The sequence below is a fragment of the Mesoplodon mirus genome, assembly GCF_964341445.2.
Source record: "Mesoplodon mirus genome assembly, chromosome: 19".
In the NCBI taxonomy this organism is placed as follows: domain Eukaryota; kingdom Metazoa; phylum Chordata; class Mammalia; order Artiodactyla; family Ziphiidae; genus Mesoplodon; species Mesoplodon mirus.
Window position 1 is genome coordinate 4,745,500 of NC_138995.1, and position 60,948 is coordinate 4,806,447.

Sequence of the window (60,948 nt, forward strand, 5' to 3'; positions counted from 1 at the left end):
TTATAAGCACATGGCTATATTTGTTGCAAATTTTAGGCTTCTACTTAGTTAAGTCACATTTTGATACAAATAATTTAAGACAACACTGGGGGCTTCCAACACATTTCTTCAAGATGACATATAATGGGCTTCCCTGGTGGCGCAGTGGTTAAGAATCCACCTGCCAAGGCAGGGGACACGGTTCGAGCCCTGGTCCAGGGAGATCCCACATGCCGCGGAGCAACTAAGCCTGTGCGCCACAACTACTGAGCCTGCGCTCTAGAGCCCGCGAGCCACAATTACTGAAGCCCACGTGACACAGCTACGGAAGCCCGCACGCCTAGAGCCCATGCTCTGCAACAAGAGAACATTGAGAAGCCTGTGCACAGCAACAAAGAGTAGCCCCCGCTCGCCACAACTAGAGAAAGCTCATGTGAAGCAATGAAGACCCAATACAGCCAAAAAATAAAAATAAATAAAAACAAAATAAAAATTTTAAAAAAGATGACATACACTGCTAAATTTTGAGAGACACCAATGATATGTATGTGTATGTGTGTATGTGTGTATGTGTGTATGTGTGTGTGTGTGTGTGTGTGTGTGTGTGTGTGTGTGTAAACCTCAGAACACCTCTTCCTGCAACCCAAGTGTGATCTCTATTTTTTTTTTTTTTTTGCGGTACGCGGGCCTTCCACTGCTGTGGCCTCTCCCACTGCGGAGCACAGGCTCCGGACGCGCAGGCCCAGCGGCCATGGCTCACAGGCCCAGCTGCTCCGCGGCATGTGGGATCCTCCCGCACCGGGGCACGAACCCGTGTCCCCTGCATCGGCAGGCGGACTCTCAACCACTGCGCCACCAGGGAAGCCCCCCAAGTGTGATCTCTTAAAAACGCAAATCTGGGGCTTCCCTGGTGGCGCAGTGGTTGAGAATCTGCCTGCCAATGCAGGGGACACGGGTTCGAGCCCTGGTCTGGGAAGATCCCACATGCCGCGGAGCAACTAGGCCCGTGAGCCACAACTACTGAGCCTGCGCGTCTGGAGCCTGTGCTCCACAACAAGAGAGGCCGCGATAGTGAGAGGCCCGCGTACCGCGATGAGGAGTGGCCCCCACTTGCCACAGCTAGAGAAAGCCCTCGCACAGAAATGAAGAGCCAACACAGCCATAAATAAATTAATTAATTAAAAAAAAAAAAAACGCAAATCTGACTGTGTCTGCTCTGTTTACTGCGTTCCTCATGTTCGGCACATCTCTGAATAAATGAATGACTATCACGCCCCAACGTAAAACCTGTTGGTGATTCCTTGTTGCTCTATGGATGGAGCCCAAACTCTTTACAGGGCCCAAAGGCTCTGTGAGGTCCACCTCGGCCTCTCCCACTAACCCTCGCACCTCACTCCCTTCTGCCTAGAACTCTCCATCAACTCTGCCTTCCCACTCACCCTAGCCTTTGCCATTTCTATGAGTCTTAAACATCTCTTCTCATTAAACAGTCAACTATGATCTGTAGTTTGGGACCCATCTCTGCCCACCAGACAGGGTGCCACAAGGGCAGGGAGTGTGTGCATCTTTTTCTCCACCCTATCCCTGGCGTGCAGCACCAGCCTGACATGGGGTAGATGCTCCATGAATCTGGGCTGAATGAATAACCAAGACACAGGCCTGCTGGAAGCCAGGCTTCACCCTGCAGAGCCCCAGGAAGATGGATCCGTTCACAACAGGGAAGGCAGAAGAGGATATGGAGCCGTGCCGGTCTCAGTTAAGAGAAGGGAGCCCTGAGGGTCAACGATAACTTCCTGAGTTGGTACTGAGTCATCTGGGAAGCAGGAATTTCTGGTCCAACATTTTCCTTGTCCAAAGCTCAGATCAGCAGAGAGAGCTTTTTTCCAGTAATGAAAGGGGATCTCCTATACATTGTTCTTTTCATGACACTGGAAATGCAGCAAGAATGAACCATCTGCAGAGCCGTAAGAACTGTGCTGATTCAGCCTCGGAAGCTCCTAACTCTGGGTCCTCCCCCATCCCTGTCTCAACCACCGATCCCCTGACCAGTCACTCTGCCATTTAAGATGGTTGGATCTTTTTTTATTTTATTTTATTTATTTATTTTTACATCTTTATTGGAGTATACTTGCTTTACAATGGTGTGTTTCTGCTGTATAACAAAGTGAATCAGTTATACATATACTTATGTTCCCATATCTCTTCCCTCTTGCGTCTCCCTCCCTCCCACCCTCCCTATCCCACCCCTCTAGGTGGTCACAAAACACCGAGCTGATCTCCCTGTGCTATGCGGCTGCTTCCCACTTGGATCTTAAATTAAACTTCTCTTGGGGTCTCTGCCGTCAGCCTCCCCCATGAACTCTGTTTTGGATACAACTGTACCCTTACCACCTGGCCGACCTGAGAGCCTCAGCAGCCTCATCTAACACACCGGTACAGTAACACAACTCAACTAGGGGTGAAGAGACACAGCAAGTTCTCAATAATAATTAGTATTATAGCTGAGCTGACTCGGCAAAGTGGCGGGGAGCTTCAGAGCCTGCCCAGGACACCACCTACAACAAGTGCCCATGAAAGAGAGTTACGACTATTATGGAAATGACCACGGTAAGCAAACTTTGCTTCTTTCTCAAATGTTTCTGAGGAAAAAAAAAAGAGTTCAAATTGGAGGATGTAAGTGTGAGAACAAAGACTGTCACCTGGCCCGGCCAGTCTCCTCCCTCATCATGCTCCCCATTTACCTTTATTTCAATCTCCTGGGTTTGATGAACTGCCTTTAAAGACAGGATACTTTGTTTCTCTGCCAGCCTTTGCGGCTGGCTGCCTGGGTCTCCTGTCTCGCTCCACGTCCACACTGCTAAGTCGTCACACACCCTTCGGGGTGCAGCTGAGAACATCCCGACCACACCAGGTGGGCGAGCCCCCACCACCGCATACCTACAGACAGGTTGAAGACCTGTCCCACTCTCCAGGGCCCCTCTGGGGGCATGAAGCCCACTTTGGTGCAGAGATCAAATTCGCCCCAGCATCTCTATTCATGATACATCATCCCCATACCTGGCACACCTGGCACACCTGGATACCTGGCACACCTGCACATCCCATAAAATCTGACTGTAAGCAATTACATCAGGAGTGTTTGAAAAATACCTAGCTCGATGCAAAAATCAAAAGATGTAAAGAAAAGAAAATAGACAAAGTAACATAGAACAGGCAACCATGTTGGCAAACTAACTTCAAACTCCTTCAACAGAATGAGTTATGTGGCATATAGGGAGAGAAGTGGATTTCGGCAAAACAATGGAACTCTGCATCCAATCCATGGTTAACATACATGTCGCTTCAGAATAATAGAGATTATCTGAGAACTGCTAGTTATGCGGCCCCGTGGTGTACCACCCTAGCACCAGAATTCTCACTTTAGCATCCATTTATAAAATACTAGTTTTTTAAATGCACAAATACTAAGACCCGTACAACCAAAATGTTTTGACTGTTGTCAAGTTTTTCCAGCTGACCTCTTTCATTAAAAAGTAAATTTAACTTGAGGTTTCCCTCCAGCCATGGAAAGGCCACGAGCACCTCCAGAGTTCCACGTCAGGAATTTTATTTTTGAATGACTGATTATATTTTAAAAAGTGCAGTGACCCAGAGATGCTTTTGCAGAAATTCCGTGCTCTCTGCTCGTGTATCACGCAGTGAGTTCTGCTTACAAGCTACGGAGAAAGTTGGGGGTCACCCCTTGACCCTGCTTCATCTCTGGGTCCCCCACATGGAAGGAAGGGCTTTTGGGGACAGCTTTGTCAGTTTCTCTGCTGGTAAAAACTCCCCTGGCCCTAGAATCCTGTTGGTTTATCCTAGAGGATCCCCTGGAGGCTGCAAAGTCAACACACAAATCTGGGTGGTTTTTTTTAAAGTGTCTCTGGAGATGTGGGAAACACAGGTGGGAGGCATGGCCACTCTTACCTTGATTTCCACCATTATTGCTACTATTCATGCTAAAACATTTGCACAACAGTTTTTGTTTTTTACGCCGCTCTAATCCCCCCGCCCCATTCAAGTCACTTTTAAAAATCCGGATAGCAGCCTGGTGTGGAGACCCGGTAATTAAAATTTTCTGGAGTCAGAGAAACCAAAGTTAGGTTCCTAGCTGGGTCATTTGCTAGCCGCGTGTCCCTTAAGGGACATATTTCCCCTGTCTCGGCCTCAGTTTCGAGTCCGCAAAATGGGCTGGCAGGCGAGGGTTAAAAGGTGAGCGCCGGGCCCAGAACAGAAACGCGAGCTGTCGTTGCTATAAAGACACCTTCTTTCTAGAACCAGGGGGAGGCGGGCGAGCTGGAGGAACGCAGCCCGCAGCGCGCGGACGGGCTCTTGGGGTGGGACGGGGTGGGGGGGGGCTGTGTCGGGTCTCACGCCCCGCGCCCGGACTCACCAAGGTTTCCAACTCGCCCCTCTCCAGCGGCTGGTACTGGTGGCCCCCGCCCGAGAAGGCGAGTTTCTTCAGAAACTTGGAGAAGCGTCCCTCGACCATGGTGAGCGGGCGGAGGCCCCTCGCCCAGCCTCCCGTCCCGCCGGCGGCTGCCCCTGCCTGAGTCCCTCGGTCCCTGGCGTGGCCGGGGCTGGCTGTGCGCGCCCAAGCCTCCCGGGCCAGGCCCACGTTACCAGGTAGCCGTCTACCTGCCCGCCGCAGCTGAGGCCCCGCCCCCGAGGCGGAGCTGCGCCCCCGGCGGCCCTCGCGCACCTGGCCCCGCCCCGTCCGGCGAGCTCGCCCGAGACTTTCTCGCCCTTAGGGGCCGCGGCGGCCCGGGAAGGCCCGGGGGCTGCAGAGGCGCCTAGCTGTTTCCCAAACTTGCCAGATTATGCGATGCATCTGGAGCGGGGCGGGAGGGGGCGGAATGGGTTGGAGATGAGCGATAAACGCTTGTTTAAAATGTACATTTCCACACCCCTCCCTACCCTGGGCCGGGAAGCTGGACTTTACCAAGCACCCAGGTGATTCTCATGGAGAGCCACGTGTGGTCAACTAAGGTGTTGGGAGCGCTGAGTCAGACTCCTACAGCTGCTGCGAGGCTCGGGACCAGCCTCGTGGCCTCTCTGAGCCGCGGTTCCCAGTTTATGTTATTGAAGGAAGAGAAAGCTCAGACCTCACCTCGGCCCTGGGCGTGAATCCCAGGAGCTGGAGGGTTTGAGGACCCCTTTGGGCGCCACCGGGTGCTGCATGGTCTCTGAGCTCTCTTTCCTCACCTGCGGAATGGGTTCCTGGCGCTCACTAATCGTGGGGCTTGGGGTAGGTTTCTAAAATGTTCAGAGCCTTAGTTTACTGATCTGTAAAACGGCCACCATGATTGCACTTCCTTCCCAATGAAGTTGAGGGCATTTGATGGACCATGTTATGTAGGAAGAACTCAGGGCAGGGCTTGGCATAGTGTGTGGGGGGGGCATATTCATCATCATCCTCGTCATCATCATCACAGGAAATGCACTGGGCTCAAACGGCTCCCAAAGTATGTGGGTGAATGTGCAGTGTACGCAGCTCCCAGCCTCCAAGTGGATAGAGTGGAATGTATAAGGGCTTTGGCTTCACGTGGGACTGGAATCCAGAACAAGACCCACCGCTTAGTAGGGAGGTGGCTAGAAGGCTGTGCCACTCTTCTGTGCCTCAATTTTCTCATCTGTCGAGTGGGGTTACTTAAGGACTATAGGACAGGGCATGTGTATATGTCCATTAAACTGTGCTGCCCCTTTGGAGCAAAGGTTTACCACTTACCCCACCTGCCCCCCCCAGGGGGTGGCCACCTCAGCCCCACTCAAGCTGATAGGTTCTAGAGACCCTTCCTGTTTCTCCTGCCTCATCCCCCCTTTGCAGAAACCATGCTGCTTGGTTCCAGCAAAGGCCCAGAAATGACAGAAAGAGCAAAACTGTGGTGCGACTCAAATTTGAATCCCAGGCCTGTTCCTTTCAGATGTGTGACCTTGAGCGACTTTCACCACCTGTTTCCACCTCGGTTTACTCACCCACAAAATGGGGATGATGCTACCTATCCGTCTGAGTCAGGGTCCCAGCAAAAAACATATGGTGCCTCACACTGAGTGCTTTGGGGAAAGTTTGGTAAACAGACTATTTGTGAGCAGGGGTGATGTGTTGGGCAAATGCCTTTCCCTTGAAAGCCCCACCTCTGCTCCAGCTCAGAGCTGTCAAGAATTTGTGGATCATGTATGAGAATGCCCAGGGCATTCAGGAAGTAAATTCTGGGTAGTGGATATTGTGCAACACCCAGACCTGTTGGGATGAAAGAAAAAAAAAAAAAAGGAGTGGATCACAGCAAAAGCAGTTTAAGAGGCCAGCTTTGTGACTGGGATGGTTGAATGGGCATTGTTAGGCTTAAGTTTGCTTAATTTTTGTCTTTGCTGCATAGTGATCAGAAAATGCAGCCTGCACACAGGTCTACTAACTTTCCTTAATTTATTGAGACTTTGTGCCTGGTTTGTATGCAGTTTTTGTAAATATTTCAATCCCACTAAGGCAAGTTGGTATATTCTTTGAACGAGTATTGGTAAGCTGTACTTTCTTTGTAAATTAGTTCTGTACTTATTCACTCTATGACTCCATTTTTCATGTCTTTATTTTTGACTACCTGATCTGACACAGGAAGAAAAGGAAGAGTTTGAAATTTCCCAGTTTAATTGCTTTCCTGTCCATTTTCCCCTTTTGCCTTCAGCCTGTTGAATTCTCGAGTCCACTCTCAAGGAATTAACTCAGACAAGACAGTTGCTGGGAAACTTTCTGAGGTTGGCTGCTCTGGGAGCCATTGATCCTGATGTTCTGGCCTGACCTTGAGAGTCAAGGGCACGACTCAGCCCAAAACATCCAGCCTTTCCTGAAGTATCAGCTCTGGGCATCTTGAACATTGAGGTCACACTCTTCAAGGCCCATTCACTCTCTGTATGAAAGTGGTGTCATTTCATGAACCATAAATTATCTCCCCAAAACACACCCTGTTTGGAAGCCTCAATGCAGCCCCAGGCACCTGAAATGTATTTGGTAATAAACCTCACTGGCAAATTACAAGGTTAGAATTTGAAAACATCCTTTTCAGAAGGGGTATACAATACAAAGGAGATATATATATATATATATGTATGTATGTATATATATTATATATATTAGTTTTAGGACTTAGTTTGAAGTTGTCACGGCTTACCTAGACCCTCAATTCTGTTTGTTTTTTAATGGCTGAGCATACAATTGATAATATAATCATTTTACAAGAAATGTAGAAACTAGAGAAGTAAAGCCACTTTCATTCCTTCAGCAAATATTTTTAAGCACCTGCCATGTGGCCGTGGAGACCAGCCCCTGCTACAACAGACTCTATTCCCCCTGTCCTGTATCTTATCTCCTAGCGGGTGTGATAAGGTGCAAACAAATCCACCTGTAATGCAGTGTCAGGCAATGAATATAGTGGGTTGAGTAATGGGCCCCCAAAAGCATTCGTCCATGTCCGAGTCCCCAGAAGCTGTGTAATGTAACCTTATTTGGGAAAATAATCTTTGAAGACATTATTAAGGATCTCAAGATCACCCTGCATTAGCTGGGTGAGCCCTAAATCCAAGGACTGGTGTCCTTTTAAGAGACAGAGAGGAGAGACACAGACACAGAGGAGAGGCTACATGAAGATGGAGGCACAGATGGGAGGGATGCGGCCACAAGCCAAGGACCGCCCGGAGGCACCCAAAGCTGGAAGAGGTAAGGAAGGATCCCCCCACCCCTCCCCAGAGCCTTCCAAGGGAGCATGGCTCTGCCAACACCTTGATTTCAGACTTCTGGCTTCCAGACTGTGGGAGAATTCATGTTGCTTCAAGCCACCTGGTTTGTGGTCATTTGTTGTGGCCGCCCCAGGAAACTAGCAGAGTGAGCGACGCTATGAAGACAAGGATGCAGAGTGGGGACCTATGAAGACAAGGATGCAGAGTGGGGACTGGAGAGTCGTCGCTTGAGCAGTCAGGAGAGGTGACATTCAAGCAGAGGCCTGAACAAGGTGAGAAGTAACACTTGTGGATATCTCAGGGGTGGGGTAGGGGTGGGCAGTATTCCAAGCAGAGGGAAGGGACGGGACCAAGGCCCCAGGCGAAAGTGTGCTTAGCTCCTGTCACCATTGTGAGACCTGCTTATGTGAAATGACTCACATTTGCACCCAAACTCTGGCCACACTCACCCCACGCCCACACAGAGCCTTATTCCAGGCACTCTTCACGTCATGCTCTTTGTCAGTTCTTCCACAGTCATTGTTTGCTGAGTGATGGGGTAACACTGGCTGAGAACCTTCTGCAGCTGAGGGCATCTCTGGATTTCCAAGGGGCTTAACTCCACCAGGCGAGCAAGGCCCAGCCCTGTGGAACTTGATGCCAGGTGCCAAGTGAACGTGCCTTGGGACTTGCTAAATCCCGAGAGGTAAACACCTCGCACGGATGCCACCCATCCCACCTCCTGCGCCCATGGCAGACGTCACGTGTCAATCTCAGGGATGACATTTCCCCATTGGCTGGGACAGGCCTGGGAATCCTTCTACTTGTCAACTTTAAGTAGCTACCAACAATTGTTTAGGCCTGGCACATGAATAAACCTGTTTACTGCAAGATTTTCAGAAGAGGAGGGAATGACCTTGGGTGGGGGCCGTTATAGAACCTTCTAGAAGGTGGTGGTAGAGCTGAAGATCTCTATACGTGAAATCTGTCATTTACATGAGGGTTTACTCTTGGTGTTCTGTAGTCTGTGGGTTTTGACAAATGTAGAATGTCATCTAGCTACCATTACAGTATCACACGGAAGAGCTTCACTGCCTAAAACTCCCCTGGTCTCCACGTACTCATCCCTCCCTGCCCCCAAACCCCTGGCAACCACTGATCTTTCTACCTGCTGTCGCTATAGTTTTGCCTTTTCCAGAATGTCACAGAGTTGGACATTTGAAAATGTCACTGTCCAATTTCTGTTGGCTTTTTGATATAGTAAAGAGTTCAAAGTTCTGAGTGCCTGCCCTTTGAAAGTTCAGAAAGCCCCAGGGTCCCCCTGTTAGGTGGGGCTAGTTATCAGTTAAGTGGCTATTAGAATATCCCCTCTGTCAACCCCTGCGCCTCCGTCCCAGCACCACCCCCACCTCGGCCTCCTGGCTGTTTGTCAAACAAGCTGAGCTCAGCCCAGCCTCCCCACCTTTGAACTTCACAGGTCCCTCTGCCAGGTGGGTTCTCCTCCAGCTCCTCACAGGACCCAAAACTCCCTCCCTTCAGGCCTAGACTTCAGTGTCCGGGTGTCCACTTTGTAATAACTCATGGAGCGGAACTTGCATTGTGTGTGCTTTTCGGTAGGTAAATTTTGTCGCAATGAAAGATTCTGTTAAATAGAGAACAGACTTGTGGTTGCCAAGGGGGAGAGGGGGAGGGGGAGGGATGGACTGGGAGTCTGAGGTTGGTACATGCAAACTATTACATTTAGAACAGATTGAAAAAAAAAAAGGTCCTACTATTTAGCACTGGGAACTATATCCAACCTCCTGGGATAAACCATACTGGAAAAGAATCTAAAAAAAAGAATGTATAAGGCTTCCCTGGTGGCGCAGTGGTTGAGAGTCCGCCTGCTGATGCAGGGGACACGGGTTTGTGCCCCGGTCCGGGAAGATCCCACATGCCGCGGAGCGGCTAGGCCCGTAAGCCATGGCTGCTGAGCCTGCGCGTCCGGAGCCTGCGCGTCCGGAGCCTGTGCTCCGCAACGGGAGAGGCCACAACAGTGAGAGGCCCGTGTACCGCAAAAAAAAAAAAAAAAAAAAAAAGAATGTATATATGTACATAACTGAGCCACTTTGCTGTACAGCAGAGATTAGCACAACATGGTAAATCATCTATACTTCAATAAAAAGAAATTCTGTTAACATTTTAAAAAGGAAGCAGATGAAAGTTGAATGAGAAACAAGACATTTACACTATCTTAAGTGGGTCCCCACAAGATAGTTACGAATTACAAAGGGAAACAGTCACTTTAGTTGGAGAAATCTGGCAGACCCCAGCTGGACCAAGGGATCAGGGTCACCAGGACCACCGATGGGACAAATGACATCGTGCGCCTTGGATACGGGGCACCAAGGAGACACGGCTTCACTTCGGGGGATTCCTGGCAAAGTGCTGAACACAAGTCCCATCATGAGGAAGTAGCCCTCCCACTGGAGAGCAGCCTAGGAGATAACTGGCTCGTGCACTTCAGAAATGTCAGGAAAGGCCATGGGATGTTCCAGAGAAACTAAAGAGTCATAATAATCAAATGCAAATGTAATCCTGGATCAGATCTTGGAGCTGGGAGAAATGTCTTCACCATTTGCTATAAAGGACATTAGTGGGACAAGCGGTGAATTTGAGTGAGGTCTGGAGATAATGGTATTGTACTGATGTGAACTTCTGATTTGGATCATTGTTCTCTAGTTATAGAAGAGAATGTCCCTTTTGGAAGGGCACCCTGAGGTTCTTAGGGGTAAAGAAGGGAGGGGAAGCAAGAAAGTGGGGGGGAGCATGCACACAGACTTGGGTAATCTGGGAAGACTATACGCAAATCTGAAAAGGTCACACAGTGTATGATTCCACTTACAGAACATTCTTGACATGACAAAATTATAGAGATGGAGGGCAGATTAGTGGCTGGCGGGGGTTAGGGATGGTGTGACTACAAAGGCAGTGAGAACGAGACCTATGTGGTGATGGAGCCGTTCTGTCTCTTGATGGAGCTGGTACTTACATGAATCTGTACCTGAGATCCAGTGACTTGGAGACCACACCCCCCATACTGTACCATATCAATTTCCTGGCTTCAGTATGGCACTGTGGTTACACAAGATGTGACATTGGGGGAGTCTAAGTGAAGGGCCTCGCTGTGTAATTTTTGTAGCTTCCTGTCAAGCTGTAATTATTTCAAAATAAAAGAGTTTAAAAAGTAAGAGAAATAGCATCCCACTCTGTCACCCTGTTCCCCCCCCCCCCCCAATCCTTGCTTTGGGCCATTTGTAGCAGCCAGCCAGGACACAAAGAGACTTCTGATAACCAGCTTGGGCAGCCACCGTGGACCCGGTTTAACCAGTAGGCAAGTTGGTTCATTCATTCCACAAATATTTGAGAGCCTGCAGAGGAAGGAGGCTGCTCGGGCCGGGTGACAATACCGCCAGTGAACAGCGCTGCTCCTGCGGTGCCAGGCTCTGCGCTCAGAGCTGTGCCCTCAACTTAATTCTCATAACACGTGCCTGATTTGCTGTCAGCACTGCCCGCACCCACCCTTTCACAGAAGAGGGACTCTAGCGGACGATGGGGTCCTCCACCCAGATACCCTGGCATCCCTTTTCCCGTTTGTGGGCTCCCCGCTCTGACATCCAGCAGCTGCAGTGGCTGGAAATGTGCTTTCCCCAGGTTTCCCTCGACGAGGACCGGCAGAAAGCCCACTCTGGGACCCCCAAGAGGGACAACTCCAGAGCTCCCCAGGGGCCAGGCTGAACCTGGGACCCAGCCTGAAACCTTGCCCCTCCCGTTCCCTTACCAGTTTCTGCTGGAAAGACATCCTTAATAAACCATGAGTCTTGCCTCGGGCTCTGCTTCTGGGGAACCCAACCTGGGACAGACTCGGAGGCACAGAGTGGTTGAGTAACTTGGCCCCAGCCACACAGCTAAGAGGGTAAGCCAGAAGTTCTACCACTGGACTCTGATGCCGGAACCTGCACGTCTGACCATCATGCTGCACTGCCTCCGAGGAGGGGCTCATTCATCCCTTCACAAACCTGCTCAGACCATCCCCTACTGCCAGGCTCTTAGCTGATTGAGGGCAAATAGGATTCTCAGGCCACTTCTCAGAAGTTCTCAGCCTACTCAGGAAGGCAGACCCAACCTCACCCATTTGATCAGTCACCGATTCAATAATCCAGCATTTAGGGGCTACGGTGTACCTGCATCATGCTGCATATTGGGAGAGAGATGAGCTAGACGTGGCCCCTGCCCTCCAGGAGCTCTGAGTCCCATGGAGAAGGAGGAAGCCACGTGGCATGTGTCACAACGTCACCGCGTGTGGGACCCAGTGGGGGCACATGTCAGTCTACCCGGATGACTCAGGGAAGACTCCCAAGGAGGTGATGTAGAGCCAGGACTGTGGAATACAGAGGAGCCAGGCGGGGGGAGGAGGGTGGAGACAGTCTAGAAGAGGGGCAGTTGCATAATATCCGTGGCTCCTGGTTCGGGCTGAAAGGAGGACATGTAATCACAGCCAGTGTGCTGTTGGCTGGGTGGGGGGTGGAGCATTCCCACGGAGGTGGCCCGAATCCCACCCTCCCGTGGGAAGCCCTTAGTGTGGGGTGCAGGCTCCACTACTTTGGGACCCTGGGCCACATGTGTCACCCTCTCTCATCTCTAAAAGGGGAAAATGGTACACACCTGGCAGGTGGTTATGGAGGAATTATCTGGTGCTGAGTGAGCCTGACTGGGATCAGCAGGGCTGCCAAGTGGGCTTGGACAGGTTGTGCAGAGGTCCTGGGGGCACCAGTCACACCACTGTCGATTTGAAGAGGCTCGTGGCAGAGGATGGGCTCCCTTTTTGAGCCCCTTACGAAGCTGTCGTAAGGACCAGCAGTGGCGCTGTCCACGGGGGCTGTTATCGCAGGTGGGGTCCCGCCCTGAGAACTGCCTGGGGGAGGGGGCTTTAGTACCCACACACGATCCCCACAGCCAACAGCAGTTCATCAGAGCCCAGAGCATCACGCTCTTCCTTGGGTCTTTGGGTCAAGCCGGGCAGTGTACAGAGCATGGGGCATGGGAAGGGGGGAGGATTTCAGTGCATAGAAGGGTTGGCGCAGAGGCTTAGGGAAAGCAATTCACATGACCAATTTCTACTCTACGATGGACTTCCGGGAGCCCTGGACAAACGCCCCTGCTTTCTGAACCTCATTGCTTACAAGTTAGAACAGGAGAAGAATGCCCACCGTCATGCCCATCAAGTAAGACGGAACTCTCAGCCACACCCCTGCACCCATGAAACCCCACCTTCCCGAGGTTATTGTATCAATCTCTATGTTTTGTTAAGGTTTTAAATGTTTCATACACTTGTTTTAACTTTTTAAAAAAATTCTATTTACTCTTCAGAGCCTGGAGAGCATCATGGGATATGATAACTTACCAAAACAAACAAACAAACAAATGAAAACCAACAACAAAAAAGCTTTTCTCCCTTGATGAACTCTCTACTTTTTTCCCAGCATTGAACTTTTGGTCTTAGCTGTCAGGAACCTCCGTGCTCTGTTTAGTGCTCAGTTAAGGCTAAGGTTCACCTGGCTGTATCAGTTACCAACCTCCCGTCTGCGAGCAGCAGAAACTGTTTTTTTTCCCCCTCTTTTATGTATGTATGTATGTATTTATTTATTTATTTATTTATCAACTTTATTGGAGTATAATTGCTTCACATTGGTGTATTAGTTTCTGCTTTATAACAAAGTGAATCAGTCATACATATACATCTGTTCCCATATCCCTTCCCTCTTGCGTCTCCCTCCCTCCCACCCTCCCTGTCCCACCCCTCCAGTCGGTCACAAAGCACCGAGCTGATCTCCCTGTGCTATGCTGACTGGTTATTTTAAACAGAAAGGGAATTTGGCAGAAGCATGTCAGGTCTGCCAGGACTATGCAAGGGGAGGGAGAGAGACCCGTCCTTCTCAAGCTCCCCAGTGGGAGTGGGATGGGCTCCAGGACCACCCGCCTATCCATCCAGCAGAGAGTTGCTGAGTGGGAGGAGGTGGGGGCGGGGCAGTGGTGGTGGGAGAAACTGTCAGGTAAAGGCTACAGGTGTTCCCTGTAACCAGGTGTTTTAGGGTAAACACCTCCTCCCACTTCATTAGAGTTTTTCTCAGCGTCTTGCTTTGGGTTCTCCCAAGCCCAAAGATCTGAACGCATGTTGTCTGAGAGGTGACCCCAGGAAACGCTGGCAGAGGGGAACGAGGCAAGGCTGGGAAGGGGGGCATCTGGTCCTCCCTGATGGGGGCTGAGCGTGTTCCTGCAGCTGAAAGAGAGCCGTGTTCGCGGGAAGCAGCTTTCCGCAGAGGAGGGGATACTGAGGGCCAGGGGGCTGGAGACACTGCCGTGTCTGCTACCCCGGGCTTTATACGTCCACTGTGAACATGTTCACACCCCATATTCCGTGTGTTGGTAAGTCTGCTCTGTCCTGCTCCTTTGCATAATATAAGTTACGAGCTCCACAGACCTTTCTTTTCCCTTCGAGCCAATCGCTGTGCTGCTGGTGAAAGAAATGTCAGCAAGATCAGGAAGAGGAAACGTTTTGTCTTCAACAGCTCTGGGGAACGAGATCCTATTCTACCCCCACGGAATCGTCCTTGCAACTGTTACGATTTTTACCTGGCTGAATGGAAATGAAACAGTCTTAGAGGACCACAGAACACAAAGGTACTGCTTAATGAATGATTACCAGGTGAACCCCCTTGGAACCGCCAGCCGGGCTCCGCCATGTGCCCCCTCCCCACAGATGTACCCATTCTCCTGACTTATGGTCTTATGTTCATCACTTCCTATGTCCTGTACAGTTCTTTCACCAACACGTTTCCCATCTGCATTTGTTTCCTAGGGCTGCTTGACAGTCACAAACAGTGGCAACACAGTTTCTCTTAGGGTTCTCTTACAGGTCAGAGGTCTGAAACAGTCCTACTGAACTAAACTCAAAGAGTCTGCAGGGCTGCATTCCTTCTGGAGGTGCTGGGGAGTATCCATTCTCTTATCTTTTCCAGCTTCTAGAAGCCACCCACATTCCTTGACTCATGACCCCTCTCTCCATCTTCAAAACCAGCAATGCTGCTTGGGTCTTTCTCATGCTGCTTCACCCTGCTTTCAACCCCTCTGCCACCCTCTTATAAGGACCTTGTCACCACACTGGGCCCACCTGGACCATCCAGGATCATCTCCCATCTCAGGATCCTCAACTCAGTCACACACCTGCAAAGGCCCTTTTGCCAGGTCAGGTCATATATTTACAGGTTCTGAGGCTTAGGACGTGGATACCTTTGAGAGGCCATTATTCTGCTCACTGCTCCATCCATCTCTTTCCCCTCCACCCCTTACATTTTATCTGTTGAGACACCCTGGCCGTCTGACCTGTAGCATTCCCCCCAGTCTGGATTTTGCGGGTTGCACACTCCAGATGCAGTGCTGCATGGCGCTCTGTCCTGGGAGTTTCCTGCAAACTGGCAGTGGGATCCAGAGGTTGGATCAGGCTCAGGCTCCACCCCCTTGGTCTTGTGTGTTTCCATCAGGAGGCTCCTTGTGGCCAGTGGTCTCTTTTTGTGATGTCAGTATCACTGATGTTCAATGTCCAGATCCACTCATTCCCTGGGGATCGCAAAACTGTGATATTCCAATCCTATCAATTGCCTTTTAATGTATTAGTTGGGATACTTTCATCAGGAGACTCTTCCTCTCATCTATATATAGTTTGTTACCAGTGGAAACAGGAAGGCAGAATCACTGCTTGATTCCCTCCCTTGACCGATTTCAAGATAACAAGCCGGTTCCTATCATCCTCCGAAGGAGATCCACTAGGTTTTAAAAACATTTTTGTGAACTCATGAATGTACACGTAGATGGGTTTCAATCCAGTGCAATATTATCCTTCCTGAAGCTCCCATGGTCATGTCTTTCACCGCGGGGAGCCTTTTCAAGCTGGCTTCAGAGTTCTTTTAGCATAATCCCAGGAGTCTCTCCTTGACAGTTCCCTTGCCGTTTGGGAAAACAAAATACTCCAGCCTTCTCTTGTACATTTCCAGCCCTGGAATCAGCTATGTCTCTGAGAAACCCTGCTTTTTTAATTTTCAAAAAAATGGGAGGGCTTCCCTGGTGGCGCAGTGGTTAAGAGTCCGCCTGCAGATTCGGGGGACACGGGTTCGCGCCCCGGTCCGGGAAGATCCCACGTGCCGCAGAGCGGCTGGGCCCGTGAGCTATGGCCGCTGAGCCTGCGCATCCGGAGCCTGTGCTCTGCAACGGGAGAGGCCCGGATACATAAAAAAAAAAAAAAAAAAAAAAAAGAAGGGAAATGGCATTTCAAGACCACAATCTGTGTGTTAGGCTACAGAGGTGACCACTTTTTCTAAGACTTTTAAGGGGGCAGGGCTGGCTAATGTAAGTGTATTTTCAAAATGAAACACTCGGCAGTTCACACCGTGACCCTCTCCCACGTCTACAGGTGGATGGCAGTCTCATGTCGTGACTTGTCCTGATCACATTATTTGATTGGCAGCTCTATCCCCTCAAAGGTTAAAACCTATGACTCTTCTCTCACATGCCTGCAGGTAAAAGAAACAAGGTTTCTATCCCTCTGTTAGATTTTTCATTTAAACCAAGGGTTTGAGAGACTGTGTCCTATTTAAATGAACAATTCTTAACTGAAGTTGCAGAGCCTTGGGGACGACCAAACCTGGGGCAATTGTCTCATCAGTGTTAGCTCGGAACCCGGCCATGACCTCCTGCACCCCCTGCACCCCCAGCCTGCCTGGTGTCCAGGGCTCCCCACGCTCCTTGACTGTTCCTGCCTCCTGTCGCCCCGCCGGGGCCCTGGGGGAGAGGAGCCTTCCTGAGGCTCCCAGATGCATCACAGCTCTTGCAGCTCAGAGGCCCCCCTCCCGCCTTCCCCCCGGGGCTCTGGGGAACCCACCGCCCTGGGCAACCGTGAGCTCCTCCCTCACCATCTCTGGCCATGGCAGTGTCTTGTAGTCTCCCTGACTCAGGGGCACTCCCTGCTCTTCCCAGCAGCCCCCAAATCTCCTTCCCGTTCTCTCCCGGGAGGCCTCCGCGCCCCAGCCTTGCCTGTGAGAAGCAGGCTCCCGTTGACGCGTTTCGAGCTCACTCGCAAGCATCCTACGATGGTGTGTAGGTCAGGCTATACTTCCCTTGCCTCTGCCACCCGTTTGGTCAGAACAGCTAGTCCTTCCGTAATACCCGCTGTGCACCAGGAACCATTCTAAGCACTTAACTAGTTTCTCTGCACAGCCGGACTAGGAGGCTGGTGCTGTCATCCACGTATTTTACGGAGGAGGAAACGTTGGCTCAGGGTCACCTCGGGAGCGGGAGGACTCACCCACTGACCGCTGGGCTCCTGAGTCGGCTGGAAGGCAACGCTGCTTAAGACCAACCCCTCAGCATCCTTTGGGGAAGGAGCCAGAAGCTGCATAAATAAGAAATCAACAATGCAAGAAGGGAAACACCTCCCTGGGCCGTCACCCTCCTCAGGAGCAGCAGTTCTGGAGTTCCAGATGGCATCAGAGTCACCGGGAGGGCATGCTAAAATACAGACTGCTGGGACTGATAAGGGCTTAATCTCCAAAATATATAGACAGCTCATACAACTCAACAACGAAAAAACAAACAACCCAATCGAAAAATGGGCAGAAGACCTAAATGGAAGACATACAGGTGGCCAATAGGCACATGAAAAGATGCTCAACATCACTAATTAGCAGAGAAATGCAAATCAAAACTACAATGAGGTATCACCTCACACTGGAGTGGCCATCATCAAAAAGTCTACAAATAACAAATGCTGGAGAGGCTGTGGAGAAAAGGGAACCTTCCTACACTGCTGGTGGGAATGTAAGCTGGTGCAGCCACTATGGAGAACAGTAGGGAGGTTCCTTAAAAACTGAAAATAGAGCTACCATATGATCATCTGATCCAGCAATCCCACTCCTGGGCATATGTCCAAACAAAACTGTAATTCAAAAAGATACACGCACCCCTATGTTCAGAGCAGCACTACTCACAATAGCCAAGACATGGAAACAAACGAAATGTCCATTGACAGACAAAAGGATACAGAAGATGTGGTACATATATATACAGTGGAATACTACTGAGCCATAAAAAAGAATGAAATAATGCCATTTTCAGCAACATGGATGGACCTAGAGATTATACTAAGTGAAGTAAGTCAGACAGAGAAAGACAAATAGCATATGATGTCACTTATATGTGGAATCTAAAATACGATACAAATGAACTTATCTACAAAACAGAAACAGACTCACAGACAGCGAGAATAGACTTATGGTTGCCAAGGGGGAGTAGGGTGGAGGAGGGTTGGATTGGGAGTTTGGGATTAGCGGATGCAAACTATTACATATAGGATGGATAAACAACAAGGTCCTACTGTATAGCACAGGGAACTATATTCAATATCCTGTGATAAACCATAATGGAAAAGAATATTGAAAAAGAATGTATATATATACATATATATATGTATGTGTAACTGAATCACTTTGCTGTACAGCAGAAATTAACACAACATTGTAAATCAACTATGCTTCCATAAGAAATAATAAAATTAAAAAAAAAACCCACACACAGACTGCTGGGCCCAACCCCAGAGTTCCTCACTCGTTAGGGCTGGGGTGGCCTGAGAACCTGCATTTCTAATGAGTTCCCTGGTGATGCTGATGCTGCGGGTCTGAGGATCCCCCTTTGGAAACTGCTGCCCTAGTGAACTTGCCTGCCGTGGACCGTGGCTGGGACCGTGCTCCCTCCCAGGGCACGTGGTGTGGTGGTTCCAACTCGAAGTTTCCCGTCCAGGTGGTCCTGTGGTAATGACCTTATGATTATGTTAAAAAACATACTCAACTGTTAGAGAGGCATTCTTTTTTTTTTACATCTTTATTGGAGTATAATTGTTTTACAATGGTGTGTTAGTTTCTGCTTTATAACAAAGTGAATCAGCTATACATATACATATGTTCCCATATCTCTAGAGATGCATTCTGAAGCATTCACAGGTGATGTATACCATGTCTGGGATTTACTTTAAAATACTCCAGACTCTACCTCTGCAAAAAGTGGAGGGTCTAGATGAAGCAATGGTAGCTGGCTGATGAGTCCAAAGAGGTTCCTTCTACCACTTTCTATGCCTTGTTTATATCTGAAAGTGTTACTAATAAGCCTTTTGATTTCACGTAGGAAGAAAGCTCTGGCTCCCCACTTAGTAACTGTTTGATCTGGAGCTAGAAACTTGTAATATCTGAGCTTTGATTCTTTCTGCTCTCAACGCAGGTGGCGGCATCTTCCCAACCTGGATGTCGAGGACACAATGGATGTTAGATGTTAGCACTCACCTTGGCATAGAACCCATGAGACTTTAGTCCCCTCAGTTCACTCTGCTCTCGTGCATTCTCCAGCCTGGCCTGGCCAGGGCAGCGCCTAATGGGCAGGGGATCGCCCATGTCAAGGCACCTGTTCAACAAGTTCCTGGGCTGAGCGTGGAACTTTCCAGAAGCCTGCCCACTTGGGATCAGGCGGTGTGGATGTGGAATGTGGGGTGGGTAGGCCACGCGTCGTGTGTTCACAGGACGTGAGGCTTCTGGGCCGTCACAGGCAGGACGGCCTCCCCACAGTGTGGCTTAGACCTGCCAGGGGTTTCTTTAGGTAGCCACCGGGTCTGAGGCAGGAAGTCCCTGGCATCCAGTTCAAAGGTGGTTGCAGTGGCTTCCACGGGGCCTTCAGCTTGCCAAACCGTCTCAATCAAGGCGTGTTTTGGTTGGTGTTCTGTACTGTTTTGGTTTTGATTGCAAAAACAAAAAACAAAAAACAAAAACAAAACCCATCTGTGCTAGCCCAGGGCAAAGTCAGGGGCAGCCGGCGACTGGGAACCACTGAGCTGTTTCCTTGAACCTCAGTACAGGAAGGGGAGGGTGGCCAAGTCTCCTATCAGTTGGAAGCAAGTCCTGGAAAGCTGTCAAGAACCTGCTGGCTTCTCTCTCTCTTTCTCTCCCCTTCCTGGTCCTCTTCCTCCTCTCCCTGTGGCTCTTTCTCCTGTCCCTCTTCCTCATGGACAAGGCAGGAGGTGGCCTCCGCACAGCTCCAAGTCCCATCCCCCTGTCCATACCACTAGCAGAGCCAGCTGATGTTTGCCCAGCATTTTCTGTGTGCCAGGTGTCAGGCAAAAAGCTTCACCACCAGGATTTCATGTAATGCCACAGCAGCCATGCAGGGAGGTTGCTGCTTTCATCCCTCCGACTTCCAAAGAAGGAACTGAAGCACCAAAGGGTTCGAGAAGTTACCTGAGGCCACGCTGCTGAGAGGAGGCTCCTGACCTAAGCTCCTAGTCACGGCCATGCTAGCTTCCGGCGTCAAAAAGACTCAAGCGCATTATGGGGGAGGAATCTGACAGGCTTAGCTTGAGTCAGGTGACCTGTTTCTCCACCAGATGTGGCCAAGGAGGCTGGTCTCAGAGCATCAACATGGCAACCCCCAGACCCAACATTAGAGAACCGTTGTCAGGTGGGGCGGTGATCCTGGCACCTGATCTCACTTCCATTCCTTTCTTCCTTCCTGAGTAGCCTTCCACGGACACAGATCCCTGCTGCATTTGTCTTCGCACTTATGGAGTTAGATGAGGCCTGAGTTCAAATCCTGCCTCTGCCGTTTTCCTGATGCTCTGATCTTGGGCAAATGACTTCACCTCTCTGAACCTCAGTGTTTTCATCTGTAAATGCAGATCGTTAAGACTGGCCTTCTTGGGGAGAAGCAAACAAGATCATAACCCAGGTAAAACCTTCAGTGGCTTCCCATTGTTTTCATGGTCAAGTTCAAACTCAAGATGTGAACTGGCTGGCACCTGCTTAACTTTCTATCCCGCATCCTCCCAGTCCCAGAGTGCCCCCCTTCTCCAGCCATGTCCAGCTGTGCCTCTGCACATACTGTTCCCTCTGCCTGGAATGCCTTTCCTCTTCTCCCCCGGTCTAAGTTAGCTAACTTGCTCCTGAGTGGGTTGAATTGTGTCTCCCTCAAAAAGTTGTGTCCGCATCCTAACTCCAGAACCTGTGTATGTGACCTTATTTGGAAATAGAGTCTTTGCTGATGCTGATTCTTAACTTCAATTAAGGATCTTGAGATGAGATGGTCCTGGGTTTAGGGTGTGTCCTAAATCCAATAAGTGTCCTTATAAACCAAAGGAGAGGGAAATCCAGGACACACAGACACAGAGGGGAAGGCCATGGGATGAAGACAGATTGCAGTGATGGGTCTGTAAGATGAGGAATGGCACGGGTTACTGGCCACCCCCAGAAACTGGACAGGGGCATGGGACAGCCTCTGGAAGGAGCCAACCCTACTGACACCCTGACATGGACCTCTGGTCTCCAGAGCTGGGAGAGGCTACATTTCTGTTGTTTATGGTAATCTGTATGGTAGTTACAGAAAACTCATACTGGTGAACTTAGCTCAGAAGCCCCTCCTCTGGGAAGCCCTCCCTGACCTCTCAGCCTGCACAGATGCCCAGAGCCTACATAAGCTCTATCCTAGCCCTTTCCACTGTGCCTGTGATCACCCACACACCAGTGTCTCCCCCTCCACCCTCTTCCAGAGGAATCCACACTCCACAGACCTCCAAGCTGTCGACAACAGATGATACTCTGATGGTGGAATTTCAGGCAGCAGCCTACCGGCGCCCACAGGGAGAAATCTGTCTGGAGCTGGGTGCCACCACCATCTCACCTGAGGGCCTGCTCACCTCTTCCCAGGTGGAAGCATGCAGAGGCCTTCCCTGGGGTCATAAGATAAAGTCTGTCCGGCACTATGTCCCCTGGAAGGGCGCCCCTCTCCCTTCCCTTTACACTGCCTGCTGATCTCTGTGAGATGGTCTACAAAAAGATCTGGGGTCGGGAAGATAGCTGATCCTGGCAACTCTGGTGGAAACTGGCCCCAGGGAAGACTGTGGCTATGTCAGCCGGCCCAAGGGACAGAGAGACTGTTTAATTAAGTTTGTTCTTATGGAAAAGCTGCCCCTGTGGGTGAGGTCCCTGTCCTCAGCCAAGTGCCCCCAGGGTCCAGCTGCTTTTCAGGCGCCTTGGAGGAGGCAGGGCTGACTTGCCCAACTGTTTCCTGGCTTCCTGGGGCCCTGCTTACCCTCTGGAGGGACGTAGCTCTCTCAGAGGCTGGGCATCCCCCCCACTCAGCCCCCCCACAGCTGTGGGACGGTCCCCAGACAGCCAAAGACGTGGCCATGGCCTCTGTGGTCTCTTCAATATGGGAGGCTTTGTGTGTGTGGCAAGAGAGAAAACTCCAGACTGGGGATTCGGGGGAGTGGGGTCGGCCTCTTGCACTTCCTGGGAGAGTGGGAAAATGGGCAGTTCCAAGCTAGGTGACCCTGGGTGAATTGCTTCTCCCCTCCCAGGCTCCTCTGTGGAACCAGAGAAAACCCACATGCTCTGCGGATGGTGCCATTGCCAGCTTCCTGGTGGCAGTACTGCGCTGTAGGTACACAAGGTGTTACCATGGGGGAGGTGGGCCTCTCTGGACTTTTCCTCACATGTTCTGTGAATTTACTATTATTTTAAATTTAAATTTTTTGGGGGGGTGCTGCGCTGCGTGGCACGCGGGATCTTAGTTCTCCAACCGGAGATCGAACCCACGCACTCTGCAATAGAAGCGCAGAGTCTTAACTGCTGGACCGCCAGGGAAGTCCCTTAAAAATGTTTTAAAATTATTTTCAAAAAAGAAAAATAAAAACAGGTAGATGACCATAGTATGAAATAGAATCTGACTTCAACAACTAATGGCAAACAAACAAACAAAAAAAGGAGCCACATTCTTTCCTTCCTAGTCTTTTCCAGAAAGTCTTCCTATAATGTGTACTTCCTGGAAGACAGACAATAACTATGTAATATCTCTCTGTTCTGAATGGCTGCAGATATAAGAACGTCATAATCAAGTCAACTATTTCGTCCAAAACTCAATACCTAGATGTGTTCTTTTTTCCCTTTTAATTAATTAATTTTATTTTTGGCTGTGTTGGGTTTTCGTTGCTGCGCGCGGGCTTTCTCTAGTTGCGGCGAGCGGGGGCTACTCTTCGTTGCGGTGCGCGGGCTTCTCACTGCAGTGGCTTCTCTCGTTGCAGAGCACGGGCTCTAGGCACACAGGCTTCAGTAGTTGTGGCACGTGGGCCCAGTAGTTGTGGCTCGCGGGCTCTAGAGCGCACGCTCAGTCGTTGTGGCGCATGGGCTTAGTTGCTCCGTGGCAATGTGGGATCTTCCCAGACCAGGGCTCGAACCTGCATCCCCTGCACTGGCAGGCGGATTCTTAACCACTGCGCCACCAGAGAAGTCCCTAGATGTGTTCTTAAACCACACAAATTAAAGGCTTTTTCTTGCTGATTAAAAAAAAAAAAAGACAAAGGTCAAACCTCCCAAGGAGTCAGATCCGGAATTAGTGTACTTGGGTCTGTATCTTCAGTCTGCCATTTACTGGCTCTGTGATCCTTGCTAAGTGACTAGTTCTCCATGCCTCAGTTTCCCTCATCTGTAAAATGGGTGTCAAGAGTCTCTTCCTCACGGGTTGGGAGAGCTCAGATGAGTGGTTGGTTTCTGTAAAGGGCTTCCAGAGGTGCCTGGCACGTGGTCAGCTCTCAGAAGGTGCTGGCGACCACGCTAAGGTTGCCACGAGAGCAGTGAAATAATACAGGTCAAGGGCTGAGCGGAGGGAGATTCCTGTAAGAATTGACTGTCCCCCATGGCTGCCTGGCTGTGTGTGACCTTTGGCAAGTCACGGGACACCGTGGGGTCTTTGCTGCCCTCCCCTGTGGAATGAGAGGTGGAATCTAGGAGATTGCCTGCCCAAACCCACGTGCGCGTTTTCCTGGGACCCCCTCCTGGCTCGGCATCCCCACCCTCACCCCCGTGGCCATTGCTGATGGGGGACCTGCCGGTTCTTCCTCCCTGCTTCCCGTGGCCTCAGTCGATGGGCCCAGATGTGGGTGCCTTCCCCAGGGTGTCACAGGGGAGGCATCCCGTTCACGGGGAGTATGCGCTGGACGGAGCTCTAGGGCTGCCTGGGGCCACTCTCACGTCCCGAGGAGACAGTGGCTCTGCCCAGAGAAAACAGAGAGACGTGGGGGACTCCATCCCTGGTTCCCACTGTCCCTGAAGCCCAGGTGTGGCCGCTCACTTCTGCCTTAGAGACGGTAACAATAGCAGTGATCGCTTGTAGAACCCGCTACGAGCCAGACACTGTTCCGAGAACTGCACGTATTTCAACACTTTTACTCCTCATCACAGCCTGGAGTATCATCACCCCCTTTTGCAGATGGGGAAACCGAGGCACAGTGACTAACCTGTGCAAGATCACACACTAGCGAGTGGCAGGGCCGGGACCTGAACCCCATCAGCCTAGCACCAAGGCGGTGCCCCCATCCACTCCCCGTCTCTCCTGGCGGCCCTCTTTGCCCCAGCTGCTCGGCCGGGATCCTGTCACTGCCAGCAGCACAGCGGACCTCTAGCCCCCGAGGGTCCTTCGACTCCGGTCCAGCGCACTGTCTGCCTTCCTCCTGCCTCTTCTCCCCGAGGACCCAGGACAGGCCTTTCCGGGTTTCCCACCTGTTTTCACAACTCTCATCTCCTTCGTCCCGCAGCAGGTATGGCAGGCATCAGCCCGTTCCATCGTGGTAGAAACTGAGTCTCAGAGAGGCTAAGCTCTGAGTCCAGGGGCACACAGCTGCGACCACCACCGGAACCCGGCTCCAAGTCCAGAGGTCTCTCACATCCTGGACAACAGGACCTCTGCTCACACTTTAGCTCAGGTGAGCAGCCCTGTCACCTGGTTTCCAAATCAATCAGGTCCAGGGAAGGGCTGTGCCAGCTCCCAAGGGGACAGTGCTCTGGGCTCAAAGCCAAGAAATACAGCTGAGCTCCGGGTACATACCCCAGTGCCTGCAACCACCCATGCGTCTGTGTGTCTTCCTCCAGAATGAGGACCCAGGGCAGGGACGTAAGGGGGAAAGCCGGTGAGGGCGGGGTGGAGGCTCCACCAGGAAGGGGGCTTGCAAGCCCACCCCTGGGGCTGCGTGGTGGAGAGGCAGAGCCCGGGAGTCAGGAGGCGGTGGTTCCAATCCCCACTAGACCGTAAACGCCATGCAGGCAGGGGCCGTTTCTGTGCTCTTCCCCTCTGTGTCTCACATGGAAACTAAGACAGGCAGCATATAGCATAATAACCCAAGCAGAACATTATATATAATTAAAAGATAAAAAGCACTGCCAACTAAGCTGCTATGATGCTTTCACCTTTCTATTGTAAACTTAGTAAAGGCCTCTTTCAGATTTATTTAGACACAGATTTTAATCATGCCTCATTCTGGCGCATACATCAGAAAGAAAATGTTAAGTGAGATAAATGGGATAAGGTCTTTCCTAGAAGGTCATCACGCTTGGATCCAACCCTTCCGAACCACTTTTCCACTCAGAGTTGCCAGGGTCCGAGTTTTTCTGCCAACGTGGCCTCTGAATCCCCAAGGTTCTGATGACGCAGAATTTCCCAGGAGGCGGTTCCTTGGTTTTTCCTGGAAGTTTCTACTGGGTTGCTTACACACAGCCTGCATGTTTAAATGTGCTCACGTGAAGGCAATGACGCCTGGTGGTCACGACTAGGACACTTCCCAGCTTCGGGGACGTGGAAAGGTGAAAAAAAACGTGCATCTTGCATTCGCCAAGAAAAGGTGGTTCGTGCTTGGTAAATATTTCTTGATAGATGGAATGTATGAATGAGTGAATGAGTACCCGATGAGTGAGTGGGAAAGTTAATTAATTACCCTGAACCTAAGGGAAATGCACCAATGAAACTTACTGATGGATGAAGTGAGATAATTAGAGTCTCGGTATTTGGGCTTAAACAGAGGCGCTCAGCTGGGGGCCCATGGACTCTTGGGCCAAGGTAATAATAATAAAGAATGATAACCATACCCGCTGACTGCTTTCTATACACCATCTCTCATAATCCTCCCCGGCAACTCTGAAAGGCAGTTACCCTTATCACACCCATTTCACAGAGGAAGAAACTGAGGCTCAGCGAGGGGAAGTGCCTTGCCCAGGATCAGAACCCAGGTTGACCAGCCTCTACTCTCTCCACCCCACCTACTGGACAGCCCCCCAGAAGTGGGGGTGAGCTCCGCCCTGTCCCCAGAGCCCTCTGCAGATCCATACACCAGCAGTGTACCCTTCTGGGCCTCCACGGCTGGAGGGAATGTGCTTGATGGGTCTCTGGAGCCCAAGCTGTGAGCAGGTCAGACCAGTTTGGAATCCAGACCCTGGCACTTACGGGCTGTGTAACTTTGGGTGAGTCATTTCAGATTTCTGACACCCAAGTCTCTGCTGGTTGAAACTGTTTACCCCTGCCACGTATGGCCAGCCATGAAGGGGACAGTCCCTTAGACCTCTGGTCCTCGCCCCTGATGGTCTGGCTGCTCATGCCCGCCACCTCCCAGGGAGGGAGCTTCAGCCAACTGCAGGCTCAGGTCCCGTCCACACCAGTGAGATGGACCCTCCAGCACAGACAGATGGGGCGCTGGGGATCTCATGGGTGACCCACGCTGTGACCCCTGAAATCACGTGTATAAATTCCACAACATGCCCGGAATGGATTGACATAAACCTCAGTATCCGAGATGGAAATCAGATTTGTCTCTGGTCGGACCTGCCATTCTTGGATAAAGGCGTCTTCCTTTTCCATCAACGGGAAGGTCAAAACCTCCCCCAGCCAGTGTGACAAAGGCACACTTTACACAACTTTGACATGAATCGCTTGACTGTTTTTCTCTCATGTTCCATATACACAAAAACAAAGCAACCATCAAAATAATTCTTGAGCAATGTGATCACACGGATGCTCAGAAACGACCAAAAAACAGGCCCATCGGTCATCAATCTCCACTTTAAATTGGACTTGGCGTGTTTTCCAAGAGAGTCTGGATGTTATCTGGAGAAAAAGTGTGGATGTGTGGGCCGGGGGAGGACCGTGAGGGGTGGGGCAGGGGTGAGGAGAGATGCTTGTTTTTAAAATACGGGTACTCAGGAGTCTCCGCACAAGCCCATCTTGGAATGTGAAAGGTCAAGCCCTGCCAAATGATTGATCGTCGAGCCATATCAGTCACCAATGGGGCTGTCTTACATGCCCGATGAATTGAATCATTTCCCCCAAAAGCCGGTGGATGTGTGTGTCCATTTGGGTGCAGTCACTGTTGAGATTTGGATTGTGTAACAGATGCCCCCAGGGCTCTGCCCGCGTCCTCTTGGGTCCCCTCCCTGGCAGGGGGTGGGCTGCCCCTAGAATTGACAACCGCTCCTCCAAGGGACAGCCCTTACCCCACCACTGAGCGGGGCTCGGCTCCCTTGCCTTCTGAAGGGGCCAGCGCCACAGTGGGACTCAAACCCACTTACATCATTTGCAAAATGAACATGTGGGCCCCTCGTTCAACTCTGTTAAACCAAGCGCGGGGCCCTTCTGAGCACCTGTATAGGTGCCGCCCCTGGAGCTGGTCCTGGTGGGACACAGGCTGCCTCTGGGACCCCCAGGGGACCTCGCCAAAGTTACCCCCCTCGGGACCATCTTACATCACCTGGTAGGACCTCTTTCTCTTCCTGTCCCACTGCCCCACCCCTCTGCTAGTTCTTCCCAGGAACCTTCCCAATAAATCGCTTCCTAATAAATCAAATCCTCCTCCCTCTGCTTCAGAGGGACCCACACTGACACAGTACACGTGTGGCCCAGACAGTGCAGGGGTCCAGAAGCAGAGCTGAGCTGAAACCTCATCCCAGTCACACCCGTCCACCTCCCACTCCCAGGACTCCACGGCTTCAGCACCTCCAATTTAAGATCATCAGGAGGTTAACACTACGAATCATGCATGAGTAGGTAAGTTCATTTCCATTTTATGATGAGCAAACGTATCTTGAGGACATTTGGGACGGGTACATGCCTCCAAGAGTCACACCTGGAAGAAATCTGTACCAACCAAGACACTGACCTCTGTCTTAGAAAGGGGCTTCACACAGCTCACAAAGGCAGTGACTTCTTCCCACGGTAGATCTGGGGAACTGCAAGGTCAAGGGGACTGCTAGGTGGGCCTCATTTCCAGGACAATAAAACAGGGACCCGGAACTGCCGAGTGGCTCCCACGAAGTCACCCTGCCAGGTGGGGCCACCCAGGGGTTGAGAGCCAGGGGTCCTGTCTCCAAGCATCTCTGGGGTCATGCTCTGTTGAGCTGGGCATGACCTCTGGGGGGTCAAATCATTTTTTACCCAATGGTTTCTGAGGCTTAGCAGAAAGTGGAGGAATGTTCTTCCAGGTTGGCTGAAAGGGAAGCAAAGAGGGAATGAATATGAACCACTGCTTGGGTTCATATGAACCCAAGAACATGGGGTCAAAAGTGTGTGTCATCCACTTCCTCCTCACCCACCACAAACACCAGAAAGATGCCAGTTTCCACTAAGACTAAATTCTTAACTCACTGCTAAGTCTCTCTAGGTTCCATCTTCCTCTTCCCTTTCTACCTGATTCTGTGTGGATCTTTCTTACAACCTTGGTTGTACGAGAATCTTTTTGCCAGTTTCCATTTTGTTTGCAGTGAGCGGTGCTCCACGTGGAGATGTATCTTTGATGCATTCATCGGGGGAGGTGGGCTCTGTGTCCTCCTCCGCTGCCATCTTGTCTCCCCTCTCATCTTACTTAGTTCCTAACGCATCCCTCCACATCACTCCCATTTTACAGGTGAGGAGACTGAGGCTTGGAGAGTGGAAGTCATTTGCTAAGGTCACCTTGTGGTGGACCAGGAATTTAAGCCCAGTTCTGGCCAGCTGGTTCTCAAGAGCCATCCCAAATCCTCTCTCACTGTCCCGTTCTTTCCCACTGGCCCCAGCACGTCCCTGTGTAAGGTTCACAGACTCAGGTGGGTCACACCCACTCCAAGAACTGTTCCTGTCATCAGCAGGTAATAGATGTGTTGGCATCGATCCCCATGGACTCTAGATTTTCCTGCAGGACTCACACCTGAGTATTCTGAATCTCAAACCTGATGTTTGCCTTTCAAGGGCATTGCGGTGGGTGGGGAAATCATCCCCTCTCAAGGGCTTTTGTTTACCATGCATAGACTTGAGCTCTCACAGCACTGGGTGGGTGTTCAGGTTTTACTGGCCAAGACCCCTGGACCTTTGCATCCACCTGCATCTCACCTTGAAGGGCATCTGAGAGCAGAGCCTGTGCCTTCCTTACCTGGTCACCTCTGACGGCAGCCTTCCCCACCATCATTCTGTTCCCACCCCAGTGGCCTCCTGGGGTTCCTCAAAGCAAGATCTTTCCTGCCTCGGGACCTTTGCCCTTCCCGCTCCGCCTGCCTGGGTGCCCATGTCAGATCTTGGCTCTGCTCACAGCGGCCTTCCTTCCTGGCCCCGATCTGAAGCAGCTCCCCCCTCGCCTGGTTACCCCACATCACATCACCTGTCTGTCCAGCTTCCTTCACAACACTATTGCAGGCTGGGCCTTTCTTGCTGATTTACTGGTTTCCCAGTTTAGTCTCCTACTAGGATGTAAGCCCCCGAGAGCAGGAGCCCTGATTTATCCACAGCGTCCCCCCAGCACCATGCCTGCACACTGGAGAGTTCCATGAATGACTGTTGAATCTCTGGGCACCAGGTTCATGCCTGAGAGTTGGCCCTGGATAGCACCGCAGGGCAGAGGGAGGGAGACAGGGACCAACTTCATGGGACAGACGAGGGCTTGTCTGTCTGTTCACAGAGGCATGAAGGCAAAGGAATGTGTAAGTTACAATGCAGTCTGGTCCTTGGATTTAGGGCCACGGGCTATAGAAACTTCCACTTCTGAGCACGCCCAAAGCTCTCATACGTTCCCTTTGAAATTATAAGGGAATTTTCAAATTCTACCCGCAGGTAAAGCCCTACTCTTGCCCTCCCACTGTTCAGCTTCGTGATGAAAGCTACCTTGGACACCTGGCTGCCCAAAGCCACCTGCTGTCACTGACCCACCCCGCCTCCCACTTACCGGCTGCCGTCGCTTTATTGAAAGTACTTCTGCTGTCCTTTCCCGTGCTCTGCGACATTTTTGGAGGCACCCTCTGCGAAAAGAAGTGGGCTCGGTCAGGAAAGGTGCGTCGACTCCTGCTCAGACGCTCACGGCTCACCAGCCAAACCAAGTCCAAACACCTCAGCCTGGGCCGGCGCCCTGGCCCTGCCCCCTCTCCTCCCCCAGAGAGGTCCCCCAGTCCCCACCTGCAGCTGCTGCCCCAGCCCGTGTGCTCTGCCCTCAACTCCTGCCATTCCCCCCCCAAGCCCCGCGCTCACGACGCGCTCCGGCTGCTGTGATGGCCAAGTTCATTCTACCTCAGGATTTCCACATCTGCTGTCCCTCTGCCCGCTATTTCTTATTCTCGATACTGGGCTTCAATATCCTCTCCTCAGGAAGCCTTCCTTGACATCCTAGTCTAAGGTGTCCTTTTTTTTTTTTTTTTTTTTTTGCGGTACGCGGGCCTCTCACTGTTGTGGCCCCTCCCGTTGCAGAGCACAGGCTCCGGACGCGCAGGCTCAGCAGCCATGGCTCATGGGCCCAGCCGCTCCGCGGCATGTGGGATCTTCCTGGACCGGGGCACGAACCCGTGTCTCCTGCATCGGCAGGCGGACTCTCAACCACTGCACCACCAGGGAAGCCCTGTGTACTGTCAATTCTTTAAAAAGATATGGTGGATGAATGGAAGAAGGGATGGATGCATGGATGGGTGCATGGATGGATCGATGGCTAACTGGATGGATGACTGGCTGGAGGGATGGTGTCAACCATACTTTCTAATTCCCTCAATGAAAGCAGGAGGAACTTCTGCACGTCTAGTCCCAGGTTCTGACATTTAGCATGAAGCTGTGTTTGCTGTACGCCTCTCTTGCCCACCATCAGACAAAAGGGCCTCTTCCTTACTTCCCAACCTAATTCCCATCTCGTCCCCTATGAGCCACCCCTGACCTGCTGCCTCAGTCCCAGCCTGCAGCCTGGAATGGCTCCTGCCCACGTGGAGGGGCACACAGGCTAGAGGACAGATTTCTCACAACAGAAGCATCTTGGCATCCTAGCACCTTACCCCCAACATGCCATCTGACAGCATAAAAGCAACCAGGGAGAATACAGTCATTTTCCTTCACAGCAGCTTCAAACTGTAGTTCTCAGAACAGTCCACTGGGTTTCTTTTCTTCACCCCAGAAATGCCCACTGCCCTTTTTGGTACCCTCCGCAAAGTAAGAATGGTTCTTCTCTTACCTGGATATTCTTTGTAAAATTTGTGTCGTAAGAACCGCCCATCTGGAAAAGAAGGGAGAGGATTAAACGCCTTTCGGGGAGTTTATAAGGCCAACACTATTTTCATAACAATGCTAAGAAATTATTTGTGTTTTTCACTCTCATTCTCTCACGAGTGTACGGTGGAATTTTCCAGAAGCTACAGTGGCGTGTGACACTGCAGCCGATTAAATGCAGAAGCAGAACGACCCAATTCCCACTGTTGATTGTCATCCATCACCTCCTTCCTCAGCCCCAACCCTGTCACGGCAGTAAAACATTTTCTGGTGGGAGTTGGGGAAATTTAACGTGGGAGAGCGGAGAAATCTGGCCACATCATGCAGACGTTTCACTTGGCAATGCGGCTATTGGTAAACTCACCCCTCCCTCTCTGTGCATCAGTCTCATCTGACTGCTATAAGGTTAATAAATCACATTTGTGCACTTGAAACTAATATTATATGCCAATCATAGCTCAATAAAAATCATATTTCTGTACTTAGCGGGCATCTTATTTCCTTCTCTTCTGTGGCTATCCTAAAAATCAGTGTGTGTCCAGGACCAGCACTGACATTTATCGTACAAGGTGACAGAACCAACGGCTGATCCACACCCTCGGGCAGAGAGCTTATCAGCAACCTCAACGGCTACTATTTACAATGATTTCCATTTACAGCTATTTTCCGAAGCAAACGGCAAAATTCTTCCAGGCCGGAGGCTCTCCGAAACATTCATGCTCCTCCCTTCTCCCTGGGGGTGAATTCTGGCCCCTGATGCCATGGGCAGGAGACGGTGGTCTGTGCGGAGCCGGACCCCTTCCTCACACCAGGTGTGTTTACCAGAAGTGTCACTTTTACAGAATAAACCTATGGATTTGAGCCCCTGCTCTGGGCTGTGCGACCTTGTTATCCTTTCCAGGCAGCATCCAGTGAAGTCACTTTGTCAGAGGGAAGAGTCGGGGCGGGGGGGGGGCCTCATCTCCCACATCTCAGTCTTGGATGGTCAGTATCGGAGCAGCATGGAACCCACTCAGAAGATGCACGGGGTGGGGATAAATTAGGAGGTTGGGATTGACATGTACACACGACTATGTATAAAACAGATAACCAACCAGGACCTATTGTATAGCACAGGGAACTCTACTCAATATTTTGTAATAACCTCTAAGGGAAAACAACCTGAAAAGGAACGTGTGTGTGTGTGTATCTGAATCACTGTGTTGTACACCTGAAACTAACATGACATTGTAAATCAATTATACTTCAATAAAGTAAAATAAAATAAAATAAAAAGATGCACCAAGGACGCCGACCCTGCTCTCTGAGAAATCAGATCTACTGCCTGTGTTGATGTTCATTTTCCTCTCAAGAAAGACATGAACTCCTCAGACGTCAGGGTCCAGGCTGGACTCAGAGCGGTCCTTGGCCCCCTGTAGCAGCCGGCTCTCAGCAGAGACCTGCATCTTAGGCGTGGGCACGAGATCTGTAAATTATTCTCAGTCCCAAAAAGTAACTATGTGGATTTACATATAGAGAGAGTGCAGGGCTGGGGGAGAGGCAGAGAGAGCACAATAAAGTAAACAGTATTTAACGATTGATGAATTAGGGTGGAGGGTCCAAGGGACTCTCCCTGCTGCTTTTCTGTAAGTCAGAAATTACTTCAGTACTTCCCTCGTGGTGCAGTGGTTAAGAATCCGCCTGCCAATGCAGGGAACACGGGTTCGAGCTCTGATGTGGGAAGATCTCACATGCCGCGGAGCAACTAAGCCCGTGCGCCACAACTACTGAGCCTGCGCTCTAGAGCCCGTGAGCCACAACGACTGAGCCCACGTGCCACAACTACTGAAGCCCGCGTGCCTAGAGCCCATGCTCCACAACAAGAGAAGCCACTGCAATGAGAAGCCCGTGTACCACTACGAAGACCCAACGCAGCCAAAAAATTTTTAAAAATTAAAAAAAGAAATTAGCTCAGATATGCAGTTTTTTAAACACTTAAACTCCAAGGCTTCTTGTATGGTTGCCCTGGGACAAGAGGGCTCCTCTATTCCCCGAGACTGTTGCTCCAAGGGAAGTTGTTGGAATTTAAGATGTTTCCAAACTCCTGTACAATTACCAATAATTATCGCTAAGTGACAGCCCTCTGGGGACAAGGCTAGGGGAAATATCAATTACATTTCTATCTAGAAGGCTCCGATCATTCCTGTGGGTGGGGGAGGGCACACACCCATGGGCTTTGGAGCAGGTGGCCAGGCTTGGAATTCTCACTCTGCTCCCTGTTGGGTGTGTGCATTGTCTGGGCACGTTTCTGATCTCCAGCCCTCCCTCTTCCGGAAGACAGGTGACGGCGGCGCACATTGGTTGGGGACCTACTATGTGTCAGGCGCTGCCCTAAGTGCTTTATAAGTGTTCTCTCATTCAAGCTTCATCACTACCCCAAGAAGCAATTACTATCGTGACCCTCACTGCTCCATTTTACAGATGAAGAAACTGAGGCTAAGAAAGCTTAGGTTAGCTGCCCAAGGTTACCCAGGAAGAACGCCACAGCATTTGAACCCATTTCAGTGGCCTGCAGTCTTAATCACACTCGACGCTGTTCCTGGTCATATTTCTGCCTTCGCAGGCTCGCACTGAAGCTTAGGGGAGCGCCCACAAGGGCCTCAATCAACCCCGGGTGTCATCGGTACAGTCACCTGACTGTCTCTTTGTTTATCTCCACCCTTGAAGTGGGTCCTTTTTGAACTGGTTTGGTCCCTCAAGAATGGGTTTGAACCTGTCTGGCTTACTCTGGTCTTGGAGGTCATATAACTGAATAAGCAAGATCAGATGAGAAAGGTCACGTAATTCCAGGCCTTTCCAGTTATAAAAATGACATTTCGGTTCAGAGGACTCCTGACTAACCCCTACCATCCCCAGCTCTTTTGGAAAAAGCTGCTCCTTCCAGCAGGTTCCTACAGGCTGGCCTCTTCTTGGGGTTGTATGTCCGAAGGACTGCGTATCCCGTCCACCTGCGTACTCCGTCCACTGTGGTGTCTACAGACAGCAGTGGTGCCAACAGAAGGGATTCAGTTCAGTACTTGAGAAACTACAGACATGGTTTATTTACATGGATTAACTCACTGGCTCCTCAAAGAGTCCATGAAGTAGCTTAACTACTATTAGCCCTGTTTACAGATGAGGAAAGCGAGGCCTGAAAAGGTTGGGCGATTTGCCACACACAGCAGCAAGGGGCCAAGTGGCCACTGGAAGCCTGGCTGTCTGGCTGGAGAACCTACTCATAACCCTAAATAGCAAGTAGAATGTAGGAGAAATCTCAAGATTCCTGGTTGGTTCCAATCCTTTTATAAGTAATTTTTTTCAAAGCTCAGAATTCCAGGAACCAGGATTCCTGAGACATCTCCATGTCTCATAATTTTATTACTTGCAATGATGCTGATGCTAAATGTGTAACAGACTTCACATCTACGTCTTTCTTGAAACACCTCAGAGAAATAAATTCTCAAATGAGGAAAAAGAAATGCTTTGGCAGATAATGCATGTGATGGGTCCTTTGGGCCAGTAAGGTCGCTGTGATTATCCTCGATTTTGACCGAGGTGCTATCCTCAGCTATTAGGACTGAGAGATGCTAACGTGGGGACGTGGGCCCTGGAGGATATGGTCTCAAAGTTCCAATAAGCTCAACTTTGACATGGTTACCTTCCAACTCCCTGAAGTTCCCGATTCTTCGTTTGCCACACATTTCTGGCAAATTCCATGCCTAACCTCTCGACCTTACACCTTGCATGAGGCAGGAGTGGCTTTTAGGTACCCTCCGCAGTCCCTCCTCTGTCGTCCCTGCCCCCCTGGGGAAAAGTCTGCAAACTAAAGCCACACTAGTCATGCCCTTCACTGAACTATTTATCACCTTGTCTCCAAAGACAAATACTAATTAAGTCACACTGAACAGTCCTAGCAGAGAGAAGTTAAGGGTTCTCAGACAGTTCAAATTCTGTGCAGTTTAAAATCGATAGATAGATAGATATAAATTATCCAACTTTTACTGAGCACCTTTTGTCTCTGCTCTGGCATCACATGTATGATTTCAATTAATCCCCATAACCCAGCATGAAGTGGCCCCATTTTATAGATAAGAAAACCGAGGCTCAGAGATTTGAAACAACTGACCCCAAGGTCAGCCAGGCAGGAGGTGGCCGAGCTGGGGTTTGCCCGCATCCCGCTCAGATAAGGAGGGAAAAGGTGGAGAGGAGCAGGGCAGAGAGGGGACAGGAGGAGGGCGGGGCCAGGCTCAGGGGCCGGGGGCTTCCTTTGGGATGGGTCTCCCGTGGGGTGTTTTGGGGAGAGTGGGGTGGGGCTCGGTGTCCACACTCACCTGCCGGCCGGCGCTGCTTGACACACTGCCCGCTGTTGGGGATGCCCTCAGCCAGGTCACCCGGGCTCAGGATGTGGCACTCGTAGCCTGAGGGGCAGAGGAGTGGCTCGGCCCCGTCCTCTGTGGTGCTGCAGGCCTCTGCTGCGGGGGACACACATGCGGGGGGCTCAGGGGTGGCCCCCACGGGGGCAGACGGGCCGCCTCTCATCTGCACCCCAGATTCCACGCTGTGCCTGGGGTCTCTGCACACACACATGCACACAGGGGCAGCCCAAAGTCACATGATCCCAAACATGCCCTCGCATGCATGCATCGTGACATGCATATTGGGTTGGCCAAAAAGTTCGTTCGGTTAGTGAATGCGCTGTTCAAGAAAAGTTCTTTGTAAAAATGAAAAACGTCAATTTTTACTTAAAACCGAACGAACTTTTTGGCCAGCTCAGTACATGTATGTTCATCCCCACACAATGAAACACGTATGCTCGTGCTTATCACACGTACATACGTTTACCCACCAAAATCCTATACACACACATACACACATTTTCGCCATCCCACAAGTCCTAACACATGTATACACATACACACACACACAGCCATATCCACACCCACGTTCACGTGCACACAAATCCTGCACACACACACAATCCTACAGTTGCACACATCTGCACAAACACGGATGCACAAGTTCTCAGACACACGGCCACAAGCATAGCCAGCCGGCTTCGCGCACAGCTGCACACCCTGACAGACACGGTCATGCACTCGGGTGTATGTAGGGTGACAAGCACAGCTGCACAAACGCAAAGGCGCTCCCTCAAGCCACATCCCCACAGTGGTCCAGGCCCCTGGGTCCGCCTGCCATTCCTTTCAGAAACCGTTCTCCACCCACCCCAGAAGGAGGCCTCGTCAGCAGGGAACAGTGAACCCCTTATGGTGACTCGAGGGATCTGAAAACCCCAAGCCCCCTCCCTCTGAATTCTCCACCCAGGGAGGAGGCCCCATTGCCAGGGACAGTCAAACCCCACACTGTTCTGGGGATTCTGAGAGCCTGGCCAAGACCCAGCCATCCCCTTCCGTGTCGGGGTGGGGAGGGTCCAAGTGGGCCAGGTATTTGAGGACAGGCAGCCTGCCGGAGCAGAGGCTGACCCTGGTTATCAGTTTTCTGGGGGCACCTGAGAAGGGGGAACCCTGGCTCTGCTGTCGGGTTGGGTATCACCCTGCAGGTACCTTGCAATGCCTCCTCAGGGCCGTCCAGGAGCCAGCCGTTGCCCCCAAGCCATCGAGGTTTCGGCTGCACTAGCCAGTCTAAAACTGACAAGATAATAGATGGTTAAATTGAGGCCCTCCTCAGGCAGCTGAGAAATGCCCCGGCCTCTGGGGATGGGGAGCCTACATCTCATGATGAAACACAGAGCCTCCCCGCAGGAGAAACAACTCAGTTCCCCAGCAAAAGTTCATCCCTTCCTTTTAGTAACAGAACTCTTTGAGTTTCAGCTAGGCACTGGCTGGCCAAGCTGGAGACTACATTTCCCAGCCTCCCATGCAGCAAGGTGTGCCATGTGACTGAGTTCTGGCCAATTGGATATGAGCAGAAGTAACGATGCCACATCCCAGCTTTCCCTCGTATGGTTACCTGTCGGCTCCCCTCCCTCTCTCTCCCGCTTCCTGCAGACTGGGAGCCACCATGTGGAGCAACGAGACAGAGGGAACCTGGGTCCCTGGGTGACTGGAGCAGAGCCGCCTGCCTGTCATGGACCACCTGTCGACTCCGGCCTTTTAACCAAGGGAGACGTAAATGTCTTAATAGGTTGGGCCCCTGAGTTTGTGGGTCTTTTTGTTACAGCATCATGGCCTGTTCTCTAACCAATACATTTTTAACAGGAAGAGTGACCATGTAGTAGACTGGAAGGTCTTCAAAACCCCAAATAGGGATTGAAAACCCAAATGCCTCTGGGGACAAGATAGGTAACATAAAGGAGAAAGGTAGGCTGGGTAGGATCACGGCCAACTGGAGAGTGTTCCTGCCTCAGTGGGTCAGCGGCTGGTCAGCTCTGGCCAGCTGTTCCCAGTGTTCCCAGAGCTTCTGGGTGGTTTTTCTGTGTGTGTGTTTTTAACTTTAGGTCTATATTTTAAAAAATATAAACTCGGTTTTAAATATTGGCAAATAATTTTTTAAAATTTTAAGTACTTTGGAGATTAAATAAAACTGGTCTGGGATCACATTCGTTTATGACCTCTGCTTTAGTCTGACTCCAAAATGAAGAGATTGATGTGCTGTCTAGTGCCTAGATAGGGATTGGTAAAAATACCAGTTAGCTTTTTTTTTTTTTTTTTTTTTTTTTGCGGTACGCGGGCCTCTCACTGTTGTGGCCTCTCCTGTTGTGGAGCACAGGCTCCGGACGCGCAGGCTCAGTGGCCATGGCTCGTGGACCCAGCCGCTCCGTGGCATGTGGGATCTTCCTGGACTGGGGCACGAACCCGTGTCCCCTGCATCGGCAGGCGGACTCTCAACCACTGCACCACCAGGGAAGCCCAGCTTTCTCTTTAAAAGAGCACAATATGGTTATAAGATGGTTGCTCTCAGTGTGGAAATGGAAACAGCAGAACCAGCAGTTTACAACTTCCAAATGAGAGGGGTGAGACATGGTTCCAGAGCCTCTATTTCCAATCTTCTGGTTCTTCCCTCCTTTTCCCCACCGCCCCGGACTTAATGTTAGAAAATGTACTTTCAGTGCTATTTTTTACTAATTAGGAAATGTATTAATTTTTCCTGTACAGGGAAATGTACACATTTTGCTATACTTTTTGGAATACTGAAATTTGGTCAAGGTCTCCCATCAATATGCAGACCCTAAAGGCCTGGAGGCCCAGGGCCTCGCCTCTCTGCTCCCCAACTAGAACTTCCTGGGAGCACCTGCTAAATAAACTCCCCTCACTCAAGACCTTATCTCGGGGTCTGCTTTGGAGGAAACCCACAGGCTGACTGCAAGGAAGTGTGTAAGCTGCTTAGAACAGGGCCTGGTGCATTTCAAGTCATGTTAGATGAGCGGTTCTCAATCTGGAGCTATTTTGCCCCCCGAGGAAACATCTAGTAAAGTCTAGAGATATTTTTGGTTGTCCCAGTGTGGGGTGGGGGCACCACTGCCATCTAGTGGGTGGAGGCCAGGGGTGCTGCTCAACATCCTACACTGCCCAGGTCAGCGCCCCACTGCCCACCCCAACTAGAATTATCCAAGCCCAAACGTCAAGAGTGCCAAGGGTGAGGAAGCTTGTTCTAGATATTATTATCATAATTCTTATTATGACTGACTAATATTTTGTCGGCTCTTCCTGTTGGCCAGTGAAAGCTAGGCCTTCGTTGATTCATCCATTCTTCATTGAGTACCTTTTATGTGTCCAGAGACTATTTTAGGTAGTGGGGATACAGCAGTGAATGAAACAAACCAAACTTCCTGCCTCATGGGGCTGACCTTCGAGTCAGGGGAATGGTCAGGAAACAAATGAAACACAGTATTCTAGATTGGGCTATAAAGAAAGCTTAAGCCAGAAGGCAGTAAGCAATGGCCAGAGGAAAGATTACCATTTAGAGAGGGAAACTTCCCTGAGAAAGTGACCACCTCTGCCTGAGATCTGAAGGAGGTGAGGAAGTGAGCTGTGTGGGTGTCTGGGGGAAGGATGTTCTGGGCAGTGAGGGATCCCACAAATGAGCCTGGGGCCCCATATCCCTACACGCAGAGCCTAAGGCAGTGGACACTTCTCCACAGTCAGAAGACTAAATTGAAATGCCAGCTTGGCCTGCTGTGTGAGTTTGGGCAACGTACTCAGCTTCTCTGAGCTCCCGTGTCTTCAGCTGTAAAACAGAGCTGATAGTGGTCTCTCCACCCCATGGGACTGAGTGAGCATTAAATGAGATGGTGTAAGGAAAGGCTATTTGGAATGTCATGGGCAGTTGTACAGTTTGTGCACTGCTCAGAAGCACCTGTTCTAGGCAGCAAGTAAGGCTGGAGTCCCTATGCGCTGTCTCAGTCCAAAGGAAGGGGCACCTTTTTGACTTGTCCAACCAGATGGGCATAGTTTTATGCGCCTCCTCCACCAGGAAGGGGTGCCATTTTGTCTTTCTCATAAAAGGCCCTGTAGGAGCCAGCGTGGCCATGAGGCAATACTCAAAGGCAGCACAGACTGTAATTATGAGCATTATTAAGGGTGCCGAGTCCCTTGTCGTCGCTGTGACCGCACCCCAAAGAGAACTGAGTGTGTTCATTCTTACCTTGGCCTTGAGGAGGGGGTAAGCCTCAGTAATGAAGGCCCAGGGGGACCACAGCCTCTGGCTGGAAGTGCAGTCCTCACAGGCTGCTGTCCTCCAGAGGCTCAGCCCCGAGCAGAACTGGGAGTGGAGGAAGCTTTTAGGGCACCTTTTCTCCACTCAGCTGCCCATAATCAGCCCCACCCTGTATTCCCCCCAGGCTCCCTTCCCTCCCCTCCCAAACCTCTCCAGAAGGGATGTGAAACTCCTTCCCTCCACAGATGAACCCCTGAGGCTGTGTCTCCCAAAGATTCCCCGTTCAGATTCAATGAACATCCTACTGATTCTCTGCTCCTGGCCGGAGGCGGAGGCGAGGCTGAGCACTTCCAGATGGGGCGCTCCGCGTGAGCTGCACATTCTCCTTTCAGCCCTGCTTTACAAGTGCGGGTTTAAGCTGGTGACCAGCTAGCCAGTGGATTTGAACCCAGGAGTCTGCATGCCCACCTGGATCGCTAAGGTGTCAGGTCTCCATCTCAAATACCCCCAGGGCCAGGCATCATGAGTGAAGTGGGCCTTGTGGGGTCCCTGGAAACCGGGAGGGCGCCCCCACTGCTATCTAGGGGCACCTGAGGCTCCAGCAGATGGTGGCCCCGGGAATGCGGTCCAGTATTTTTAAGAAAAGCTGGAGGACTTCCGTGGTGGCACAGTGCTTAAGAATCCGCCTGCCAATGCAGGGCACACGGGTTCGACCCCTGGTCCTGGAAGATGGCACATGCGGTGGAGCAACTAGGCCTGCGCCCTAGAGTCCCTGTTCCACAACAAGAGAAGCCACCGCAGTGAGAAGCCCGCGCACAGCAAAGAAGAGTAGCCCCCGCTCGCCGCACCTACAGAAAGCCCGCGCGCAGCAAGGAAGACCCAACGCAGCCAAAAATAAATAAAATTTAAAAAAAAATTTTTTTTAACGAAAAGCTGGAAATCTGGATTTTTTATGAGAAATCCCTCCCATCTTCATAAGAAGGGTATGTTCTTTTTAACGGGCGGCCCCTGGACTGTAGTTCTCTGCCGGCAGTGGCGAGCCCCGCATACAGCAGGCGCTCAGTGCATGCAGCTGGATGCTTGCTCCAGGAGCGCTATGTTCCCATCTCACAGGGCGGCCCGCCCACGAGGTCCAGGTTTAAGCCCAGCTGTTCTTCCAGTCGGGCAGCGCCGGGCAGGACAGTTCCCCGCGCCCCCCACCCCGTCTCCCCCCGCCTGGAGCACCTACCTGGCGGGGGCGGCACGGCCTCCAGGCAGGCGTAGGCACAGCCGTTGTAGCAGCAGCGCCGGTGCCGCGGGCACTCAGAGTCAGCCTGGCAGCGCGCCGCCTGGCAGGCGCCGGGGGGCAGCGAGCGCGGGGGCGGCGGGCAGCGGTCGGCGCGGGGCTGTCGGGGGCCGCCAGCCTCCTCAGCCTGCGGGAAGAGAGGGCGTCAGCGGGAGGGGGCGGGTGCTGTGCGCCGCGGGCGAGTCGCTGGGCCTCTGGGAGCCGCCGCGTCCTCGCGTGATCACAGCAGAACCAGCCTCAGCGGGTTGCTCTGATGAAAGGATGCTGTTTCTCTTTGTAATAGACCCAAACTGAAATGACTGTGAGCCCATCAGCAGCAAAAAGGATAAATGAATCTGGATAAGAGTTGTATGTTAAGCGACTATCCTGATGTTTATATGTATGTATGTACATGTATGTATTTATATATAGAATACGGTATATATATGTATATGTAGGTATACAAACACAATAGATACACACACATATTTATATACTTCTTATAATTCATGTGTTTATACAGAGCTTTGAGAATTTACAGATCACACACAAAATGAATAAATTCACGTAGCAAACGGCTTGGAAAAACGTCACAGGCATAACACTGAGAAAAAAAAAGAAGTCAGCTCACAAGAGAACATATAGTGTGAATCCATCTATAGTTTTCGTTCAAAAACAGGCAAAGCTGACGTCTGGTGTGAGAACAGGAGTGTGGTCACCTGGTGGGTGGTGACCTGAAGGGGGTCTGGGGTCCCTGGGGGCTGGCCCCGTTCTGCTTCTTGATCTGGGTGCTGGTTCCATGGTGTGTTCGTTTTCTGGGGATTCATGGAGCTGAACTCAGGATTTTCACACTTTTTGGTACTGTTTCCAGAAAGAGTTAAAAATATGATATCCTATTTAACATATAGGAAGTGTAGACGCATTACCAATAAAATAAGCGTTTTAGAGGTGGGGTTGGGAGAGTTCAAGTAACACCAGACCCCATCTGTGCCGGGAACACTGCTCTGCTTCTGGATATGGAGGTGGGGTGTACGGAGGGCAGGTCTTACACATCCCTACACAGGTGTGCGCACACACACATGCACACTCACACACAGAGTTAGATACAGAGTAGGTTCTTTGGGGGAAAAACCACCCTGGCTTGCCCCGCCTCTGGCTTATGCCTGAACTGCCCCACCCATCTAAAATGCTTTGCCTACTGATCCCCCGATCTCCCCCAACATATATGTATTTCAAAATCCTGCACCTTGTACTGTCCAAGTAAATACTGCATGTCTGCAGACTGGAGTAGTACGCAGCCACTAAACCTGCTGATGAGAGATCCCCAAGAGATGGTGGTTCATGAAGAGAATTAAGATACAGAACAGGTTGTCTGCTCTTCACCTATGTTTTCAAATATTCATATGCACACACATGTAATATGCATATGTTTAACAGGCCTAGAACATCTTTGGAAGGATATATACAAGAATACACAGCAGCCGCTGGTCAAAGATTGCCTCTGGAGAGAAGAATTAGGTTCTGAAGCCAAGGGAGAGTTCTCCTTATTGTACACTTTTTTCCCCTTATTGCAAGCTCTTTTGCACAGGTTCCAATATATATATATATTGCCATGAACACATTGATTTTTTTTCAATTTAAAGAAGACAATTAAAAACCTTAAAATGTAGAAGTACTTAAGAAGAATGATTAATGACAGGAAAAACCTTTTATGTTAGTAAATAAATAAATAAAAGGCTAGCTACGCAATGCTACATGCCCTCAAAGGTCAAGGATGCAGGAACGTCCTTCCGCCACAGCTATTGCGGTGCCTGCAAACTCCACGCGCTGCTCCCAGTGCCCAGTAGGGGGCGTCAGGTCACAGAGAACAGGTCCCGACCAGACGCATCTGCCAATGCCTGCAATCACAAGGACCAGTGGTTCTCAAACTACCTCCCAGGGACCCGCCCCCCCCACCCCCGCCCCAACCAGGGGCTAAGACTGGGCGGGGGTGGGGGCTGGGGAGGAAACTGTGACCAAGTGGAGCAGGGGAGGGGTGCAGTTTGGGGAGGGCGGGGCTCCTGGCCCTCCCTGCTTCAGCCAGAGAATTCTTTTTTTTTTTTTTAAATAGAAGCAGAGTTGATTTCCGATATTGTGTTAATTTTAGGTGTGCAGCAAAGTGACTCAGTTATACATATATATTTTTTCAGATTATTTTCCATTATAGGTTATTCCAAGATATTGAATATAATTCCCTGTGCTTTACAGTAGACGCTTGTTGCTTATCTATTTTGTGTATAGTAGTTTGTACCCAGAGAATTCATCTTTTCTCTCTTGTATAAATCATTTAATTTGTGAAAAGCAAAAATGAATACAAAGCCAACATTTGGCGGAAACGAAGCCAAAATAAAGGGGCAACCTTGTAACTCCTGGATCTTCTAACTCCTGGTTCAGCCTTTTTGCCATCCTCTGCTCGGCTGGGTGCCCCAAAGTCCTGTATCCTCAGGAATAATTTCCAAGATGCAGGCAGGGCACATAATCCCGCACCATTAACTCAGTTCATTTTCTTAAGAAATAGCAACATCGGACCCACGTTGGGGCCCCGCCATTTGAATCCTAATCGGAGGTGACAGCTGCCCTGGCCTCCTTCGGAGGGTGAGGGAGGATGCCCGTGCGTGGCTGGGGAGGGACGGCTGGTTTTTCCGCCCAGCCTGTTTTCACATCAAGCCTCATTTATAAAATTTAACAGAACCTGGAGATCAGACGGGAAACGCTTTCCACCCACCTCCAATGCCTCCCAGGTGGGTGACTTCCTAAGGGCAGCCCGTAACAGGGGCGCTCTCCAGGGAAAATTCAAATGTCGATTCTCAGAATTTGGAGAAAACAAGAGATAAGCGCCTTAGAAGTCAAATCGCCCCAGTGATTTATGGTGCTGCTGGAACAACAGATGGTCCTGGGTGATAAAGAACCGATTTCACGGAGGCGCCCAGATTAAAGGATTAAATGTTTTGAAAAATATTTCATGTTATGCAAGGTGATGCTCACAGAGGGTCCTAAACAAAGGATGTTTCCTGGTGTTCTGAGAAAGAACGGACTTTTATAAACGAAATAAATAGATCACCTTCCCAGACCACGGGGGCTAAAGGTTAAAGGCCAAAGTCCTTGGGCTAAAGGTCACACCCCAGCTGGCCCCATGCCCCTGCCCCTCCGCTTCTCTGGCCTCCCTCCTGTCGTCCCACCGCTCTTGCCTTGCTCATTCCTGGCCAGCGCCCTGACCTCTCTGAGGTCCCACCTCTGGGCCTTTGCACGGGCTGTGTCTCCCTCCTGAGATGCCCGGCTGGTTCCAGCCCTCACTTGGTCCAGGTCTCTGCTCACATGCACCCGTAGCTGGCGCTCCCCGTTCCCCTCTGCCTGCCTTACAGAGCTCCAAATCTCTGATCACCCTTGGGAGGACCGTGTACTGATTCACTGTTCAGTTTATTGTTTTTCTCCCCCCTACAACGTGTCCTCCTAGGGACTCAGTCCTCTTCCCACCTGTGTCCCCAGCACCTACGACTATGCCTGGTGTAGAGCAGGTGTTCAGTTCACTTTTGTTGTGGCTGATTGAAAGCTGTGATGATGAGAATGATGGAGGCGTGACAGTGACGGGCAGCATTTACTGGCGGTCCACCGCGTGCCGGGCATCCTTCATCCTTCCAGGCGTTTCACGACCTGCACAATGTCCCCGTGAAGGTGGCTCCGCAGGCCAGGTGGCCTGCACTGATGTGGAGCTGTCCCTTCGTGTGTGTTTAATGCTGTACCTTTCCCCCAGCATCTGCACACGCCTTTGGTCACGTGAGTCCAGGAGGGGCAAGTCCTATTTTATCCACACTCTAAAGATGAGGCCCCCGAGGCTCAGAGAATTAAAGGTTTGCCCAAGGCCACCGGCGGAGAAGGGTCATATTACACTCCTCCCTCCTGAAGCCAAAATAATGCATCCAGAATATAAGTCTGGGGTCAGTGTTTGAAGGTTTGCTAGGACCCCAAACTCCTCCTCGCCTTGGAGCCTCTGCACACTGTTCCTTTGCACTCAGAACTCTTCCCTCTCCTTGCCCAGCTAATGCCTCCTCTTCCTTTGGGGCAAGAACTTAGGAGTTACATCCCACCTTCAAGTGTACCAAGATGGACGGCGCTGAGGCCGTGACTTCCTCAACAGTCAGGGATTTGAGCTCAGGTGTGGGAATTCGATGAGTCTGGCTTGGACCCCTGTAGCTGTGTCATCATACAGGAAAATGACCTCTCTGAGCCTCCGTTTTCCTCACCTGCAAAATGGGCCCAGAAGTGCGTGCCCGCTGCAGGGGTTTGTGGAGGGAGCAGATGACATCACGGCTGTGGGGGCTCTGCTCAGCGATGCTGACCGGTTGGTTTTATCATTACTTTTATTTTTGGTCTTTCCTGCTTCCTCCCTCCTTCCCGCCCTCGATTCACTCACACACTGATGATGCTTTAGGTGTGATGCTGAGGCAGATGCAAAAGAAACCTATGAGCCGGTCCCTGCCCCCAAGGAGTTCAGGATCTAACTGGGATCTAAAGATGCACAAGCAAGAAACCCTCCCGCAGCAGTGCCATCATTTCTAGGGGGGGGGGCGGTGGGGGGGGCAAACAACTGGCAGAGCTCCTAAGAGGAAGCAGCCGCCCCAGCACTGCTCCCTGAGGGTCCCCTAAGGTAGCATCCATCGCTCCCCTGTAGTTACACCTGCTGACCCCATTGTACAGGTGAGGAAACTGAGGCACATGCTCACCATATGGGGAAGCGCCAGGCTCAGAATCTGGGCAGGCTGATTCATAATCACTGCAGGGTAGGCAGCATTTATTAAGCTCCCACTGTGTGCCAGCACTGTGCCAGGTCCTCACAGACTGAATTTCACGGAATTCTCAGCATAACCCTCACTGCTATTATTATTTTTTTTTTTTTTCTTTTTTTGCGGTATGCGGGCCTCTCACTGTTGTGGCCTCTCCCGTTGCGGAGCACAGGCTCCGGACGCGCAGGCCCAGCGGCCATGGCTCACGGGCCCAGCCGCTCCGCGGCATATGGGATCCTCCCAGACCGGGGCACGAACCCGTATCCCCTGCATCGGCAGGCGGACTCTCAACCACTGCGCCACCAGGGAGGCCCCTCACTGCTATTATTAACCCACGTTACTGACGAGGAAACTGAGACACAGAAATATGAAAGGCACTTGCCCCAGGTCACACAGCTGGCCAGCAGCAGAGGCAGTATTCAAACCTGGGTCTGTCTGACTCTGGCAATTTCCTGTCCCAGGAGCCTGGATCTGGGAAGCTGTTTCTCGTCTCACCTGTGAGATTCTTCCCGTTTTGTTGGCTCGGGGTCCCCCTCTCTCACACGCCCCTGCCTCCTGCCCGCCTCTGGACCAGCCCCAGCTCTGGATGTAGTCATGTAACTGCCTCCCCAAGGGATACATTCTGGAAAGAACTCGTCCTGGCCCCCGCTCTCTGCAGCCCCAGCCAGCCCCAGCCCTCCGTAGCCTCTCAGCTGAAAATAAAACAACAGCACGTCAAATCCCAGTTCACCCCTTCACGAACATCCCAGACAACCCATGATCTGCATCTTTCATTTTCATCCCCGCAAAAGGATGGTACAGCAAGTCTGCTTCAAAGTAGCTGCTGAACATACATCTACGGTACAGCTCGGACAAGAATATCCCAGCGCTGCATGCCTTACTTGGATAAAGATGGTTCCCTTAAGGTTTCGACCTGGTGGCTATTTTTTTTTCATACCCTGGGGGGATTTTTTGGAAGCCTCTATAGATTTGCAAAGCCGTTCTTCTTCTGATATCTTCAGGAAGCAGGTAGGGAAATGCCAATTCTGGGCTGCTTCAGTGGGAAGCCCAATTCCACTAGTCCAAATCCAGAGTCCACTGAAGCAAGTGCCCGGATGTCCAACCAAAGGAGGCTGGATAAATAAATAACTGCAGATCCACAGCTTGGAACACCACAGAAGTCTTTGAAAAGAGGACACGGATCTATCATATTAACATATTCACCATATATCGTTCAATGAAAAATGCAGGGTACAAAACAATATGAATAATAAGCCAGACACAAATTCCACCTATTGTATGATCACATTGATATGAAACGTCCAGAATAGGGAAACTTATGGAGACAGGAAGCAGACTGGTGGTTGCCAGGGGGCGAGGACGGGAAGGGGAGTGGGGAACAGCTGCTTAAAGGGTCTGGGTTTTCCTTTTGGGGTGATGGGAATATTCTGGAACTAGATAGAGGTGGTGGTTGCACAACGCTGTCGATGCACTAAATGCCACTGAGTTGTCCACTGTAACGTGATTAATTGTATAGTATGTGAATTTCATCTCAATAAAAAAATTTTAAACAATATGAGCAAAATACCATTAAGAAAACAATGTGGGCCGAGCATAACTGCTTCACGAAAAAGTCTAGGCACTCACACATACCAAAATGTCAACAGAGCTTGTGTCTCGGAGAATTTAGAATATTTTTACTTATCTGTGACTTTCTGTATTGTCTGAATGTGTTGCAGAGTAAACATCATCGTTTTCATAATCCAGAAAAAAGCTGAAACCATTTCCATTTAAGGAGAAAGAATTCAGTCTCCAAAGCTGCCCCGGTTTACCCGCATCCCTCCCTCAGCACTCCACCCCCTTCATTCCCCTGCAAGAGCTTCACCCTTCTTTGGAATGTTCCAGAGAGTTCCTCCCTGACCAATAAATATGCACCCCAGGTCTGGTTTGCTTGGTGCAGGAAGAAAGCCAACTTTCTTCTAAGCTTTACTTGCTCTTCCTCTGGAATTCGGATGTCAAAGATCTAAAAATATGTCTCTCCCTGGAACAGAGGGCTTAGAGTTCAGTGTGCATTGAATGCCATTTCCTGACGCCCTGAGACCTCCAGGACACGCTGGGCTCCAGGAGCAGAGTTTGGTGCACGGCTAACGGGACTTCCTCGGAGAGGTACTCAAAAACCCAGGATCTCACACTAGGACAAGCCATCCCAGTGCATGTCGAGGGCAAGAGTGCAAACTTGGCCAACTCCTCCAGCTGGTGTCCACTGAGCCCTGCTGTGCACCTGAGAGTCTTCTAGAACTTTCCATCCCTTCTCTTCTGCTCTAGAAGGTTTTAATGTAATTTAGTCATTCATTTAACGGTAAATTCATAGTTCCCAGGCCTACCACGTGCCAGGCACTGGCTGCATGTGAGGAGAGCTGACCTAAACCAGAAGACACTGGCCCTGCCTTCACGCGTGGCTCAGCTCCAGGACATGTGACAAACACCAACCCAACACCACACAGAAAGCAAATGAATTGCTTTCTTTTTGTTTATCTGTGAAAGTAGGTAATAAAAAATGAAACAAAGCCAGAATAAAAAAAAATCATGCAGATCATAATAAGGGAGGTAAATGTTATGAAGAAGAAGTCGAGAAGTTAAGAAAACTTTTAAGAGAGACCTAAATAGGGGATCAGGGAACGGGCCTCTGAGGAGGGGACCATGAAGCTAAGACAAGCCTGACCAGGAGCCCCTCACAGAATCCCTAAGATGTACCTTGGGTTCCCACTGCTTTTTTTTTTTTTTTTTTTGCGGTATGCGGGCCTCTCACTGTTGTGGCTTCTCCCGTTGCGGAGCACAGGCTCCGGACACGCAGGCTCAGCGGCCACGGCTCACGGGCCCAGCCGCTCCGCGGCATGTGGGATCTTCCCGGACCGGGGCACGAACCCGTGTCCCCTGCATCGGCAGGCGGACTCTCAACCACTGCGCCACCAGGGAAGCCCCCCACTGCTTTTTAAAAAACTTATCGTGGTAAAATACATTGGGTTGGCCAAAAAGTTTGTTTGGTTTTAAGCAAAAATAAAAGACACATTTTTCATTTTCACCAAGAATTTTATTGATCAATATATTCACTAACCAAATGAACTTTTTGGCCAGCTCAATATAACATAAAATTTGTCATTTTCACCATTTTTAAGTGTACAATTCTATGGCACTGATTAAATTCACAATATTGTGCAACAACTGTCTCTTACCTATTTCTAAAATATTTACATCACCCCAAACAAATTCTTTTTTCTTTCTAACTGAAGTATAGTTGATTTACAATGTTGTGTTCATTTCTGGAAAACTTATATTCTCATTAAGCAGTCCCTCCTCATCCTCACCCCCTCAGCCCCTGGCAACATCTAATCTACTTTCTGTCCCTATGAATGTGCCTTTTCTGGACACCTCACACAGACAGATCACAGGCTATGTGGCCTTTTCTGACTGGCATCTTTCACTGAGCGTAATGCTTCCAGGGCTCATCCATGCTGGAGCGTGTCTCAGTACCTCATGCCTTTTTATGGCTGAATAATATTCCATTGTGTGGATGGACCCCGTTGTGCTGATCTATTCTGAGCTTATGGACATCTGGGCTGTTTCCAATTTGGTTACCGTGACTAGTGTCACTATGACAGGTAAGTTTCCCTCTGCTTTCCTGCCTCCTCGCATGCAGGGTCCCAGATTATAACCACACGGTTCTTGGATACTTCTCCCCTTGCTCGTTTCCACCTGGAATCAATTTCAGGACTGAAACCTCAGGTACAGAAGCCAGATTCAGAGAGGAGGAAGTCACCCCGGTAGTCACACTATTCATTTGTTTTTCCTTCCTTCCATCTACCCGCCCATCCATCCAGCTCCTTCCCCTCGTTCTTCAAATGTTTCTGAGAGTCCGTGACGGGTCAGGCTCTGCGTTAGGCCCTCAGGGAGGGCCGAGCCTACCTACATACCTACACACCGCGGTATGTCACGTCCCCTCTCTCCAGCCCCCAGGGAGGACTTGCGGGGTCTTGACCATGAACACTCCAGGGTCCACTGAGCAGCCCCTCCCCTCCAGATGGATGCATCCTAGTGGCGCTGATGATGGGGTCCTGCAGAGGTGCAATCAATCTCACATCTTTCAAGGAGCAAGGAAAGCCTCTAGGACTCTGAGGGCACAGTGATAGCTTCACCAGCCCATGGCCAGAATGGTGTGGGGTGAGTCACTCTCTGCTCTGGCCGGAATTCCCTCATCTGGGAAGAGTCTACCACTGGGGTTGCTGGTTGAAAGCAACAGAACTGACTATGTTGGTGCCCAGAGGCTGACCGTATGAGTGTGCTAGGGCTGCTGTAACAAACACCACAGACTGGGGGCCTTAAAACAATGGAGCTGTGTTCTCTCACGGCTCTGGAGGCCAGACGTTCAAAATCAAGGCGTCGGCAGGGTTGGTTCCTTCTGAGGCTGTGAGGGAGAATCTGTTCCATGTTTCTCTCCTGGCAGTCCTTGGAGTTCCGTGACTTGAGATGCATCCCTCTAATCTCTGCCTCTGTCTCCACACGGCCTTCTCTCTGTGTGTCTCTATCTCTCTTGTCTTCTTCTGAGCTCACCAGCCACATCGGATTAAGGGCCCACCTAATTTCAGTATGACCTCATCTTAATTAATTACACTACAATGACCCTATTTCCAAATTAAGTCCCATTCACAGGCACCAGGGCTTAGGACTTGAACAGATCTTTTTGGGGGTACGGGAGGCAAAATTAAACCCTGAGACTAGGATTTTAGTGCAGGTGGTATATTTGTGAGAGGGTCCCAGGCAGCTCTAGCAGGGGAGGGGGCACGTGAGGCAGGGAAGGGGGGGCGCCATCTGGGGACCGTTAATGCCCAGGTGACTGCCTTGGGCACCTGGAGCTCAAACCCAAGGGCAACCTCTGAGAAACTGTCCAGCTCACTCTTCAGAGGCGTCCCAGCCTGGGCTGAGGAAGCCAGGCCGTGGTCCCACAGCTCCGTTTGCTCCCACAGTATGGACCCGAGCACCTTGGCCCATCCTGTGTGCCGGCCGAGCGTGTTCCAAGGACAGAGCTTCCAGGATGAACGTGAGGATTCAGGACTCAGGGAGTGATGAGAGCGGAGGGGAGGTACCCACAGCTCCAGGGCACCTGCCTCTCCCACCCTTGCTAACTTAGCAAAATATAAAAGATGCGCCAGAAAGCTCTAGAGCTCACAGAAGTAACAAGGGAAAGGAGGAGCAGCCTGGGGAGACTGGGGAACACGCCCTGCACAGGGCCTCTGTGCTTGTCAGCAGAAGATGCTGCTCTGGGCAGGCCAACTGCAAAGGGGTGCGCCGTCCGGCAGGACGCATTACATCCTCGCTCTGGGCTGCTGCAGCCCCACACTGCCCCTCCGCTGGACAGGCACCTCTGGGCAGGGTGCAAACTGCCTAGCCATTTCCAGCTGTCCTGAATGGGAGCTTAGGGTACAAAACAGACACATAGCCACAGTGACACATGGGGACCATGGGGCTACCCAGTCCCCAAGCCGACATGGCGGCTACAGTAAGTCCCACCTGGTAGGTTTGTTCAGAGGATCCTGAGATAGCCTGGCCTGACACACAGGAACACTCAGCAAAGAACTGTTCTTGTAACTTTCATCAAATGGCAGGAAAGCAAATCCCAAAACCCCAGCTCCACAGAACTGACCCTGAGCTCCCCAGAAGGCCTCTTGGGCTACTGACAAACATCCCTCTTCCTAGCCTATTCCTTTCCGTCTTATCTAGCCTCATAAATACCTGTCTTTGTTTTGTTTTTATTAGCACACAGAGAGAGGTGTTCCCTGGCCAGGCACCAAGCTGAAGGCTCTCGGGGTCTTTCCACTGGATTGCAAAGTAGCACTGCCGCCTCCCACGCCGCAGACGAGGAAACGGAGGCTCACGGAGAACAAGCCTTCTCCTCCTTACAAGCCTCCCCACAGGGCCCCCCGTGTCTTCCTCTCAGGCACTGTGTCTTGGGCAGGCAAATGCACACAGCATCCAGGAAATGCCCCGGACCCCCTCAGCCCCCTCTGCCCGCTCTGTCAAGGGGCGGGGCTTTGAGAAGGGGAGGGGCTTTGAGAAAGGGAGGAGCCAGGATGCAGGCAGCCACGTGCAGGTCCCGCTTTAACACCCAGTTCTCCGTGTGCAGCCTTTGCCAATTTCCATGGTGTAAATACTCTCACTGGGGCTGATTTCAGGCTACCAATGGGAGGCCACTGAATGAGGACTTGGGAAGAGAAGTGTAATAGCTCCTCGAGAGATGGTGTTTCTACCACGCAGATGCCACAGACGTGAATGGCCTCGAGAGCAGGGAGAATGGTAAGAATGCGACCAAAATAATCAGGAAGTGATATGTTTCTGATAAGGAGGATTTCCTTCCTTCCTTCTTCATGTAAATTATATAAGTTTATATGACTTCATCTTTAATAAGGGCTCTGTTTAACTCTCTGGAATGGGTATGAGCTGACTTCAGCATAATTCTGAACACCTGGCCTCTCCTTGCCCTGACCTGCCCCATGGGGTCCAGGGCCAAGGCTGAAGAGCTGACCCAGCCTGGGGTGGGCAATGGGGGCCACATAAGAAGTCTTGACCCTGAATATGCGGAGCTGCTTCCTATTACTCCTAGATTTCCTGTTGGACATTCGCATGGATGTTAGAATCAGAACTGAAAGGGCCCTGGAGGTCATCCGGTCCTTTGTCTTCATTTCCCAGGTAATGACCTGAGGCCCAGAGAGGGGCAGCAAGCAGCCTGAGGCCGCACAGCTCATTAGAGATGTCACTGAAAAATTCCTAGGCCTGGCACCCTGCCCCACTTCCTCATCCTCTGAGCCACCAGTCGACAGCCTGTCTTTCCCCAGGGGCTCTCTGTGAGGCACAATCTTGGCACAAATCTCTCCCATGTCTGGGCACCAGAGAGGGAAGCTGATGTCTGTTGATAGCAGGGAAGAGTTCCAGTCCAGTGAGTACAAACTCAAAGTGCTTGCATTCTGACAAACGGTGGCTAGGAGTAATTTGGTTCCTGAAGCCCACCCAGGCCTGTGTTTTTAAAGAGACTCCCCCTGACCCCCAGTGCATATCGTCCCCAACCTCCTAGCCTCCTCGTTCCTCCTAGTGAGATGTCATGGCATCAGCCCCTGTGACGCTCCAAGACAAGGTGGAGATAAGGCCAGATGATGTATTGGAAATCTCTCTGTGGTCCTAGAACCAAAGTGCTGGATGCTTTGAGGCCTAAATCACCCTGTTGGGACAGCGAAGAGCACGGGGGAGTCCAACCTGACAAGGGTCTCTCTTCTCCCTCCAAACACCTACCACCATTTCACTTGCTACTATGCTTTTCTACACCCTCCTGCCTGGCCTATAAAGTGTGAGCCCTGGAGGCTGAGGTTAGCCTCAATACAGTTTCATTTCACATGGTGCCTGGGGTCATTAAACATTCCCTTCTCCCTCTTCACCGCCTGGAAAACTCCTATTCATCCTTCAAAGCCCTGGGTTGAATGTCCCTGATCCTGGAAAACCCTCCCTGACTCTCTTGGGGCAGAGCTGCACACACTCTTCTGTGCTTCCATTGCACTTGCCCATAATTTACCCACAAGAATGTATGGGGCGCCTACTTCCTGGCAGGCACCAGGAACACTGCACTGAGGGAGACAGAATCAGGCCCTACTGTGAGGAACCTACATTCCACCTGGGGAGGCAAACACCAACCCATTTCCTAATATTTGAGTAAAAGTCACCAAGACGCAAGGACCACTCGCTATGCACTGTTTGACAGATATGGAGTCATTCACACTGCTCACCCACATGCTGAGAGTGCTGGTATTGTCTTCCTGAACCTTCTGTGCCTCGGTGCTCCCTTTTGGGGTGGGGGACCTAAAGTGACACCCTTCCCACCTCCACTCTCTCTCCTAGTCCCCTCCCTGCTTTATTTCCCTTCTCAACACTTGTCACCAAATACACTATTGGCACGCCTTGGAGATACTGTGGCTTTGGTTCCAGACCACTGCAAGAAAGCGAGTCACATGAATATTTTGGTTTCCCAGTGCGTCTAAAAGTTAGGTTCACATTATACCGTAGCATATTAAGTGTGTAATAGCATTATGTCTAAAAAATGCAATGTACACACCTTAATTAAAAAACAGCCTGTTGCTGAGAAACGCTAACCATCCTCTGAGCCTTCAGTGAGTCGTTTCGCTATAGTCACATCAAAGATCACTGACCACAGATCAACATAATAAATAGAGTAAAAATGAAAAAGTTGGAAGTAGTGGGAGATTTACCAAAATGTGACACAGAGACATGAAATGAGCAAACACTGTTGGACAAAAGGTGCCGAGAGACTTCCTCAAGGCAGGGTTGCCACAAACCTGCAATTTGTAAAAACGCAGTATCTGCAAAGCACAATAAGATCAGGTGTGCTTGTATACATTTTCCTTTCACTTCTCATTCATTCTCTGCAAGCCCAGCCCTGTGGGGGTAACACGCGTCCCCCAAGGCTTGGGGACATCTAAGTCTGTATCCCCACAGCCTAGGGCAACAGTGACCTAGGTAAACAGCGGCGATCAAACATACATATTTGATGAAAGGAACTGAAAGGAACGCATCAATCTGTCTTTTTCAGATGAGATCGCAGGTGCTCACAGATGTCAAACAACTTTCCTGAAGTCACACAGCCTGTGAGCAACAGAGCTTGGATTCAGACTTAGGGCTGCAGGGCGCATGCTCCCTGCCTCTCACCACGGGCGTGCCGACCCTTTGTATTGCTGTCACATGTCACCTGACTGCCTCCCCCACTCGACCACCCTGCAGGGTGGGAGCTGGTGTCTCCATGTTGTACCTACAGGAACGCACAGAGCGCTCGGCCTGGAGCAGTTTCCACTAAATGTTTACTGAATGAGTCAGGAACGGCACGGAAGCATAATTGCATTCTATCGACTATCGACATTTGGTTATTGATTGTTGAGACAAACACTCAGTTTTAAGTCCTCGGACTCTAAAATCAGGTGCTCTTTGTCAGGAGAAAGTAAACGTGGGTAGGCAAAAGCACGTCACCTGCCCCCTGCGCATTTTTAGGGGCCCCTGGCTTCTTTACTCCCAGGCTTGGAGTCTTTTGAGGGCTGTGAGTTCCATCTGCTCCCCACCCGACTTTGGTACAACTCGGATAAAGAAAGAAGGACGCCTGCCCTGTGCTGTCCGCATCTGGGCGGGGCGCTTGTACACCGTACAGTGCGGGGATCACCGATCTCCTCCCAGCCCCCACCAGCCCGGGCACTTACACGGGTCCTCTCCGCCAGCCTCGCGTGCAGTGCCCGTTTCCAGATATTCTTGGCAGAACTGGCTTCGAGGAGCAGCAGCAGCAGGCAGCACAGAGTCCAGCTGACCTTCCTACGGCCGCTGCCCAGCCTGCAGCTGGTCAAAGGCATTTCCTCCCAGATGGTCAGAGGAGAGGGGCCCTCTGGCCGGGGCGGGGCGGGGGGGGTCCTGGAAGTGTGGAGCAGAAGTGTGCACGATCTGCCGGACGGTCTCAGCTCCACTCGGCCGGGTCCCAGGGATCATGTGTCCGCGCCCAGCCCAGGCCCCCACCCCCCCACCCCGCCCCCGACCCGCACTCCCGATGGGGGCCGCCCACAAGGTTATTTTTAGCTTGCCCTATTGCATCTGGCCCGGAGACTCCAAGCCAGACGTCTGCAGCCCAGGCAGCTCAGAAGGCAGCAGCGGCAGCAGGCGGGGGTATCACGCTGCTTGGAGACGTGGCCGTGAGTGGCCCTGTCACACTGGGACAAGGAGCACTTCCTTGCAGGCTGGGCAGTCCCCTCCCCAGGAGGTGTGCTGGCTCTGGGGGGTGGGGTGGGCACGCAGGGAATGGGTGGCGGGCTTCCGGCTGCTACTTTGTCCAAGTTCTGAGCTGGTCTGACAAACTCTTCTGCCCACAAAAGCTTCTTTGGAAGACTTCTTGCCGAATGGGGACCAGTGGAGCGTGGCACCGTGGGAAGAGCGTCCTTGGGCCCTGGTGACCTCCGCTCTAATGTGGGCGTGTGGACAGTTACTCACATCACGTGTTTCTTGGGAGAGTTCTATGCAATTGTGTGTGTAAAGTGCTTCACAGATGTCATAAGTGTGCTATAAATGTTGGCTTGCGTGTGTTTTATACAAGGATCCATATTTCACAAGCTTTACACTCTATCGCCTGTTCTCAGCAACCCCAAGACAGGCACTGCTTTGATGTCCATTTTACAGATGGGGAAATAGAGATACAATACTTGTCTGAAGTCAGGCAGTAGTAGCAGAGCTGGGGCTCAACCCAAGCCCCATCTGATTGCTGTGACACGCTACCAAGCGAAGCAGAAGGGACCCGAGCTCTGGATTTAGAGCCCCTGGGCTGAGTCCCAGCTCAGCCTCTGTGTCTGTGGGATGCTCGCTGCTCCGCACGTCTCTCATCTGAGACACTGAGTTTGTGGTCATTCACTACAGCGGCAGAGGCAAGTTGCTACACCCTGGAGCAGGTTGTAGGCTCTCAAGGTCAGGTACCCACGTATCTCTTACTGCTTGCACCCCTGTGCCTTGCACAGTGCTCAGGAGGCACTGGCCCAATGCACAGAATAAATGTCGTCATCATGACACAGAGGCGTACCCTGGTCTACGGACTAAGAGATGGTCACAAAAGTCAAGCATGTTTCCCAAAGCCCCCATTCATGACTGACCTCCCAGGTGCTTTCCTCAGGACACGGCACAGGGGCTTGGCCACAGTAGGTGCTCAATAAATGTTCTTCAATTGAGCTATCAGTTCCTCTGCTGTATTCAGACCATAGGGACCCAAGGCACCGAGCTGTGTGCCATCAGTTCATTTCTTGTAAACATTAACTCATAAAAATGATTTTCCCGCCTGTGCTCCGCAATGGGAGAGGCCACAACAGTGAGAGGCCCGCGTACCGCAAAAAAAAAAAAAAGATCTTCCCAAGTCTCCAAGACAGGGGGTGACTATTCTGGGAACACGGCTGCCCTCCGGGTTTCATGTGGAAGGAGAAAAGGCTCTGAGTAGAGAAATAAACATGGTACAAATCTACCCAGGAAAGCAGTCGCTTTCCTTTGATCAGGACGAGGCAGGATCCCGGCCTGACAGCCAGCCTGGACGCTCCCAGCTGGGGCCGAGGGGGCCGGCCAGGGCCTGGGGCCCCTCATGAAGTCAGGGCGGGCAACTCTTCCGCAATTCCTGCCAAGCCTCAGAACTTTATGTTCCAAGTGGCGGAGGTCCTTCTGGTTTATCTGAGCTCTGGAGACCTGGATTTGATCCCAAGCTTCATGGGCTGCACTCCTGGGATTCATCAAGCCTGAGTGTGACTTCCTGCAGATCCGTGGGCGGGGTTTCCGCTGGGAAAGCCTTGGAGCTGGCAAGGCTTTTCAACTCCTCTGCTGCCAGAGGCCAGATAGCGAGGCCTGCCCACAGGAGTCCGGCAGCCGCTGCCTGCTGACAGCTTTGCTCCCTCCAGAAAGGGAGGAAAATATCTCCTTTAAAAATACAAAGGGTGGGACTTCCCTAGGTGTGCAGTGGTTGAGAATTCACCTCCCAATGCAGGGGACACCAGTTCGAGCCCTGGTCCAGGAAGATCCCACATGCCACGGAGCAACGAAGCCCTTGTACCACAGCTACTGAGCCTGCGCTGTAGAGCCCACGACCCACAACTACTGAGCCAGCGTGCCATAACTACTGAAGCCTGTGCGCCTAGAGCCTGTGCTCCTCAACAAGAGAAGCCACCGCAATGAGAAGCCCATGCACCGCAACAAAGAGAAGCCCCCGCTCGCCGCAACTAGAGAAAGCCCATGGGCAGCAACGAAGACGCAACACAGCCAAAAAAAAAAAGAAAAAGAAAAGAAAATACAAAGGCTGCAAGTGCTCAGGGCCTCCCTCTAAGGAGCAAAGGACATGGCTCGTGGTGCCAGGGTCTAGGAAGAAATCCTGCCCTTCCAACCCCCGTGAAACTCCCCCGCCTGATCACTGAGGCACCACATTCCTTCCCCAAAGAGGCAGAACATTTCTTCCACAGTGATCAGGTCAGGCAAATAAGTGCTCTAGGAAAGAGGACAGGGTGGCACTCATTCATACTTTATACTAAAGTGTGAGTGACTTCCAGCAGAAACAGACACAGAGGCATACAAGGAGGAGCAGAAAACATTCATTCATTCAAACCTTTGAATATCTACTGTGTGCCAGGCCTGGGGATGCCGGGGAGAGTAAAACCAGGCCCAGTCCCTGCCTTTATGGGGCTTAACAAGTAGAGGAGTCAGATAATAATCAGTGTTTTTAATAAACACTTAGATGACACTTTTTGGCTCCAGGCATGGTTTCAAGTGCTTCAAAAATACTAATGTAATCTATCACAATTCTACTAGATAGTTACTATCATCATCCCATTTTATAGATGAGACTGAGTCTCAGATTAACAATGGAGTGCTTTAAAAATATTCCCGGGGCTTCCCTGGTGGTGCAGTGGTTGAGAATCTGCCTGCCAATGCAGGGGACATGGGTTCGAGCCCTGGTCCGGGAAGATCCCACATGCCACGGAGCAACTAGGCCCATGTGCCACAACTACGGAGCCTGCGCGTCTGGAGCCTGTGCTCCGCAACAAGAGAGGCCGCGACAGTGAGAGGCCTGCGCACCGCGATGAAGAGTGGCCCCCACTCACTGCAACTAGAGAAAGCCCTCGCACAGAAACGAAGACCCAACACAGCCAAAAATAAATAAATTAATTAATTTTAAAAAAAATCCCCCAGCTAATCCATGAAAACCCTGTTAGTTAGGTACTCTTACTATCCCCATTTTACAGACAGGGAACTGAGGGTCAGAGGAGTGAACAACCTGCCCAGCTACGCATGGCTGATAACTGGTAGAGCTGGGGTTACAACCCAGACACTCGCTTTCAGAGTCTGGGCTCAAAACTATTGCACCGTGTGTCCACAGGACCAAGCTGCAACAAGGGCATATGGGGGGAGGGGGAGTGACCTAGTCACAGAAGCCAGCAGAGGTCCCCTGGTGAAGTGGCCACACATCTGAGAAGTGAAGGGCGAGGCTGGACAGAGAACGGGCTGGAGATGCAGCCCGATGCCCAGGAGGAGAGGGAGGCAGGAGGAGAGCCTCGCCTTACCTAAGTGGCGAGGGGGTGTCACCATCCAAACAGAGCCATGTTATTCCACGAGCCCTTGGTGCTTTTGCCTTCCTGGGCCCTTTCCTCTATCAGAAAAAAAAAAAATTAACAGTGATCTATTATGACTGCATTGATAGAAGGACAAATATAATCCAACCTGGAATATATTCTTTTTATTTCCTCTAATTTTAAGGGAATTTAAAACACTTTCCTGGGCCCCTAAAAGTCTCGTGGGCCCTGGGATGTATGCCTGAAGATGGCCCTGGTTCCAAATACCGCTGTGTGACGTCGGGTAAGCCTTTGCACCCTCTGGGCCAAGGTTAAATAGAGAGGATAGGAAAGCCTCTATAGGAGGTGCCTGGTTCTCGGCAGTGTCCCCTGCAAGAGCAGGGAGGACCGCTGGGAAAGGCCCTGGAGTTGCACAGTCAGCCTCTGCAGGACAGCCCTGCCCAGCCCTGCTCCAGCCGTGAATGAAAGCACATGTCCCCTGGACCGCCCGTTCTTGGACAGCCAGGCCCTGACCTCACGTCACCCCGCCACCCTGTCCCTGACCTCCACTCACTGTCCCTCTCCCCACTTGATTCACAGCGGATGTCCTCCCAGCCGGGAAACTCCCAGCTTCCCTCCGCCTGCTCCCCTCCTCCAGCACCCCAGAGTGACTGGTCCAGGGCCAGACCCCACCACCACCCGGAACTGACCCCTCCTCTCTGGCCAATGGGACCTCCCTCGCTTCCTTGTGCCTTTCAGGATTGCTGCAGTACAAGGTCCCCTTTCAAGCAGTAGGAAGCCACGAAGCCAACGGACATGGATGAAAGGTCCGGCGGGCAGGCTGGCTGGCTCGCGAGCGCCTTCTTCCCGCAGCCAAGGCTGGTACCCATTCCATCAGCAGGCTCAGCCCCTCTCTAGCTGCCAAGCCAGGTCGCTAACAGGCTTCTCTTGGTTTTTTCTGCAGGACCTGGACCCACCCCCAAAGCATGGTTTATTTCTCAGCTGCTTGTTTTTGTTTCTCCCCCAAGGCACATGTGATCATGAAACCCCTCCTCATCCCACCTCCCAAGCTGAAGACCTTGCCATGGCCCTGTTGGGATATGGATAAAAATGCATGCCCCACGGGTCTTGCTGGTCTGGCCCGGCCTTTCTCCACCTGGCCGTGTGGGAGCATCACCCATGGGAAGGGGTTTCAATCACACCCATACCCAGGTCCAGCACAGACCAACTGAATCAGAACCCAGATCAAGGAAATCAGAACTGGTGGTTTCCAAAGTTCCCCAGCTGATTCTTTTTTTTTTAAATAAATAAATTTATTCATTCATTCATTCATTCATTCATTTTTGGCTGCACTGGGTCCTTGTTGCTGTGTGTGAGCTTTCTCTAGTTGCAGCGAGCAGGGGCTACTCTTCGTTGCAGCGCGTGGGCTTCTCACTGCGGTGGCTTCTCTTGTTGTGGAGCACGGGCTCTAGGCGCGTGGGCTTCAGTAATTGTGGCTCGCGGGCTCTAGAGTGCAGGCTCAGTAGTTGTGGCGCACGGGCTTAGTTGCTCCGCGGCATGTGGAATCTTCCCGGATCAGGGCTCGAACCCGTGTCCCCTACATTGGCAGGAGGATTCTTAACCACTGCGCCACCAGGGAAGTCCCTCCCCAGCTGATTCTAATGAACTGCCAGGGCCAGGAGCCCTAATACAGTTGGCCTCTCCCCCACTGGCCCCCACCCTGACCTCTGGGGCCACATGTCCCTACACGCTCCCTCCTGCTTCTCCCTGCTGCCGCGTGCTGGACTGCCCCCTACACACACTCACCACGTGCCTTAGCCACAGTGCCTTTGCATATGCTGTTCCCACTTCCCAACACTCTTCCCTGTTTTCTTTGTTGAATAAACTTGTTAAGGCTTCTTCATATCTCAGCTCTCGGCAAAACAGTTAGTCCCTTCATCCCAGAAGCATT

At 51.2% G+C, this 60,948-nt stretch overlaps 1 protein-coding gene across 1 annotated transcript; it reads right to left on the reverse strand.

Moving 5' to 3' along the window:
• Positions 1-27,708: 27,708 nt before the first annotated feature.
• Positions 27,709-55,624, reverse strand: WFDC1 (WAP four-disulfide core domain 1). Its single transcript, XM_082606147.1, has 7 exons — positions 55,146-55,624; positions 41,009-41,192; positions 36,729-36,812; positions 35,499-35,639; positions 31,115-31,156; positions 29,855-29,927; positions 27,709-28,150 (listed from the first exon to the last, which is right to left on the reverse strand). Exons 1-6 carry the CDS (start codon positions 55,290-55,292, stop codon positions 29,869-29,871), a joined length of 657 nt encoding a protein of 218 aa, XP_082462273.1. The 5' UTR covers positions 55,293-55,624; the 3' UTR covers positions 27,709-28,150; positions 29,855-29,868.
• Between the last annotated feature and the right edge of the window lie 5,324 nt (positions 55,625-60,948).

What these genes read in the sequence shown, in the direction of transcription:
- WFDC1 (XM_082606147.1), bottom strand. Translation starts at nt 55,292, where the DNA reads ATGCCTTTGACCAGCTGCAGGCTGGGCAGCGGCCGTAGGAAGGTCAGC. An exon ending in GGCCGTGCCGCCCCCGCCAG is followed by an intron (nt 36,813 to 41,008) that starts GTAGGTGCTCCA and finishes TTATCTTGTCAG; the next exon opens with TTTTAGACTGGCTAGTGCAG. An exon ending in CCCTGAGGAGGCATTGCAAG is followed by an intron (nt 35,640 to 36,728) that starts GTACCTGCAGGG and finishes TGTCCCCCGCAG; the next exon opens with CAGAGGCCTGCAGCACCACA.